At 44.8% G+C, this 70885-nt stretch overlaps 7 protein-coding genes across 12 annotated transcripts in view; 4 read left to right on the forward strand and 3 right to left on the reverse strand.

Annotated features, from left to right (window-relative positions):
* The window catches only part of LOC117833279 (senescence-associated protein OSA15, chloroplastic), a 5296-nt gene extending 5201 nt beyond the window's left edge, over window positions 1-95 (forward strand). The window contains exon 13 of the mRNA XM_034712722.2: window positions 1-95. This exon is cut by the window's left edge and continues 380 nt beyond it. The gene's annotated coding sequence lies outside the window, so the exon portion shown is untranslated.
* Window positions 96-510: 415 nt separating this feature from the next.
* On the reverse strand, window positions 511-4637 carry LOC117833278 (disease resistance protein RGA5). The gene is made up of 2 exons (XM_034712721.2): window positions 3772-4637; window positions 511-2992 (listed from the first exon to the last, which is right to left on the reverse strand). The coding sequence occupies exons 1-2, from the start codon at window positions 4530-4532 to the stop codon at window positions 988-990; spliced, it is 2766 nt and encodes a 921-aa protein (XP_034568612.1). The 5' UTR covers window positions 4533-4637; the 3' UTR covers window positions 511-987.
* A 1832-nt stretch (window positions 4638-6469) lies between these two features.
* Window positions 6470-12839, forward strand: LOC117866332 (disease resistance protein RGA4). Its single transcript, XM_034750521.2, has 2 exons — window positions 6470-7398; window positions 10447-12839. The coding sequence occupies exons 1-2, from the start codon at window positions 6614-6616 to the stop codon at window positions 12524-12526; spliced, it is 2865 nt and encodes a 954-aa protein (XP_034606412.1). The 5' UTR covers window positions 6470-6613; the 3' UTR covers window positions 12527-12839.
* Window positions 12840-20779: 7940 nt separating this feature from the next.
* On the forward strand, window positions 20780-24232 carry LOC117833744 (protein neprosin). The gene is made up of 7 exons (XM_034713343.2): window positions 20780-21053; window positions 21270-21356; window positions 21482-21730; window positions 21825-21992; window positions 22932-22985; window positions 23083-23229; window positions 23540-24232. The coding sequence occupies exons 1-7, from the start codon at window positions 20898-20900 to the stop codon at window positions 23909-23911; spliced, it is 1233 nt and encodes a 410-aa protein (XP_034569234.1). The 5' UTR covers window positions 20780-20897; the 3' UTR covers window positions 23912-24232.
* Window positions 24233-27464: 3232 nt separating this feature from the next.
* Window positions 27465-28869, reverse strand: LOC117834666 (disease resistance protein Pik-1-like). Its single transcript, XM_034714196.1, has 2 exons — window positions 27876-28869; window positions 27465-27796 (listed from the first exon to the last, which is right to left on the reverse strand). The coding sequence occupies exons 1-2, from the start codon at window positions 28867-28869 to the stop codon at window positions 27465-27467; spliced, it is 1326 nt and encodes a 441-aa protein (XP_034570087.1).
* A 3805-nt stretch (window positions 28870-32674) lies between these two features.
* Window positions 32675-50344, reverse strand: LOC117833038 (retrovirus-related Pol polyprotein from transposon RE1). Of its 6 annotated transcripts, none has more exons than XM_072290166.1 (4): window positions 49506-49576; window positions 49154-49222; window positions 36386-41053; window positions 32675-33115 (listed from the first exon to the last, which is right to left on the reverse strand). In XM_072290166.1, the coding sequence occupies exons 3-4, from the start codon at window positions 40303-40305 to the stop codon at window positions 33031-33033; spliced, it is 4005 nt and encodes a 1334-aa protein (XP_072146267.1). In that variant the 5' UTR covers window positions 40306-41053; window positions 49154-49222; window positions 49506-49576; the 3' UTR covers window positions 32675-33030. The 6 variants fall into 6 exon arrangements, with proteins under 6 accessions (XP_072146267.1, XP_072146268.1, XP_072146266.1 ...); XM_072290167.1 differs by lacking the exon at window positions 32675-33115 and having other exon boundaries at window positions 33526-39563; window positions 40799-41053; XM_034712398.2 differs by lacking the exons at window positions 32675-33115; window positions 36386-41053 and adding exons at window positions 41456-42162; window positions 42280-44881 and having other exon boundaries at window positions 49154-49225; window positions 49506-50344.
* Window positions 50345-65268: 14924 nt separating this feature from the next.
* LOC117833406 (disease resistance protein Pik-2) overlaps window positions 65269-70885 on the forward strand; it is a 7353-nt gene continuing 1736 nt past the window's right edge. Inside the window, exons 1-3 of the mRNA XM_034712876.2 lie at window positions 65269-65594; window positions 66003-67126; window positions 70264-70885. The exon at window positions 70264-70885 is cut by the window's right edge and continues 1736 nt beyond it. Coding sequence (XP_034568767.1) covers window positions 66105-67126; window positions 70264-70885 — 1644 coding nt within the window. The 5' untranslated portion in view covers window positions 65269-65594; window positions 66003-66104. The remainder of the gene's footprint in view (window positions 65595-66002; window positions 67127-70263) is intronic.

Below are 70885 nucleotides of genomic sequence, written 5' to 3' on the forward strand. Positions count from 1 at the left end.
ATTTTGGGGAACAGGGTAAATATGACTATAGGAGAAGTCTGTTCCCATTGGAAATTGTTCATATATGAAGGCAAAAGGTTATGTTTGAAGAGCAAGTTACCAAAGCCAGCATTTTCTCCCTTCTTTTCGAAATAGCTAGTCTTTGTGGTGCTATACCTAACAGCTGGGCTGTAGTCTTTTTGAAACAGCTGGGCTGTTTGGGCTTTTTCACAAAAGGCAACAGCTGGGCTGTTTGGGCTGGCATCAATGGGCTCTTCTATCCGAACAAACCCTTAAGGTTCATTTTAGTTCGGCTAGCTTCTGATCAAAAGCTGGTCCCTCGCTTTATAGACGGGCAGTGATGTCTTTTCCCTTCCCCCTTAATTTGTCCTAAGAATCCTAAACATGAGAACAGTCACGTAGTTGTAATTTTGGGGTGCTATGGCAAAATAATTGTAGTTCTATAATTTAGGCCTCAATTATGCTTTCCCATAAAGTTTTCTCATGAGTCCTCTAACTTCATTTTAGATATAAATTGATAATTACGTATTCTTCCCATAGACATACATTTAGTTCCGTTCTCTTGTCAGTTTGTTTTATAATGTAAGTCACTCCAAAAAAAATACTACTATATTCCCTCAAAAGAAAAATACTACTTCACTATAACATCAGGTCCGCCTGCTCCTCAAGCACCTCCTCCAGTTCTTGCTTGTGTGCGCCAAGAACCCTGCCCTTCAAGAAAACAGGTTTTCAACCCTGTCCTTAGCTTTCTCCCCCTTCATGAACAGGAAGGTTGGCACTCCCTTAACAATCGCGTCTTAACCGTGTTCATTTCCTCAACATCGATGTCGACCTTCAAGGAAACGACATTTCGGTACTTCTTGGCTAGACCAGCAAAAACTGGACTCATCTTGCGGGATGGACTGCACCACTTCGCGGAGAAATGAACCACCACCAGCTTTCTGGGGTCGATCTGTTTGCCCCACTCCTGAAGGCTGTTGACAGTGATCACCAACTCCTCCTATTCCTCGATCTTCTGTTCAGTTCTAATACCGGATTGTTGGTGTTCCGAGATACTTGTTCTCTGATCTTGGTCTCCGCAGCATCAACCTCTAAAGATGTTAAAGTACTTTTCCTCCAGTTAATGGTTGCATGGACCTGTACGAGAGAAGGTAGATGCTGGATACCAAAATCGAAATCATCATGCTTGGACCTTGTTACCCAGGCATAGAGTTCTAGCTGAAGCCTTCGGAGCAGTGGCATGGCTCCAGCTTCAAACTGTATGCCCTTCCCACCATTATAATGACTGCTAAAGCATAACACCTTGAGGCACTGAAAGCCATCCTTGCTACTCACGGTCATGCTTGGACTGGTATATAGATCTAGTCTCAGAACGACTAAGTTAGGCAAGCTCCCCAGGGCATGGACAGCTTGTTCTTCTACTTGTTCAACATTGATATGCAGGTGAGTGATGGCTATGAGAGAGGCCATCTCCTGTGGAACTTGCGGGAGACAGCCGCGTATTCTCAGCTCAAATTTTTGCAGGTTTTGGGCCAAGGAATAATGCAGCAGTAAGCCAAGCAGAGGAAGAGGGTAATTATCAAGTAAAAGGGACTGCAGGTTTGATTTTCCCAGCTCCTCGAGGAGACGCTTCACAACCTGTCGTTCGGTTGCCATATGACTGTGAAAATGAATAAATCTTATCCCAAGCATCCTCAGAGGCCCCAACTTATTAGCATGCCCTGCTAGTTCCGAAGCAAGTGTTCCATAACCACCCAAAAGGACTTTTGATAGTTCCTCCAAATTTTGCATTCGCCTCAATTGTGTTGGCAATATTGCCAATTCATCGGCAACCAAAGATACCAGTTTTGTGTCTCTACACAATACTGGTAATCTTCTTACTCTTGTTCGCCTTAAATCTAGGGTAGTCAATTGCTCAAGTGCCATGATTGGTTCGGGCAGCACGGTGACATCAGTCCCGCCAAATCCCAAGTACCTCAGCAGAGACAAATGCCCAATGCTTTCCAATCCTTTGTTCTCCAAACCCTTGGTATCCTCAAGATCCAGCACCCGCAAGTGTTTCAAGGCAGAAAGATTAGGGATCCTTCCAGCATCACCAGAAAATGCAAGGGATCGCACCCTAGATAATTTTAAAAGAATTGCATCGTCTTCTTCATCACAAGGTGTCAAGGTGTTCGAGATCAAGGTGTCACCACAGTCGAGACTGACTCGCCGAACCCTTTCACAAGGAAATAGTCCAGACTTCAACTCTGCACCTGGTGTAATAAAGTTTTCTTCGGATGACATGGATTCCAAGAAATCAAAGACAACACCATGAACAGTGCAACCAATTGGCTGATTGTCATTGCCATCAAAGGCCGGTTGGATCAGCCTCCTACTGATAAGCTCATCAAAGTAGCTCTCCCCTGTTTCCCATGAACTATTTCCATGCCTTTCAGGGATAAGCCCTTCAGCTACCCATCTTCGTACCAGACGATCCTTCTTGATGTCATAATTTCCTGAAAAAGCAGTCAAGTACAAGAAGCAAGACTTCAGAGGTTGAGGTAGATCAGCATAACTAATGTCCAGTATCTTTCTCATTGGTTGTGACTCAGGATAAGATTCATCCAATTCTGAAGGAATAGCCTTTTTAAGCTTTTCTGACTGCAACGACAGTTCGGCAGATGTCCTTCCTAAAAACCCTGCTGTAACAATTATGGCCAATGGCAGGCCACCACACACTTCCAATATTTCCTTCCAAGATTCTTCGAAATGATCTGGCCATTCTTCTTCTTGAACATATAAACAATTACAAAATAAACTTTTGGAATCAGTCTCATTAAGAGCGATCATCTCATAAACAACATCATTGGGACGTCTAGATAATGATATGGCAATATCCTTCATGCGAGTTGTTGTCAATATCCGACTTCCAAGATCATTATCAGGTAAGGCACAAATAATAATCTCCAAATCCTGTGTACTTCGTATGTCATCGATGCAGATGAAATACCTAGCATTTGAAGGTCAAACATAATTAACTAGGTGCCAATATTAAGTAATACTGAAAATGCCCCTACAATACAACACTTTTTTTTGTATAAACTTAAACAATACCAGCTATTAATAATTTTTCTACTAAATAGATCAGGTTTCAGCAAATTGGTTTTGATTTGCTATCCATCTGAAAGAAATTCCCATGCAAGGTTTCCCAACCTATTTTTATCTCATCAAAGGGAAAAGCCAGATTAACAAGAAAAAAACATTTAGTAATATGTTTTGCAAGGAAAGCATTTAGTGACATGATTATTGCTATAAACGGGCTCAAGATCAGGCAGATGGTCCAAGAGAGGTAGGAAGTTTAGTACTGCTTTGTCCATCCAATATAACCGAATTAATGTAAATATTGCATCCAAAAGAGATTTAAGAAGATTGGCTAAACAAGAAAAGTTATACTCCCACAAAAAAAAGAAAGGTTATACAAAAGAGATTTAAGAAGGTTGGCTAAAAAAGAAAAGTAGAAATATGTCAAGGATATGTATGGCAAACATTTTTCAGAATTAGAGAACAAAACCAAACGGAAACCATAACCTACTCATCTGAAAAGAACAAACAGAGACCAAGAGACTCTTTGAAATTTGACAAACAGAGACCAATTAAGAGACCAGACACAAAAACGTTGCAAAAGAATAGATATGCATGTATTGGAATTTAATGATGCTATTGTACGAGCTATATCCAGCATTGCATGCTAGACGAAAATAGAGGTAATAATATTCTAACTCGAATTACCTCTTGGTATGTAGGAATCCCCAAAGTTCAGTGATGATTTCATTGATTTGTTCGTCGTTGCTGCTTGAGGATCGCAAAGCATCCACCTCCAGTGACTTCACTTGGCGGAGTATTTCGATTAGTGTGGTCCTCGTCGATGAGTTCCGGCCGACAGAGACAAAAGCTTTGCACTCGAACTGCCCTTTGACATAGATGTCTCCATATATCTCCTTGGCAAGAACTGTCTTGCAATGGCCTCCCCTTCCGTGTATGGAAACTACCTTCAGCTCCTTCTGCTCATCCTTCAGATGATCTAGAAGCTCTGATTTTGGATGATTCATACCAACGAGGACAGTCTTCTCCTCCAAGAACAACCTACGGCCGGGTACTTCTCTAGGCCCAGTACTATAAACAATTTCTGCATCAGAAGTAGGGGCTCGCTTCAGAAGCTCGTACCTTTGGCAGCGGCTTCGAGCTTCCTGGATCTCGTTCCTGAATTCGTCAATTTCCTCCATGTCCGATTCGCTGAAGTCCTGCTTCAGATCAATCCAGTCTTCTATGTTGTAGACCATCTCCCGGACCTGCTTCATCCACACCTTGACTTGCTCACCCGTCGCCCGTCCTCCGGCAAATCTGTTCATGAGCTCATCTCTAAGACTCTTGAGATCTTGCAGCAAGTTCTTGGTCATCGGATGGTTCTCCATTAGTGGGGTGATCTTCTCGACAAGGGAGTTGATTGACCCCATCGAGTAGCATACCATAGGCGAACGACCATCCATCATCTCTCGACTTAAACAGCAAAGGATCTCTCGACTTAGACTCTGCACAATTGGGAATGATACGGATGACTACATCTGTATGAGTGCGGCACTTCCACGCTATTTATGGGAGACCCAAGAATTAGGCCTTAAGCAACTCTTATATAAGCCAACACTGAGCAATAATCTATCTATATATATTGTATTAAATTTCTCATAAAATTAAATTTCTCTGTATTAACATTTTAGTTAAAATATTCACCATGTTTTACTTTTAAGAGCTATAAAATTTCTCATAAAAATTATATACGCTGCTGATTGTTGAGATGATCTAAGATATTCTTTAAAGGAAAGAGTGCATACCAAATACGTAATTAACAAACAAAGATATAGTAGTTGGATATGGAAATGGATTGTAATGGAAAACATCAAACTAAACGTCCATGTCAAAATAATTAATAGATAGGTAAATTCAGAATAAAAGTAAACAAAAAATTAATATTTGGATTTCCGTTCGGACCATAATACCTAGACAAGAGTCCAAAATTAATGAATAGCTAATTTTAATTTGTAATAAAATGATGCGGAGATAATAAAATGTGAGTACGTTCGAAGGCATTGTTTGACGGGACATGATAATGTTCAAAATCTACAAAATATGGTGCCTCAAAATCTACAAAATATACTTAGTTTTCAGCTTCAACAAATGTTATTAATTTTTTTTGTGTCCATGTCACTTTTATGTCACTTTTAATATAGATTTTGAACATATATATATATATATATATATGTATATGTATATATATATATTAATGGAGAGCCTCAGGGTGCTATTTGCACGATAACCATGCTGCTTTATGCTACTATTATGCATGTGTATGAATTTTCTCTAAATTCATATATTTCGAGCATAAACATAATACATGTTTTAATCCTACGTTACTTTCTTTTCCAATGGCTGCGTAAAAATAAGACTTGACTTTAAATGGCCAGGCATTCCCACCTTGAGGAAGAGGCTAGAGTTCAATCTCGTAGGAGAAGCGAGGAAGTTACGTTTTTGATTCCACAGCTTCCTTCAATATCCAGTTTCTACCGTAAGTCCCTTACTGAAGGAAAAATCAGCCTAATCATGTAACAGATTTATATGTTGAACTAGATATTTCTTTTAGAAAATACACTAACATGTGTACTGGACTGGAACATAGCTAGATTGCTGAATTGACCACATACACTTCCCTACCATAGACATGTCGCATGACACCAAATTATAAAACTTGGAACTTGGAACATAGCTAGATCTTAGTTGCTGTGAGCTTTGATAAACTTGAACTTGACATGAAACCAGCTCATGGTATAACTGACCTGAAATCCACGACATTTTCTACAAAACTTGGAACCGAGATTTCTTAGTCGTTGTTGTAAGCTTTGGTGAGCTGAAATGCAATACTTGGAACGGATCAGAGAAAACGACGCGCGTTTCTGCACCGCACAATACTTGGCCCTCTCTTAGTCACCTAGCCCACCCCGACGTACGACTGACCTGCAATAATGGAGTCAAGTCGTTGGCATTATATTGGTGGAACAGAGCGTGTGTACGCATGCTAACCGTGATATCTAGGCTCTAGTCACTGTCAGGATGCATCTCATCTAATGCAAACAATAAGAACCAGATGACACATGTCAGAAGTAACAAAAATGTGCTCATATTATTAAAAAATAGCTAATATGGCTGATAATTAAACTGTAAAATAGCACTCTAGCTATTAGAGCAATATGGCTGATAATTGTGCTAATAATCAATGCTATAAATGGCTGATTTTAGTCAGATTTTAATCAGGCAATGTAGGACCCATGGGATCACTTAATTACTTATCAGGTTTTGTCATCTTTAACTCCTCAAAATATTTGTATCAAGGGATAACTTTTTCATATATTTCCAGACGTAGGGAGTATCTTTTTTCATTTACATGATTCCTTGGTCCTAGATTTTTATTCATGGGTTTCACACCATGTACATCTGTTGACAGCCTCTCCACCCCACCGGACTATAAGAAAGCACTTGGAGTTACTCATCAGCTAGCGTGACTTCAAACATTTCACTAGCAATGAGTTCAATTGTGCGCCTCGTTTTCTCTATGGTAGCCGAGGTCTGCAGCGTCATGGAGAAAGACAAGGAGCGCCGTTCCAAACTCTGCCGTGGCCTCCGATTCATCAAGGACGAGATGGGGCTCGTGATTGCCCTGATGAAGGACATGGACAAGGAGTGCCGAGGAGCTGTGCAGGAGATCAGGATTCAGCAGCTGCAGGAGTTCGCTTACGATGTTGAAGATTTCGTGGAAACTCTCCGGGATCAAGCAGCTCTTAGCAAACTCCTCGTGGCCATTAACATGGACCCCCGTACTGAACAGCTTGGAATCATCGAGCAGTTCAAGGAGACAATCTCGTCTCTAGCACAAGATTTGAAGCAGAGCACTGAATCGAGCCAGGGCCAAGATACAGATCAGGGTGCTACGTCAGACCCGGATGAAGATGCAGAGGAGCAGCTTCAGAGCATCGGTGGGCCCAAGAGTAAAATTGTTGAGCTGCTCGAGCCCTCGCCAGGCGAGGGGCAGCAGCTGCGAGTGATCTCCATTGTGGGATGCCGAGGCGTGGGGAAGACTGCCCTTGCAAGGGAAGTACATAAGAAGTATTCCTCCTCGGATGAATTCGACTGTGTCGCTTGGGTTGTAGCTTCTGGATGCAACAAGAAGAAGGATCTTCTAGACAAGATTCTCGAGAGTGTTCGGGAGGATCTTGCAAGAAGGGCTCATGATACGGAAAATGCTCCCAAGGAAGCTGAAGGCGCTTCCACCACAAAACCCAATCTTCAGGACATTTTGTCCCGCAAGAGGTCTGTATCCCAATCCATTTTCATGTTATAGCAAGTGTTTCTACCGGTCTACTGTTTAGAATTTCTCATACAACTAGCAAAAGTTATCCGACTTTCTACTTTTCTTTATAGCTAAGCCCTTGATTTCATGTTATCTAAATCCATGTACACAAAACAAATATTTTGTAGCTAGATTACTACATATAGTTTTATTCATGTGTATAGTATGGTCAAAGCATGATTTTGTTTAAAGTATGATAGAGACGTATCAACTATCAAGCCTGTTTTGTTATATAATCATTGGAACCTTCGCGATAAATAATTGGGTCACGCGAGCGATTAATTTCTATATCAATCATGTCTTATCTTAGTCTACAACTAATTAGAAAGGTAAACCAGCCCTAAGTCATTATATTGTTTCAATAAAGATCATTGAGGGATATGGGTACCCCATGGATCCCTACCGACCAGGATACTGGTCGGACCTGACAAGTGAGCCCGCCCAACCAGGACGTGCAAGCCGAGGACATGAAGTTATTTGGAGTACACGTCAAGCCAACAAAACAGTTCAAATCAGCCCGTATATCATGGAATGCGTATTGTAGTTTGACTCACATTACCTTCCATGTAACTACCGAGTATATTAGATTCAAACCGACTTGTAACCTTAGGTCGTCAGCCTATATAAGGCACACAAGGGAGCCTCCCAGGGTATCCAAGCATTGAGCAATATGATCCACCAAAATACATGACGTAGGGTATTACTCTCAGGAGGCCCGAATTTGTCTAAAACCCTCGTGTCCCTTCGTTTTCTCGCGATCACATTCGAGTTCTTGGTTCCCCTGCAAATAAACCACTTGGGTAACCCCCGGTGGACTGTTGGGGTTTTAAAACTGATAGATGGCACGCCAGGTAGGGGCGATTGTGAGATCCTCCTAGTGACCTTGATGGCATCCCGCTCCGACGTTGTGTTTCCCGAGAGCATGAAGGACTTCCTCACCAACCCGATCTAGATTCGTTTCGGGACCATGCCAACGGATTCTGATCCGACCGCTTCTTCCATCTACTCGACATCTTCCGTCGACTCGGCATCCACCACCAGCTTGGCTTCTGTCGGATCTACTCTGGCGGGACAAGTTCTCTACCCATGGATCGTCATACCGCTTGCCGAGCAGGTCGCCGACCTCTCTCTCTCCGAGAGGGTTCCAGATCTACTTGTTGTCGCCCGCCCACCCACGCCCTCCAATTTGATCCTGGGGCTAGATTGCATCAACAACACTATTGCTGAGTGCATAAATCTATTTGAGGCGACACTATGTTCAACAAGGTCAGCGTAGGGTCCGTCCCGCGTCCCCTTTGGTTTGCGGAACTCAGCTGCCGTGTACTCCACCAAACTCGACCAGGCTTTCCAGATTCAATTAGGAGACCCACCCGAACCCACCTAGTTTTTGGACTCTAGTGAATTTCAGGTACCTCACATCGTCCTGACGCCAAATCCCTACAGAAGCCATGATGAGAGCAACTCCTCCACGCTTGATCGTAGAGCTTTCATGATCTCTACTGACGAGCCACCTTGAGATGGCAAAACTTTTTCTCAGGAAGGAGGCCGCAACGCCAGAAACCAAATCCGCATGGCATAACGCCAACAGGAGCAAGCCAACGCCCAGCAGCAACCTGCTATATTGCAGAGGTAGTAGGCGACCAGTGCCAACCGCCGCGTAACGACCACGACAACTGCCACGCAACGACTGTGACAACGCCAACTAGGGCGACGCCCAGGACAGACGCAGGCGCCTTGTACACACCCACAATCTACTAGCCAACCTTGAGGAGGCCAGTCAGAACGTCTTCACTACAGCTCAGGCCAACCTAGGAGCTGTGTTTGCCGACCTAGAAAATCTTCCAGACTCGAACCAAATCCGATGGATCTGGGCACGACTCCAAGTCGCCAACACCCAGATCAAGGAGTAGGCCAACTGTCGGCCCGCACACTCTCGGTCCACAGCTACCTGACACAGTTGGAGCCAATCTAGGCATAGCATATCCGACCACCGCCAAGACGACTGCACAGGATGTTGGATGGAGCCAATCCCCAAAGAAGAGGTGAAGCAGAACACCAACCCACCTGTCATTGACAACGCCAACAACGACCATCAGCGCAGCAACAATGACAACCGCTGTCGCGGCAGTATTGGCGATGAAGTGGACCGCGGCCGACCAAGTCGGTAATGTGATCTCCATGATGAGCCGCGCGACCTCCACAATAGCCATGACCTCTGCCCCAAACTCAACCACCGCCACGAGCGTGATGAGTACGACCGCGACTACGACACTGCTCTGAACGCTAGGACCGTCGTCGCCAGGAAGATGGGATGGGCCACCACGCCGACTAAGACCACATGTACGACGCCCCTGAAGACGCTTATGATGTGCCCAGGCACGACAATGGCAGACGTCCTAGGGCTCCACCCATCGAGAATTACCTCAACGACGATGATGACACGATGATCGATGGCCTCGCCGCCTTCACTCCACGCCTCAGGGCTATCAATTGGCCGGCCACATTCAAGCCGGCCATTAATGAAAAGTATGATGGTCGCTACGACTCCACGATCTGGCTCAAGATGTATAGTATCACGGTGAAAGCTGCCAATGGCACTTACGACCAGATGGCCACCTACTTCTCGATGGTGATGGGTCCCGCTCCGTCCCAAAATATAGGTACTTTTATCTTTGTCATAAGTCAAATCATTTTAATTTTGACCAACAATACCTCTAAAAATAATTTATCTCAAATAGAAAAGGTTACATATTATAATAGTTGGCTTCATGATAAATATATTAACATTATATTTATGTTATTAGTCTCTATAATTATTTCTCTATTTCCAATCAAAGTTGAAAATGTTTGATTTTGAAAAAGTCTAAACGTTGCGATATTCTGGGACGGAGGGAATATTATTTATGTGAGGCCGGGATTCATCAAATTTTGTGACCAAACACCATAAGTTTATTTGCTACATGTATGAATGCTCTATTCAAATCATGTTATTAAACTTGCCTTGTTAGGTGCTTGGTCTTTGTTGACGATGTGCGGAAAGTGGAAGTGTGGAAAGATACAGTAGATGCCTGCCGAAAAAATTGCAGCACAAGCAGAATGGTTGTGACCACGAGTGTTCATTCTGTAGCCACAGCCTGCAGCTCTGGAAGTTATGTGTACAGAATGCAATGTCTTAGTGATGGTGACTCAAAAAGTTTATTCTGGAGAAAGGTTTATGGCTGCCAAAAGGATCCTCCGTATTCACTGGTAACTGATTCAGAAAGCATCTTCAGTAAATGTGATGGTTTACCACGGGCACTGACTAGTGTAGCCAAACATTTAAATATGAAAGGAGATACGCTGAGAGGTGCTCACTGCATAGAGGTGGGACAAAACCTTGGCAAATACTACCTGTCAGGTAACAACAATGCAGCGAGCGTCTTTAAGGAAATGAGAAGATCACTTCTGCATTGCTACCACAGCTTGCCTGACTATGACCACAGGTCCTGCATGCTTTACTTAGGTATATTCCCTAAGGGCCATCAGATTAAGAGCGAGAACCTAATGAGAAGATTAATGGCTGAAGGGTTGATCGTCAATGAAGGCTGTAAATGTGTTGATGTGTTGGTTGACCGGTGTATCGTTGAGCCAGTGCAGATCTGCAACAATTCGGTAGTTGCCAAGAGGTGTCAAGTTCACGGTGTAGTGCTGGAGTACATCGTTCAAAAGTCAGTAGCTAAAAATGTGGTCACTCTGATTCAAGGCCGTGAGCCCGTACTTAAAGGAAGCACTGAGGCACGTGTCCGTCGACTCTCTATTCAGTCCAGCACCAAAGAAAGATTTGATGAACTTGATGAAGACAAGTCTGCTTTAAGGTCGTTAACAATGTTCAAGACTGAGCCTACTGATTTAAAGATGTGCAAGATGCTGCGGATTCTTGATCTTGAAGGTTGCAATGGGCTTGACCAGGGATTTCTTGAAGGCCTAAGTGAATTGCTGCTTCTCAAGTATCTCAACCTCAGGAAAACTCGCATCAACAAGCTTCCCACAAAAATAGAGAAACTGCAACGTTTGGAGACGCTGGACATCCGAGAGACAAATGTGGAAATATTGCCCATGGAGGTCATCATGTTGCCGAAGTTAGCTTATCTGTTTGGCAAGTTTCAGCTACCTGAGGTTCCCAATAAAGAAAAAGAAGCTGACAAGCTTTATGAGTTCCTGAAAAAGAAAAGTGCACTGCACACACTTTCTGGATTTGTCACCAATAAGAGACAAAGTCCGGAACATGTTATACTTCTCGCAAGAAACCTGAAGAAGGTCAAAGTATGGTGCAACTATACTTGTGCTGATGCGCCAACGTGGTTATTTCCTCATCCTGAACTCGCCAAGAGCAGTGCTACTGCTTCTGATCGTTCATCAAAAAGGAAAAGTAACTTGTGCCCTCCGAGGTCTGTCAAAACATGTCTTGTGTCAAAGGATCATGAGTGTCCTTGGAACAAGACTAAAGAACGTCGGAGTAACAACATGGACTTCATCAAGCTTCTTAAGATGCGCGTCACCCCTCTAGAGTCTGTATCCATTACTTCCAGTACAATTTGCACTGAGTTCTTGGGTTCACTAGAGGGTCCCTGCACCATCAGTTCTATCAAACTGCGGGGAATTTTGAACAGTCTGCCTGATTCTAACAAGTTAAGGGAGCTAGGTAGAATTAAGAAGCTGCAGCTCTTCTCAACTGGTCTCAACGTCAAAGATCTATCGGCCTTGCAAAATTTACGTGGCTTGGAATATCTGAAGCTGGTGGAGCATGATGCTAGATTATTTTGCAACGGTGTTTTCATTGTGGAGAAGAATGGATTTGAAAGCCTTAAGAGCCTGTGCATTGACGCCCCAAAGGTTCCAAAAATGCAATTCAAAGAAGGATCCATGAAAAGCCTAACATCCCTTTACCTCCTCTGTCCAAATTCTCAGATGCCATCAGGAATCGTCGAGGGCATCTCACATCTTGCATATCTCAGTGAAGTGATACTCCACAGTTCAATGCAACGAGCTTGGGAAGCAATGGCAAATGGGCACCCTAACCGGCCGTGTGTGAAGAGGCAACATATGTAACTTGTGGAGCAAGTTCGTCGCTTTCTTCTTGCGTGTGTGACGTGGTAATGTAGTTGCATTTCAATAATTGATAAGGTAGTATTATATTATATCAATAATATGCCACAATATTGTCCTCTAACAATTCTCTGTTGGAGCTGTGGCGACGCTAGTGCTGTGGGTGTACCGTACCCATCAGGATTCGAGTCTCAGACTTGGTGATTGCTATCCCTTTTTTCAGCTTGTAATAAGAAATTCACTGTACACTGTATCTATATATATTTGTTTGAAGGCCAACAAAAATTCTACAGTTTTAAGGCCCATCAATCTCTAAGTCCACACTGCCAGACACTCCTAGTATATATTTGTTAGAACCGACTATTCTAGATATTATACCAATCTATTGCATGGGATGTCAGGGACGAACTAATTGTTTCTAGTAAATTATTAAAGGGAATGAGATGAGCATAGACAAGATATCCTAAAACATTTTTGTACATCCTAATAAACTAATTAAGATATCCTAAAAGATTTTTGTACATCCTAATAAACTAATTAAGATATCCTATAAGATTTTTGTACATCCTAATAAACTAATTAAGAATTTTGCCACCAATAAATATTGAAAAGAAGTAGAAATTTTTAAATTTCAACCAGGAAATAATGTCGACTTTAAGTATGCATATGTGAACTGCATAACAATTCTGCATCTTTTCTCTATCTCTACTAAGCTAATACCCAAGAATTTAATTAGTTGGGGCAGAACTTACCTTGGCCTTGGGCCATGCCGGCCGACTTCAGTTGCCGACTCCAATCCCGCTTCATGAACTTGCTCCCTAAGCTGGGTCAAGGCTATCTCAAGCCTCCGGTTAGGCGCGGCTAGGGTTCGTCACGCCGTCGGCATCAGGAGACACAGGCAGGAGACGGAGGGATGAGAAGAAATAGTTTATTGATCGTTTGGGCCTATCGGGCTGCTGGCTACCCACACCTATTGGGAAATAACTGGGCTGCGACGTACGATCTTCGATGGGCTTCGGATTTTCGAATTGGCAGGGAAGGTGTTCAAGTTCTAAATAGTTCTCGTTATAACCGGGATCAAAGGGGTTAGTCCTAGTTGCAAATGCCAACTAGGAGTAAAAGTGTGCCACATTCCAGCCTACCATGGCACACCCCTTTTTCTCGTGAGCTTAGATTAAACCGAGACTAAAGGATCAAAAGTCAATTCTCTACTCGTGGTTCCTCGTAAACTGAGGAAGTATTATTGAAAACAGTATTGTAGATAACATGAACAAACTTTCATATGACACAAATAATAAATACTAATACAATAATTATTCATGAAAGCATTGTCATAACAAAATGAAACGTTCCTTGTAAATGGAGGAAGTATTTTTGAAAATAGTATTGTAGTCCTACGATCGAGACTGCATGCACCCCAAGTTTGGCTAGGCCGTGACAGATTGAGCCCAAAAATGCTTGCACACTACCGCACTGCACCGTACCTGTGCTCCACCACGCTGGATCTCCACTCATAAATAAATTTTACGTCCAGTCGAACTTTTTTGAAGCACCTCGTGCATGCAGTACAGCCGTTCAGAAAAGAAATGTAGCAGATGGACAGTGCATATCTCGTGATGTGCATTGGTGCAGATGGACAGTGCTGGTTGCTCCTTTAAAAACTTCGTGCTACTTGCCTGCTTTTCTCCAAGACCGCCTCGGTGCTTTTCATCGAAGAAACAGAATACTAGCAGCATTTACACCCAGTTGCTCCTTTAATTAAGAAACCTCGTGCTACTTGCCAGCTTTACCCACAGTTTTTTTTTTATCCTAGTTATGCAGAGTCGGGAGTATTTCAAGATCTTTGTATCATCATGATGTAACCAACTTAAAATTAATAAAACTTGCTTTATCGAAAAAAAGAAAAAAAACATAGTTCGACAAAACTTTTGCAGGTTGATTAACCTCTGCAGGAGCCTTTGTCAGTTCGTTCTTGCTGATATGCGCCCACGGCCCACATCAACCAAAATATTCTCACCCGTTGACTGTTGACCACCTGCTGCGGAGCGGGACAGTGGCGGCCTCTGTCCAAAAATGCTTGCTCATCTTTGCGTTGGATAGCATGCAACGAGCGGTGGTTCTGTTCATGCGCTCAGCCACACCATTCTGCTGCGGAGTGTACAGAATGGTGCGATACCTCACAATGCCTTCCTTACTGCAATAATCAGTAAACTCATGCGAGCAAAATTCACCACCATTATCAGTACGAAGCAACTTTACCTTCTTCTCAGTTTGCCTTTCTATCATTACTTTCCACTCTTTAAAAGCAGCAAATGTATCATCTTTACCTTTCAGAAAATAAGGCCATACTTTTCTAGAGTAATCATCAATGATAGTTAGCATATAATTTGCACCACCATACAAGGTCTTACGAGATGGTCCCCACAAATCTGCATGTACATACTCAAGTATACCTTTGGAGCGATGTACCGCGGTATTGAACTTTACCCTCTTGTGCTTATCAAAAATGCAGTGCTCACAGAAGTTCATCTTACTTTGAGTGCAGCCATCCAGCAGGTTTCTCTTCATCAATTCTGCCATACCAAGTTCACTCATGTGCCCAAGACGCTTATGCCAGAGGTTAGTATTATTATCAGAGACAGTAGCAGTCGTAGCGGAACCATGCAAAGTACTTCCTCTAAGCACATATAACTTGGCAGAATTCATATCACCAACCATGGAAACGAGAGAACCTCTTGATACCTTTAAAACTCCACTTGAAGCAGAGTACTTGTACCCATCATCATCGAGTGTGCTGAGGGAGATGAGATTTCTTGCCATCCTTGGTATATATCGCACATCGTCCAGCATGCGAACCATGCCATCATGTGACCTGATTTGAATTGATCCAATGCCCACGATCTCACATGGGTTGTCATCTCCCATGTGTACGACATCTCCACTCTGCATAGGTTTATAAGAACTAAAACATTCTCTGTTAAAGCAGATATGAAACAAACATGGCAAATCGAGTATCCATTCCTCATGACCAGCAACACAACCAGCAAATGTGACAAGGCAATCTCCCGAATCAATACTATCAGCACCGGAGACCACAGAGGTATTACCTTCAGTTTTATTTTTCTGTTGATATGCAGCATTCCTCTTCTCCTTATTCTTTACCTTATAGCAATCCTCGATGAAGTGGTTCGTTTTCTTGCAGTACTTGCAGATCTTCTTATCCCTGGACTTTGAACGTCCTCTACCATGCTGGCTCTTGTCGCGATTGTTGTTGTCGTATGACTTCTTCTCAGATCCGCCCCTGAACTGCAATGCTTCGCCCTTGAAGGATAATGACTCACCCTGCACCGTACCTTTCATCTTCTTCTTACTTTGGAGTGCCTCATAAACCTCCGCTAGGGTTAGTTCATTACGGCTTAACAATATGGTGTCACGGAAATTTCAATATGAACCGGGCAGTGAGCATAGTAACAAAAGACCTAAATCCTCATCATCAAATTTTACCTCCATGGACAATAGATCGGCCACGATCTCCTTAAAGACTGATATGTGGTTCATCACCGATCCTCCTTCCTGCAACTTGTGCGGGAACAAGTTCATCTTCATGTGCATCTTACTGGTGAGATCTTTTGACATGCAGATCGATTCCAGTTTCAACCAAAGTTCTGTAGCAGTTTGCACCTGCAGCACTTCTTGCAAGATATCATTAGAAAGATGAAGTTGAATGAGCGACAGAGCCTTACGATCTTTACGTTTCTCCTCAGGGGTCCATTCTTCCTTCTTCTTCTTCCCGAAGCAAACAAGCGCCTCATCTAGATCCTGTGATTTGGTGAGTATTGCCCTCATCTTCACTTGCCACAGTGAGAATCTCGTCTTGTAGTCGAGTAGCGGTAGATCAAACTTCATCGACGCCATCGCGTTGCCCTGATCTGAAAAACTCAACTCTGATACCACTTGTTATACGCTACGGCGGAGGAACGACGAAATAAACAAGATCAATCGCAGAGAGACACGAGATTTAACGTGGAAAACCCTCCCAATGGGAGAGGGAAAAAACCACGGGCGCCAGCCAGCAACAATCTTCACTATATCTGGGTGAGGTTACAAGAGCTGGAGATTTACAACTTGGGGATACCCTAACTTGGGGCCTTCCCGTATAGAAGTCTATGATGCATCTTTTCCATGAGGAAGGTGGTCCATATATATAGGGAGGAAAAACTCCTACAGTCTCGTCTATTAGTAATATGGTACTAATAGGTGGTGTAGTCCCTCTAAATGCTAATGGGCCGCTTTGCTTCAGCCCGCTTCACTTCAGCCCAAGAATTTGGATCATAACCCAACGATTTGTTGGAACAACTAGTGCCACCAATGAGCCTGAAGAACTTGTGGCTAGAAGATTATGGCAGTCAGAGCTTTCCTGGCTGGCTCATGGCCATTTCTCATCATCTTCGTAATCTTATTTGTATTGAATTGAAGGATCTGTCGACATGTAGCAATCTACCACCATTTGGACAGTTGCGGTCCCTAGAAAGCCTGTATCTTCGGAAGTTACCCAACGTTTCAAAAATTGAAAGGGGTGTCTGCGGTGGGAAAGGAGCGTTCCCTTGATTGGCAAAGTTCACAGTGGCTCATATGGATGGTTTGGAGGAGTGGAATACCACATGCCCTGGCAAAGATGGTGTGGAGGAGTTCATGTTCCCTATTCTAGATGTACTCGATGTATCTCATTGTCCAAAGTTGAGGTTGAAACCATGCCCACCCAAATGTCGTGAGTTCATAATATTTAAAAGCGACCAAGTTATATCTTCACTGGAGGAGGTACAAACCAGCAGCGATCACTGCAACTCTACTCCAACCACCACCAGACTGGCTATCAGCCAGACAAAACAGCACCACAGTTCCAGGCTGTTTCACCACTTCCCAGCCCTCCAGGAGTTGTAAATTTCGAGCTGTTACTACCTGAGGAGCTTGCCGGAGGGCATACAGCAACTCTCCTCCCTTCAGTCACTCTAGTTGAGTGATTGTCGCAACATATCAGCACCGCCAGACTGGCTGAGCGACATCTCCTCTCTCAAAAGGCTCGTCATCAGGAAATGTGTTAGAATCAAATCTTTGCATGCATGTATACAGCAGCTCACCAACCTCCAGCAGCTAGTTATTCATCGGAACCGGGAACTGGAGCAGTGGTGCGAGTCAGAAGAGAACAAGGCCAAGCTCGCACACATAAACATAGTAAGTTCATGACCACCGCATTTATTTTTCTAAATCCGGCATTCAAGTTTTCTAATAAAACTTATGTACTTCCTGTTTGTGATTTCCATGAGAGTATAAGCTAGAGCTAATCGGTCGCACTTTTTTTCAACTTTGCAGATGTATAAGCTTGACCGAGTGCCATAAAAAATGCCACCAGGGTAAAATGCGGGTCATAACCAGCTAGCTGGACTTGAAAAGTGCGATGCCTGTAGAAGTGCACTTCTTATGTCTGTAGAAGTGCAGCTTCAGTTTTAACATACTTGCCTTCACCTATTCTCCTTCTGAAATTGCTTTTGACCCCCAGCCTGTCATGTGGCTCACTGTGAGACATTTCTGGGAAACAAGCTCAAATCATGTTTAATCAAATGATCTTCATTAGCCGCTGCATTATTAGATCTCAGATACCGGGGAGCTTAAAGAAGCTGTAGTGTAGTTCACTACATTTCCTCCAGAGACCCATTAATGCTTTCAGCACAGACGACATTGGAACTCCAACTGCTTCTGTCAGTGACTTGTGACTGTACAAATGAACTCTGTTCGGTTCTTCAAATTCTGCAATAGATTTTGTCTTCTGCTCAACTTTCCTTCTGTCCTCTTCTCAGTAATTTTTTTGTATGTTGGGCAGACAACTCTCCCCCCCTCTCTCTCTCCCTCCTTGAATGCTTAATGCACCAAATAAACCTATATACTGAAGATCACATTTTACATGAAAAACAGGGCAAGCATTCCTGCAAGTAAGAAAAACATTGGAACTCCAAGCTTTTCAGAGCCTTTCTCTCCAGAGCCTGCCATGTGGCTGGGAGAAATTTCTGGGAAACAAGCTCAAATAATATCCTCCAGAGCCTTTCAGCACAGACAACATTGGAACTCCAACTACAAATGAACTCTGTTTGATTCTCCAAATTCAGCAATAGATTTTGTCTTCTGCTGAACATTCCTTCCGTCCTCTTCTCTGTATTTTTTTGTATGTTGAGCAGACAACTCTCTCTCTCTCTCTCTCTGAATGCTTAATGCACCAAATAAACCTAGATACCGAAGATCACATTTTACACGAAAAACAGGGCAAGCATTCCTGCAAGTAAGAAAAACTTTTTTTTTGTCTTATTTTTTTGATACTTGATAGCGAAAGAGGGAAAAAGGATGCAGCACAGCAGCAGCCAAGAACAGGGGATGTAATACTTGCAGGCAAAGCATCGATCAAACCTTTGCCACAATGCAGCCGCGTGCTTGCTTGGCTTCATGCGCAGCCCGGCGCGGTGAAGAACCATGCCTTCTGGTCCGCTCCGTGCACCGTGGCCGACGCGTCTTCGTCTTCTCTTCCGACGACCACACTGCGGCAACCAAGCGGACGAGCGGTGTGGTTGGTGGGAGCTGTGCGGTGCCCTCCACTCTGTAACCGTTCCCAGCGCCGCCTCGCAAAGCCTCGCAAAGCCCACATCGTCACTCAGCGCCGGCGGGAGGAACTATTATGATCTCGCTCAGAAAGTCAGAATATCTAGCTACGTAGCAACGCAAATAGGCAGGATGGCAAGGAATTTCGGGTTTCGGAGCAAGAACGTAACAGAGCGCGGGCATGCAGAATCGGGAAGACGACGAAGCTATCAGGCTCAGAGTTTCAGGTATGAGTTCAACGATGATGATTCCATTCCTTGCAGAGGATGCAAGCGCTCCAATTAAGGGGGCGACCATACACCCATACACACACAGCTTCAGTAGTACGAGAGGCAGCCCCTCCTCACCGTGCGTTCATCCAGATGCTAGCTTGTGCCTCCTGAGCGCCTTCTTGGTCATGACATTGAGTTCTTACTAGCTTCATTTTCGTTGACAAAATATAAATAAGTTCTTACTAGCTCACCACCCTACTTACCTTACCCTGATAGGAGAAGGAAAAAAATAGTGAAGAATAAGTTTGATCATGGGCTCTTGCTTTTCAGCCTTTGACCACGCGTCAAGTGGGCTGGAAGTTTTCGTTCTTTTTGGGCCTTGTATGTTTGTGCCCAACAACAACGGATAGCATCACCATCTCAAGTCAAACTTGCAAATCATTTAGGAGAGTGTCGATTCAAAAATTAACATGTTAAAAAATGTCAGTCGAACATTCAAAAGTTGTGATCATCTTTCACTAAAAAGACTTGGACCAGGTATGTCCTTGGTAATCAGCAACTGACAGATTGGCTTAATTATTTGTTGGCATCATATTGCTTGAAGTCAAGTATACGCTACGATTAATTTAAGTATTTACCCCTCGAAATTGAATAATCGTTAGCAGCTAATAATCACTTAACAAAAGATTTGGAGTAAGTCTACACCCGATAATCACGCAATCAAAGGGAAGGATGTGGTCGATTATCTGTTCGAAAGGAGCAAATTAGAGCTTTAAAATTTCCGCAACAATGATGATAGATCGACCGACGGCCAAGACATTTACTAGTTGGATAATGTCTGCACCCACATTATATATCTACTTGGATATACAATCATCTTTACAAAATTCAACATTGTTACAAATTCTTTACTTGGAGTACATCGATAATGTCTCTGCATTTGCAACTTTACAAATTCAAGGTCAACTATATAGCAACTAACTGATCGGTGGCTAGATAGTTAAGTGACATAATCAACGTCTGTTCATGGAGTTTGTCAACTCTTGGAATCAGTTTGCTGATTTAGTTTTCTGAGCTCACGTATACTTTTAAAATCCATGGAGTATAGAAAGCTTTTTTGAAACAGCACCTCAATACCTTGGCGACAATATACAAAAGCACCTCGACGGCATGAAACCTCGGCATCAGGTGCTACCAAATGGCAATTATTCACTACATCAGAAGGAGAGACATCTTCTTGCAGCTCTGACCAATCCATCCGTGTGGTTCCGCGAACATGCTAGCAACTTTCGAAGCATCTTCTTCTTGTGTCAAAGCGTATGAAAAAACAATACTCTGCCGCCACACATATGATATACATCTTGATTAAGGTAGTAGCTAAGATAACTTTGTTTCATTCCATAACCTAAAAGAAATACTCTGATGGAAGAGGCAGGCCGGCCGAGACGTACATCTCCTGCCTTTTAAAAGCCCATGCATGCTGAAGAGAAACCGAGATAACAACAGGGATCTTACAGATGGCAGTGACGCGAGCGTGCTTGATCGCGCTGGTCGTGGCCCTCGCGGTCGTGGAGGCGGCGGCGGGCGCTGCCGCCGGGACGTCGGAGCAGCAGCGGCGGCAGGTGCGAAGCCTCCTCAAGAGGCTCAACAAGGATCCTCTCGCAAGCATTCAGGTACTCTTCATGCTCTGGTGTTGTCGTTCAGTGGCTTCATGATTTGCGTGCAGCACACTAATTTACCAAAATTATCTGCATATTTTTACTTACTTTTTGCAACTGAAAATTTTCACATGACCTTCGGATTCATTCCAGTCCTAATGCATGTATGCATAATCCTCTCTTCTTTTCTACTTTTATTGCGAGTACTGATTCTATGAAAATTAACAACAGAGTGCAGATGGAGATATCATAGACTGTGTGCCCATCTCCAAACAACCTGCATTGGATCATCCACTCCTCAAGAACCATACTATCCAGGTTCATCTCCGCTGCACAATGCTCCTTTTCATTTCATAGTTGTGTGCACTGTGCAGATCGACTAGCTGCAGTTCCCCCCCCAACACCACATAAACACATTGCGTGCATCATCGTCGACCTTCCAGATGCATCCTTCTTACCACCCAGAAGGCCTGAGCGATGACTCCAACATCGCACCACATCCAATCACCCAAACATGGCATCAGAATGGCTGCAAGTGCCCTCCAAACACAATACCGATCCGAAGGACCAAGGAGGAGGATGTCCTGAGGGCTAGCTCTATCAGGAGGTATGGGAAGAAGAGGCCAAGGAGCATACCGAACTTCTTTTCCGTTGATGATCCTAACAAGCTCAATGTGACGATTGGCCACCAGGTATACAAAACCTATTCAAGAATCACCATGCATTGTACAATTATTATTTAAAATTTAATTATCATTTAACTTCATTTGCTCTCTCATTGAGCAGCACGCCATAGCGTATACACCGAAGGCTAGGTACTATGGAACCAAAACCAGCATCAATCTGTGGCAACCAACTATTGGGAGGGCCAAAGATTTCAGCTTGGCCCAGCTCTGGATCTCTGGGGGTTCCTATAGCGGCAACGACCTCAATACAATTGAAGCAGGATGGCAGGTTAGACCTCCAAGGGAAACATTAACCCACCTTCATAAATGAACGCTGACATTCAGCTTCCATGGTATATGTGATGCTGAACACTCACCCACATATATGCATGCACTACGGGATTCACTCGGCAACCTCTTTATGAAGGCATGCATGCACATCCAACACCTATGAAAGCTTCGAAAGACAAAGGCTCCCACATCTTTAGATTAATAAAGTAACCAAAAGGCGTGTCGTTTTTTATGAGCACATTACCTACCACTAAAGGAATAATTAGCTAAGAAATAAAGTAAGCACCTATGCTAAGTCAGAGACTTGATTACTTGAATTCGGATGGGCAGGTTACATTACAAGGAATCTAACCAACTACTCAAGTTGGACCCTGGATCTTGCAATATTATAGAAGAAAACATCCAAAGTCTGTTGTCTTTACTCTATAGAAGATCTTGTAGCATTTATTTGTTAAAAAACAATTGGAATCCCTAAAAATTTTGGCAATATACGAATGATTTAGGTTGAGGCAAACTCACTTGGCAAAATGGAATGGGAGTTTTCATCCACATCGTGGCCTAAAACAATAGCTCATATGAGGTGAACCTTGACACATCTTAAAATGACGAAACTAGCAATAGCCATAGCACCAAGTTACGATAGAATGCTGCAATAGGAAGTGAAATCGATGAAGCTAAGCTTTTAAGTGAACACATATCCAAGGCGTGACGAAAACGGAGAAACTAAGGGTTGGGATGAAAGAGAATATATAGAGAGCATTTAGTAATTAATGGAAATACTTCATATGAGGACCAAATTAAACTGTATCTTCATAGGTATTTTGACAAACTCTTGGCAATAAATTTTGTGATTCCTATGCATTTTGTAATGCATATTATGAAGTCATGCAATCTCTTTCAGTATGGCTAACGGCCTGTTCTCTCCACAAAATTGCAGGTTTACCCTGAGTTGTATGGAGATAGAAATACAAGACTCTTCATATACTGGACTGTAAGATAAGCATCACATTAATTCCTTTTTATCTTTATCAGTAAGTTAGGAAATGGCATATAAGTTACTAATTCTTTATTGCTACCGAATATTGTAGCGTGATGCATATCGAAGAACAGGTTGTTATAACCTACAGTGCTCAGGGTTCATCCAAATAAACAATCAGATCGCCATTGGTGGTAGCTTCTCCCCTGTATCCAGTTACGGTGGCTCACAATATGAAATAACTATTTTAATCTGGAAGGTAAAATTAAACAAAAATCTTTCACATTCCAAGCATAGCAAATCAAATTCATGGATGGACACCGATCGAAAGTGTGCCAGCTTCTTGTTCTTAATTTCTTGAGACAAAAGTTCAATTGTAAGTTGAGGCTAACCGTGATGACGTTGGCCTGTTTGTGGTCTCACTCACGAGTCGAGTTGTTCCCATGCACGCAACAGATTTTTCCACAAATGCAACTAGATCTCTGATGTTAGCCTTTCGAACAAAGCTTGAGCTATATCCCCTTGCCATAATCCTGTCTGATGATCTCCAGTAATTTTTTTGCCTGCAGGATCCAAAGGGGGGCAACTGGTGGTTGAAAGTAGGAAACCATACTTTGGGCTATTGGCCATCAACCATCTTCTCCTACCTGCAAATTAGTGCATCCTATGTCATGTGGGGAGGAGAGGTGTACTCGCCTTACGCCGACCAAACTTCGACAGACATGGGCAGTGGGCACTTCCCTGGGGAAGGGCTCAGCAAGGCCAGCTACATCAGGAACATACAAGTGGTCGATCCGTTCAACAAACTCAGTTCACCAAATGTTCTGGGACTGGGGAACAAGCAGCCCAACTGCTACAACGTGGAGAGCAGCACCAATAGCGTCAACTGGGGCACTTACATCTTCTATGGAGGACCAGGGAAGAACCCTAGCTGCCCATAGTAGAACCCTAGCGCGCGGCACCATATCGATCTCCTTGTCACATGACGGATAACCCTTTAGCAATGCATTACGTACGCATCACTAGAGGCCCAGTAAGTATTGTTAGTAGTGTCTATACTAGCGCTTGTATATGTGTTGCAACATGTGGCGCTGCAAGCATAAATTGCTTCATATGTAGGTATCTACATATGCATTATATTGGGTAAGATATATCTGAAGTTTGGAAGAAATATGTTAAATTAAAGTTTGTAACAAATTATATTGGAGTTATGTTTGCACGTTTTGAAATGTTAGTGGAACTAAGTATGCACTGCATATAAAGTACAGACAATCTATTTGCTGTCTCTTAAACCTATTGTCAGTGACTCCATACAATTGCTGACCTTTTTGTCATATCCGGACTTTAGTACAATAACCGCAGCGAAAAAAAATTTCTGTCACATTGGAAATGGCTTTTAGTTGGTCCGGCGAGCCTTGTGGATTGTGATGAACTTCGTCGCTCTTGCACGCAGGGCAACCATTCAGACGTACATGTATTATGTATGCACGACATCAGGGGTGGGTGATACAAGATGGCAGGAGTTGTAAAGTAGGGCAATGACATGGCACCCAGTTCCCAATTCATGAGCTCGTCGTCGGGGACTTGCTTCTTGACAAAGGCCAGTTTTGGATCCCAAATCTCGACGAGGTCAAGTCTACCCTATCTTGAACTCGGGCGAGGTTTAGACACAACGAAGATGGAATAATGCTTGAAACGTCTTCTCATTGAATAGTGAACGTAGAAATTTACAACAGGGTAGGACTCCCTTTTTATAGTGCCTCGGAGGACATTTTACATTCTGCAAACGTCCTCAACCCACCACTATATTTTGGGAATATGCTTTACACGAAGGTCATTATTTGGAGGTCACGCTTTTCACGCCACCTGATAGCTCCGCAAATCACGCTCTTACAAGACTCCGTAGATCACGCCTTGACCTCTTCAATGTTGTGACTGCTTCAACGTATTCCCATCGTCTAGCTTCGCTCCCAGAGTTGCATCCTTGCTTCCGAGGTCAGCTTGGCTTCGGGAGTCCTAGTCGCCTTGACACCGCGACCAGGATATGGTTAACTTCGCATTCTGCCTCCTGCTGAAAGGAAATGGCCCTGCATAAAATAGCTAGACAACTAGGCATTTCGAGATTAGTTTCGGGTGCTTGTGGTTAGGATCAGCCAGCTCAAAGAATAGTTAATTCCTCCTACCATCGGGTCGAAGCTGTCTCTCCGTGTTGCATTTTCCGCCCGAGGTTCAAGGGTTTCACCTGAGTCTTGAACAATGTGGTGATGATCAGAACGCGCTCGAGGTTGACCGTCTTTTTTGGCGATCCCAAACAGCTAGAAACTGCTTGTGGCGGGGACGTACTGACACTGAAACGAGATTTTGAATTTAGAAAATTGGATTTGACTTTTAACTCTGAGGGCCTTGGAACACTGGCAATCATTTTTTACATTTAAGAGAATTTTTTTAAAAAATCACATTTTCATATTATATAAAAATTACATTAATAAAAACACATCTTGTTAAAAAAGTTGTACATCGTGATGGAAAGCGTATATTTGAGATGATAAAGGATGTAAGGGTAGTCTTTGGAAAGGGTCTATGTGGCAAACATGTTCCAAACAATAATAACGGACGTGCACCTATGTACAAGAAGTCTATATTTTGGGAGCTACCTTAATGGGAAATTCTAGAAGTCCACGATGCAATTGACGTGATGCACCTCATGAAGAATCTTTGCATCTTTGCATGAATATGCTAGGCTTCCTAGGTTGTTATGGGAACTCAAAAGATATATTGGAAGCACGATAGGACCTGAAACGTATGCAGCAACGAGATGACCTACATCCGGAAAAAAGAGATAAATGACAACACTAGTTACATCCTGCTAGTTACACTCTCAACAAGGAAGAGAAGGATAACATATTTGATTGTATGAATAGTATGAAGGTTCCGTCTAGGTACCCCTTGAATATAAAGGGAATAATTAATCTGAAAGAAAAGAAGTTCACAAATCTAAAGGCTCATGACTGCCACACGTCGATGACCCGGTTGCTTCCGATTGCACTGTAAGGTGTTCTACTTGAGAATATCCGATTGCCACTTGTAAAGTTATGCGCATTTGTCAATGCGATTTCGCATAAGGCAATCGATCCATCGAAGCTAACAAAGCTACAAAATGACGTGGTGCAATATTTTATCAGCTTTGAGTTGATATTTCCACCATCCTTCTTCAATATTATGATGCACCCCATATTATGATGCACCCCTAGTTCACCTAGTAAAAGAGATTAGTATTCTCGGACCAGTACACCTGCACAATATGTGGCCTTTCGAGAGTTTCATGTTCTTAATCGTGTCCGTCCAGAAGGAAGCATCGCCAAGGAATATGGAACAGAGGAGGTGATTGAGTTTTATGTTGATTTTATCGACTCAATTGACTTGATTGGGGTTCCAACTTCACGCCATAAAAAATAAGGTCTGAATTCTAGAGCTTAAAAAATACATAATCTAAGTTCTTAGCACTGAAAACATTTTTCTTGCGCTAATTTATTTCTCCAATTGAGAACTGGTTCCAGCTTGCGCTAGTTTATTTGTCTAAAAGGAAAATATTGTGTTTCAAACTGAATGCATAATGCACTAAAATATTGTACAAAGGCGACTTTACAATTACAAAATCGATGGTTTGTGTGACGTTAGAAATATATTTTACCGGTACAAAATGAATGAAATTGAAAAATGGACAGAGCTCGCCGTGAGTGTGTCGGCCCAATTAATCTTACTCTTTTCTTTCCTTCTCTTTTGTAGTAAAATTATATATTACCACACCCACAGAAGCTTGGTGAGCCCAGAAAGCCCCCCGGCCAGTCATTCAACAATTCTCGAAGCCCTTTTGAATCTGATCCACCATGTTGGAAGCTGCTGTCGTCAAGGCAGAGTATGCTATCATGTGTGGGCAGTTTAGCCGCGGCTCCAACACGGGTTTCGACAATGTTGACCAAGGCTTACATATCCCAAAAGGTATAACAGTAGGGCGAAGTGAAAAAATTGTTGGGAAGAAGATGACATAAAAGTCTGCATACAACCACATTAAGGCACATGGATGAGCCCATTCGCATCATCAAGACAATCTTCTTGCAACTGTTCCAGAATACGTACAGAACTAGATCACTGGCATGAGTCAGGGCTACATTGGCCCAAAGGAAATGTTGGAATGCCTAGCTAAACTGGATCACACGGAATGCTCAGTTTTCAGATGGTGCAAGCTACCGTATGATGGAAAAAAAAATTGAGAATGACGAACAAGCTAAGCGTGCGTACAGATAATGTGCGTTCAAAGAATACTTAACTTTTTGTTTAGGTTCAACAAACCAATCCATACAACATATACTTCAATCCAAAGTTGCAGAAATTATTATTACATAAATTGCGTTCGGCGCATCGATTCACAAACGGCACGAACCCGCAATCAGGATTCCGTGCTGGAGCTGGAGCTTAGCTCGCTTCTCTGCTCGCTTAGCTTGCGTCTTTCCAACGCTGCCCTATGCCGTGCGACCCTTTCCCGTCCTGCCCTTTCCCGTGCTGCCTGAATAGTTTATCTCTTTTTTCGACAATGGCCTTGTCGGCAAGGCTTATCCATGTTGCACCGCTGCCGAAAACCTCAGGATCCATGTCATTGACCCAAAGGGTGATCTCCTTGGGGTGCTCCACGGCTTCTTTTCTCAGTACATCAATTGTCTCACGGATGCCCGGACCGTCACTTGTATAGTACTCGGAGCATCGGAACACGACCTTCTCAAGACTGTCGACATGCTTGATGCCCATGGAGTAGTACGTGTTGCCTTGCTCTGCCGGTGTAGAACTTGAACTCAAGATGTTTCAGCTTCGGCATCGCTCCTTCCCCGAAGGTGATCACCCGTGGCAGACGGCAATCGACGTAGAACGTCTCTAGCTCCGAGAACCCTCCACCAGTGATGTCAAACGGCTCCCGTGGGAGGACCTCGAACCTTAGTTGGAGAGCCTGCAGGTTGGGCATCTGCGTCTTCAGAAACTCGAGGTCTTCGTGCTCAAGTATGCAGAGCCTGATATCTAAGGAGCAGACATTGCACAAGTCTTGCTTGACCCACTGCGGGACTTTCATGTGTCTCCCGACAACTCTAAGCAACCGAACTGGTAGGACTTCACACCTGTCGCCGAAATGGTTAAAGAGGATGAGGATGGATAGGTCATCCCTGCACTTTGCTTCAGAAGAGGAAATAATAACCTCTTCACCACCACTTGAGCTAATGACACCCAGAGGCGACATCAACTTCTCCGACCTATGTTTACGTTCATCAGCAACCACACTTAATAACGGATTCGGGTCTCTACTGCTGGATAGCTCTCGGACCTTAGTACCTCTTATGTCCAGAGTCCTCAGATGCTGCAGTTTCCCGATTTCCTTAGGCAACTCTCTCAGTACCGGTGTCCAGCTTACATCCAGAGTCTCCAAACGCTCAAGGTTCTTGGTTTCCGTTGGTAGTTTACTAATCCGTGTACCTGCCACGTACAGGGACTCCAGATTCTGCAGTCTCCCAATCTCCCGTGGGAGCTCTGTGATTTGATGGCACTCGAAGATACCCAGATGCTTGAGCCAGATCAGCCCACATATATCCACCAGATGATCATTCTCTAGACGACTGCTGTTATGTATTTGTAGCACTCGCAGCTTTTTGAACGCCTTGAAGGGGAGACCATCCAGCTGGGATTGATAAACAGGAACAACAAGGGAGCGAGTATGAGACAGCACATCCTCATCTGGACAGCGATCCTCCGTGCTGAGATAAAGACGACGGATCTGTTTGGCATGCGAGGAGTTGCCGGCCCGATCGTAAGAAATAAAATTATCTTCCTTTGCTTTGCACACGAGGAAGGCTCGCATAATGGGGTGAACTGCGTGCATCTTCCAATCCCGCTGCAACAGATTCCTGTAGACAAGCTTGTCAAAGTAAGCTTCTGCTACTTCAACTTGCGAAACAAATCCTTCAGCAATCCATTTTGTCACCAACCATCCCCTATAAATGCTAAAATACCCCTGAGGATATATGGTACAGTATAGCAAGCAAGTCCTCAGCTGAACGGGAAGATCGTCGAAACCAAGGCATAGACTCTGGACCCATGGTTTCAAGGATGGAGTACTCAGAAACCCATCATCCAGAACGTGACTTGCCCATGTATCCCATTCCTCCTCATCACCTTGCACATGCTGACGACAAACAGATTACTGCTAGCGGACAAAAATAAAATGGTGGCCCGCTGCACATATCCGCAATCTTGGTGGACAGCTCCTTCGCGTTGGTTCCCTCGACAGATTTGCTCATCAGTATCATAGCTGATAGTCTTTCAGCTTCCGCACGACCAAACTCCTGTTCGTACATACACGTGCACCAATTTATTCACATTTCCTAGCTATACTCCTGTCCGGGTCGTCATGATTAATTTACAGCGCAGATTATTCTGGGGAAGAGGCTTACGGATGACTTCCCATTCTTCCCAGTGCCAAATGTCATCAATTATGACCAGGTCCCTACAAAATAAAAACAAGACCAAAGAAACTTTATAACATTTGGGCCATCTTATCCCATGTTACTATTACAAATTGATTGCAATGTTCATACTAACATGACCTACTAAAAAAAGAATCATAGAAATTCCCATAGACGACATGCAGCCATGAATTTGGTAGTTAGCCTGGATAACCATAGGTACTGGGTCTAATTTGTTTCTAAATTATTCAATTCACGTCTGCCATTATATGAAAGAGAATAACAACTTTTCATGCCGTTGCAATATCGAAACATTATAATCTATCTACACATTATAATGGCTAGCTATCAATCACCTGTGACAGTGTCCAAGTCCGTTGAATCTTTTCCTCTTGCTCTAAAGGTGCTCGTACTCTGATTAACGTGCGTGAAAAAAAACCATGAACTCTCTCCTGCCCGCTGCTATTTTCGCATCTCCATCGCAAACCTCTGCGCGCACAGAGCTTGCAAGAGCAGGCCTCCGAAACATCATCTTGCTGCAACACTTTCATGAGTAGGCAGGGGATCAAGTTTTTGGGGAGCGCATCTCTGCGCGACTGCTCGCTATGAACGTCTACATCCTGCTACTTCTCGGAGGACATTCGAGGGACTGCACTGCACCAAATCATCACTGCATCAACTCTGATCGACTACATCGAACAGCCCAAACCGAAGATTTAGGCACAATGTCTGATTCTTACATTCTGAACCTTCTCTGGTTCTTTTATTTCATTTTGTTCATTATTAAATTTGTGTTAACCATGAACACTCGCACATGCAGTGAATCACTCACAATATTCATGATTTACTTAATAATATTCGGAATTAAGATATACGTAAATTGTCTAAATTTCTAACATAAGCCCCCCAATTCAACTAAAACGGGCATATGCCTTTGGTTCTCCCCATAACCCCAACGGCAGGCGCTCTAGTCGCAGCAGCAGCAAATCCCCACCGGCAGCGACCAACCCATAAACCCTAAACCCTCATGGTTGTGGAGCACCAATGGAATTCCATGGAAGCACGACAGCGAAATGGGGATACGAGGAAGGAGGGGAAGTGGTTGCTACCTCGTGCCGTCGCGGCGGCCATGGCATCGCGCTCGGAGCTGAAACCGGGATGGCACGGGTGCCGGTGGTGGGTAGCACGCGGTGGCCGCCAGTGGGTAGGGCAATGGTGGCGGATGGCGACGGCGGAGGCAGAGAGGAGCCGGAGGAGTGGAGTGAAAAAGCAGAGCGGTGAGAGAAAGTGAGACTACGCAGGCCAAGGACCACCTGGTAGTCGCAGCCCAATGAAAACGGAGTTAATTACACGCCAGCCATTATAAATCCATTTATTGCCCTTTGAAAAATTGGTTGCGCACCCAACTTTTTTATTGCCCTTGGTGCCATTTTCGTCACTTCCGTTACTGCAACTTGCCGTTAGAACTCAGATTTTTATGAAAAAAAAATAGCCAAAGTACCCCTCTTACAGGCAGGGCCTACTCGGAAGGCTCAACGAAAACCAATAGGTCTTCCCTTCCCGGCCTCCGTTCCCACCGTCCTTCTCTCCGGCGCCCCTGAACGGGAGCTCGACGAGGGGCAAGTGCAGTTTATTTTATTTTTTTCTTTGAAAGAGAGATCGGATCCGCAGCTTTCCGTGGTGAGCTAGAGAGACGGCGAGCTCATCACGTGGGGTCGTGGCTGCAAGCAGTGGTGAAGCTAGAGCAAATTAGAGGGGGATGCGCTTGCCTTCTCGGTGCATAAAGTTGAAATGTTATAGATGCATATATGGTGAAAAATTCACCTTAATCACTGTTTTGCATTTTTGTTGTGGGTGCATTTGCACCCCCTAATCCTAACGTAGCTTCGCCCCTGGCTGCGAGGCTGGGGAGGTGGCGACGGACCGAGGGAAGCGGCGCTCGGAAGGCTCGAGAAACTTAGATGTTGTGGTTAGCCTGATCAAAATCCAACGGGTTGTAATAAAGGGGAGTATATATCCCAAAGGGTTATAAATAAATGAATGAAGCACTAGCTGTGTGACTGCACAAGAACACTGGATAACAAAAGTGTCAAACTAATGGATGTAGCACATGGGGACCGTCAAGCTGTGCACGAGATACAAATCCGAGAAGAGAACTAATCCGAGACGGGAGCTCAGCTCTGTCCCATTCCATGTCAAGGCAGAGTGCTCTGCATCAGCATCTGCACCACCATTTTCCCTTCCACTCCTGATGAGTGCAGTGCAGGATGCTAGGTATAATCCGGTCATGCTTTCCTCGAGGAGCCATTTTAGTAACATGCACAATGCAAAGTGCCATATATTTTGAAATTTTTAATTTCAAAGTAGGCTTATATCCCGCTTATGGTTCTAGTTAAATATACCTACTTGGGAGCATCTCAATAAAATAGCGTTTGAACTTTGAATGTCAAGCACAGTATATAAGGTATAGTGTAAAGGTCCCATTTTACTAATATTTACAAGATCAAGTGCTACATATTTGGAAATACATAATTTAAATGTAAGTTATTTATTGTCCCTCTATCCCTCTTAGAACAGCTTCCAAGTGTTAAATAAATTCACTTTGGTTTTTTCTTTCCTTAGTTTATTACTTAATGAACTTTAAATATTCTAAAACTCTATTTAATACGGAAGCAAATAATTAACAGAACTGGATTACTAGCGTGAATCATACTCATATGGCAACTTTTATCTGAAAAAATGTTGGAATGATTGGATGGATTAGTTGCTAGGAATGTTCAGTGTGCGCATGCATGGTGCAAGCTTGGACTGCATGTGACGAAGAGAAACTAAACTGGAAAAATAATCATAATCAAGTGTGCGTACAGATAATGTCACATAGAGTCATGGAGAAGGAAGGTCCGATTTTGATAATCATAATCATAGAGTCATGGAGAAACTAAACTGGAAAAATAATGAAGGACCGAAGGGGCGACCAGAGGGGGGGTGAATGGGAGCCTATAAAAATTCTCAACGAAAACAAGACCTATGTCCCAAACGCAACCACAAAGCACACGGTGCGTTCAATCGTCAAGATGGCGCAAGTCAACTCGTGACTAGCTCACCCTAGGAACGATAAGAGACGCACAAATTACAGCGAAAATATAGCATGAATCGATTCTATCAAATTTGCACGGATAAGACAAAACAAGAACACTATTAATCACTTACTTAAGTGGGTATGGAAGGATTAGCAATTGATAAACTAAGAATGATTAACGCAAGAGACAGAATTAATTAATTAACCACTAGACATTGTTAGCAAAAGACAAACGTGATTAAAGTGCTAAACAACTTTACTGGTAGTTGCATGAATTAAATAAGACAAGATAAAATAAAAAGACTCACAATGCTTGGCGCATGTCTGTAGGCCTGGTGCATGCGTTGGCCTGGTTTCCTTCGTGCATGGGCCTGCAGGTCTGCTTTGCTCGAATGCCCAGATCTGCTAGCTGGCCTGCTTCGCGTCCTGGGCTGCTACCTGGCGAAGCTGGGCCTAGTGCACTGCTGCACCTGTCTACCTACTGGGCCGCCTTGCTGGGCCTGCTGTAGCTGGCCCGCGTGCACGTGCTGCTCTGGCTCGCTAGCTGCCTCGCTTCCCTGTTCCTGCGCACGAACAGACAGAGGGAAAACAAGAACACTACTCAATCTTCAAACTAAAAATACTCCCTCAAAATTCAATGAATCGAGACAAAACTTGAGCTATAGATGCGCAACCACAAGTGCGAATAGATCCATGAAAAAGATCTCAAAAAGCTCAAGTATCCATCACGGATTTTAGAGAAAACCGAAACCCTAACTCAAGAACGCGATTTGGGAAAAACTCAAAATCAAGCCGGATTCGTGAGGGATTTGAAAGGGGATCATATCACGAATGCTCTCGAAGGTCCTAGCAACATTTCCCTTCAACCAATCTCACGAGATTCGGGCTCAAACATGATGAACGAAAAATCCCCAAAAATAGTTCCGAAAATAGGGAAAAAGAAAAACGCTCGGGAATTAAAGATCTAGCACGATTTGAGACAACAAATAAAGCTAAATCACGAGAACATCTTCTATACAAGATGAGGACTAGCCTCCTCCCTTCATCCACCCACTAAAGATGAAGAAATCAAGAGAAAAGAGTAATCACTCCCTAATCCCCCTCTCTCCTCTCACTTTAAGCACATGACTAGCCTCTAAGCAAATAGATAATAAGTTGCTAAGCAAAGAGGTACTGAAATAACCAGGCCCCCATCCCTATTTATAGTCCAGGACGAAAGACTATACTACCCCTACAGCTACAACTAAGATAACTACCCACGCAGGGGCATTTTGGTCCAAGTTTTTATCCGTGCATCGGACGGACACGCCGCCTTCACGACTTTGCTTCGCCTCGACGCAAGCTTCGCGATGACGCCACGTGCCCTCCTTCTCGAAGCTCCAGCCGCACCGGGCTCGCCCCCGGTTTTGAGGCCCAAACCGGGAAACCTGCCTGCGCGGTGGTTTTGAGGCCCAAACCACCCAAACCGTCCATTGACGCGTGTCCGGCCTCCGCCAAGCCTCCCGCTTGACTCGACCGACGCCGTCTCCAACTTGTCATGCCCTCTCGCCATTCCGTGCGCCATGTGGATCGCCGTGACATCGCCCAGACTCCTCGGGTCCATCGGTCCAAGCCTACTCGCGTTCATCCTTCACCGCCCTTGGTCCATCGGCATGAACCTTTCACTTGACCTTCACCGCACGCCATCGACCGCCACGTCGCATCCTACACCTGCAAATCAGAAGCCAAGAGCAACATCAAACCAACACAACGTTGTCAATCACTCATCATCCAAGGGTGACCACCATTGGTCCTCAATCTCCCCCTTGATGAGTGCATTGACAACACCCCACAAATTCATAGTATTGAAATAGAAAAATAAGAAACTCAAAATAGAAAAATCTCAGTCCCCTAAGATAAGGGCAACGGCTCTACACAACTGAGACAAAATCATGTGATCCCTCAAGAAGAGGCAGAAAACGGGCTCAACACCAATCACATGAAAATCCAAAACCGGCTCCTCAAGAAGAGGTAAACAGCTCAACGCGACCGGTACAAGGGCATAAGAGCATAACAAGAGTATAACAACTCATAAATACTCCCCCTGAACATACGCACTCCCCCTGAAATCATGCATACATGCAAAGTCTCCCCCTTGATAGATGAAAGAGTTTGTGTAGATTTCTCTCCCCCTTGTTGACAATGCAACCATCAAGAAAAGCATGAAAGCACAAAGTGCATGCCATGAAAATGCAGAACCTAACAAGCTTCTCAAATATATCACAATGCACTCTCAAAGGCTACTAGGGAGATAAAGCTTGATAGATCATAAGAAACAATAGCATCGCCAACAAGATGATATCAAGTTACAACAGTGGAGGTGAAGCAAGTATCAAGTTTTAGCAATGTATAAAAAGATCACCACATGAGCATTCTCCTAGTTAAGAATCACCCAAGCAAGAATAGACTAGTCCATCAAGAGCTCATACTAGGAAAAAAAACCATTCTCAACAAGAGATCATTGCAAACACCCACATATGCATCACAAGTCATGTTTAAAGCTTGTTGAAACCAAGTGTCTACTTCTTTTGGTAGACATCTTGTAACAACTAAGCAAGTAATAATATCACATTAAGCACAAAAACTTGGTGAATTTATGAAGTTTTCAGCATATTTCTTTTCAGTATTCACACAAAGCAAAATACATGAAGTGCCTTTGTGGCACAAAGAAGCCATGCTTCCCCAAGGGGTGCATCATGGGCTAAACATTTGCAATGATACCTAGATCTTTGACCCAATTGAAAAGAACATGAATTCCAAACATAAGCTAGATATGGAACCAGTATTCAACCAAGGGCAAACCATAACCAAGCATCTACTCATGGGTGATAAGCAAGTTAATAGAGTAGAATTTAGCATTGAATTTCAAAAACAGTTATCTCAACAAGTATACAATATCATCAAGAGTATAACTGCACATTGCATCAAAATCACCAACCACAACACTACCTCACAAGTAGCATAAGGGAGTACACAAGATATATAGGAGAAGCTCATCTAGTGCAACATGATACAAAATGCAATATGATACAAAATGTATGGAAACTAAGCTAAAATGATACAGATGAACAACATGCCATACCCAAATGTGAACTAAGGTAAAGCATGACATGATGTTCATATGTATCATCCACCACAATATATCATAAAAATAGCATGATAAGATATACATGAAGAACTCAAAGCTATCATAAAAAAGTGGCTATCCTACCATGTTTTGTACAAAAATGATACAAGTATAATACAAGAGAAGCTCCAAAAACCCAACTCAGAAAGGAAAGCAAACACCCAACTCCCCCCGCAAACAAGCAAAAGTGGCTTGATCCAGGGGTTTGGTGAAAATATCCGCGAGTTGGTTTTGGGTAGCAACATAGCCAAGGTCAATATCCCCTTTCTCAACATGATCTCTCAGAAAATGATATCTCACATCAATGTGTTTAGTTTTTGAGTGGAGAACGGGGTTCTTGGCTACACTAATGGCACTCGTGCTGTCACAAAGAAGAGGTACACGAGTAAAATCCAAACCAAAGTCTCTCAAAGTGGAAATCATCCAAAGCAGCTCAGAACAACAGCTAGCAGCAGCAACATACTCAGCTTCGGTGGTAGACTGAGCAACACTAGATTGTTTGCGAGAAGACCAAGAGACCAAAGACGAACCGAGAAACTGGCAAGTACCCGAGGTAGACTTGCGATCCAAGCGACACCCAGCAAAGTCCGCATCGGAGTATCCCCGGAGCGTGAGTGTCGAGGAGGCAGAATACCACAAACCGAACTCAGGGGTAAAGCGGAGATACCTCATGATCCTCTTCACTGCTTGACGGTGAGATGTCCTCGGTGAAGCCTGAAAACGAGCGCACAGACACACGGCGAAGTGTATGTCCGGCCTCGTCGCCGTCAGGTACAAGAGGGAGCCGATCATGCTTCTGTACTCCTTCTGGTCCACCGGTTCGCCATCTTCATCCGCATCTAGTGCCGTCGTCGTACCCATTGGTGTGGAGAGTGGCTTAGCATCAGCCATGTCAAACTTCCTCAACACGTCCTTCGTGTACTTCCCTTGGTGCACGAAAGTTCCTTCCTTGCTTTGCTTGATCTGTAGCCCGAGGAAGAAGGTCAACTCACCCATCATCGACATCTCGAACTCCCTGCTCATGTCATCTGCAAACTTGGCAACCAAAGCATGAGAAAAACCACCAAAGATAATATCATCCACGTATATCTGAATAATCAATAAGTCATTGCCTTGCCTGAGGAGAAAGAGTGTTTTATCAACTGATCCCATTTCAAACCCATTCCCAAGCAAAAAGGATTTCAATCTAGCATACCACGCTCGGGGTGCTTGTTTTAGGCCATAGAGAGCTTTCTGGAGTTTGAAAACACGATCAGGATATTTAGGACTCTCAAAACCAGGGGGTTGTTTCACATACACTTCCTCCTCTATGAAACCATTTAGGAAGGCACTTTTCACATCCATTTGGAAGAGCTTAAAACCTTTAGCCATAGAGAAGGCTAGAAGGATTCTAATTGCTTCCAAACGGGCAACAGGAGCAAAGGTTTCCTCATAATCTATCCCCTCTTTTTGGCTAAAACCTTGGGCAACCAACCTCGCTTTGTTTCTCACAATCAACCCATCCTCACCTTGTTTGTTTTTGAAAACCCATTTTGTTCCTATAGGATGGCAATTTGGAGGTGGTTCAACTAAAACCCAAACCCTGTTTCGCTCAAAGTTCTCCAACTCCTCATGCATGGCATTAACCCAATTTGAATCAGATAAAGCATGTCCAATATCTCGGGGTTCGAAAGAGGCAACAAATGCAGAATGTGCAAAGTGTGAAATCTGCCTCGAGCTGTGCCTAGTGGTGCATTCATGTAAGTTACCGATCATCTGTTGTGGAGGATGACGACGCTGAATGTGCCGTGGAGCCTCTCGCTCTGAAATCGCCTCCCCCTCAATAGCAGCTGGATCACTCTGATCTTCTTCTTCTTCATCCTGTAGTAGTACTGGCTGATGGCTTGAAGTAGTGGAAGTAGAGGTAGGGCCATCAACTCTTGTAGTTGAAGTAGAAGGTACAGGTGCAACAGCTGGAGCTCGGTCAATCTCATCATCCTCTTCCTCACCACCATCTACACGCTCTTCCTCTTCCTCAAATATGCTTTGCCCCATTTCATGTTCACCTGCAACTTCAAAGACAGGAGTTGTGCAAGGCATAGTTTCATCGAATGTAATCTCACAAGTTTCCACGATCCGGTTAGTTTCAAGGTTAAGCACACGATAAGCACGACTATGAGAAGCATAACCAAGAAAAATCCCATCCGTAGAACGAGACTCAAATTTATCCAAATTTCCTTGCTTGAGAATGAAACACTTGCAGCCAAACACTCTCAGATGACTCACTTTGGGGGAACGTCGATGCATCAGCTCATAAGAAGTTTTCTTCAGGAAAGCTCGCAAAAAGATTCGATTGGACACATAGCAAGCAGTGTTGACGGCTTCGGCCCAATATTTTCTAGGAGTCCTATGCTCATCAAGCATCGTCCTAGCCATTTCACAAAGGGTCCGATTCTTCTGTTCAACAACACCATTCTGAGGAGGGACATAAGGCGATGAAAACTGGTGTTCAAGACCAAGATCATTGCAAAAGGCTTTAAAACAAGCGTTTTTGAATTCTGTGCCATTGTCACTACGGATAGCACTCATGGCATCTTTTGATCGCTCATTTCTCAACCTCAAGATCAAATCTCGAACAAAAGGAAATGCCTCATCCTTAGATTCCATGAAGAAAACCCATGAATACCTCGAAAAATCATCAACGATCACAAGCACATACCACTTCCCACCGACTGAACAAACACGAGCTGGACCAACAGTGTCCATATGCAACAGCTCGCCTGGATGTTCAGTCATCACCTGATTCACAGGTGGATGGGAAGCAGCAACCATCTTTCCATGTCGACAGGGAGCACAAACAAGATCTTTCTCAAACTTTAATTTAGGCAAACCACGAATAAGATCCAAAGTACTCAAGCGGGAAAGCAAATCAAAACTCAAATGACCCAATCTCCTATGCCATTTCCAAAGTTCAGAAGATGAGCCAGCCACTAAACACCGAGAGAGACCAAATGACTTGGAAAAATCAACTCGAAACACTTGACCCTCAGGGACGATCATACACACAAGATCACCTCGAGAGTCTAAAATCCTTGAGGTCCCTTGCTTAAAACGGACCTCAAAACCATCATCAAGCAGTTGCGACACAGAGAGCAAATTGAAACCAAGAGAATCAACTAGAGCAACTCGCTTGAGCATGAAATTCTCACTCACCTTGATAACACCTTCAGACAACACCTTACCTTTGCTATTATCCCCGAAAGTGATGTACTCCTTGGTCATCACCGGGGTGAGGCTGGAGAACCATCTGTGATCACCGGTCATGTGTCGAGAGCAACCGAAATCAATAAGCCACGTGTTCTCCAGGCCTCCGACCTCAGTTTCTATGTCGGAGTCACTTTCCTTGTCATCCTTCTTGGAGTTGAGAGCCATGACACAGTACCCGTCGCGGTTCTTGTCGGAGTAGAAGCAGAGGCCATTGAAATTCTTGCCGTCCTTCTTCTTTGCCTTGCGGTCGTCGTCCTCCTCGCTTGAGCTTGAGTCGGTGTGGTCGTCGGTGTCGGAGTCGACGTCGCTGAGGGAGGCGATGAAGGCACGTGCTTTGGCCTTCTTGCGATACTCCTTCTTCTCGTGGTCGGTGTACTTCTTCTTCTTCTTGGTGCCGTCCTTGTTCTTGTGCTTGTTGTAGTCGTACTTGCTCTTGGTTTTGTTCTTGTCGGGGCAGTCGGCGGCGAAGTGGCCTGGCTTGCCACAATCGAAGCAGTTGTAGTTGTTCCTTCGCCTGTTCTTGCGGTTGTCATTGAAGCGCATGAATCGCCTCGTGATCAAGGCGAGCTCATCATCATCAAGAACCTCCAGCTGCTCCTCTGAAACAGAAACCAAAGAAGACAAGGCAAACGACATAGAAGAAGAGTTACTCAAAGACTTAGGTTGTCCAGAGCCTGACATGAGAGTCATACTATTTGGATCAGTAGGGCCTCCTTGTTTTGCTCGGAGCCTCTTGTCAACCTCCGTGGATTTCAACTTGGCAAAGAGTTCATCAATGGAAAGTGTTTCATAATTCGGTGACTCGATGATAGCATCAACCTTCGTACCCCACACTTCGTGATCTAAGGCATGCAGGAGTTTTAAAGCTCTATCATGATCAGTGTAGGGTAAGACGGTGATATTTGCTTTCATCTTGTTCACAATAGCCAAGAAACGCTGAAACAAAGCATCGGCAGACTCACCAGGCAAATGAACAAAGTTCTCATACTCACGCCTATAAGTCTCAAAGAGTCTAGCCTTCACCTGACTGTTTCCCTCGTGGAAACTCTGAAGTCGAGACCAAATCTCATGAGCAAGAGAGAGATCTTCGACTCGATCGAACTCAGCACGACTCAGACTCGCAAACAGAATATCAACCGCCTTGCTATTGGCGTGATACTTATCCCTTTCATCCAGAGTCACACGAGTAGCAGGAATCACATAAGTCACATCCTGAGTGATTTCCCAAACCCCTGCTCCCCTACTATTTAGATGGGCTCTCATGCGAGTTTTCCAATACCGATAATCAGAGCCATCAAAGTAGGGTGCAGCGGTCGAGGAAGAACGCTCAGAGGTCGCCATAATAGGTTTCGAAACCGATTAGGGTATGGAGAAACCTTAACCAGCTCTGATACCAATTGAAGGACTGAAGGGGCGACCAGAGGGGGGGGGGGTGAATGGGAGCCTATAAAAATTCTCAACGAAAACAAGACCTATGTCCCAAACGCAACCACAAAGCATACGGTGCGTTCAATCGTCAAGATGACGCAAGTCAACTCGTGACTAGCTCACCCTAGGAACGATAAGAGACGCACAAATTACAGCGAAAATATAGCATGAATCGATTCTATCAAATTTGCACGGATGAGACAAAACAAGAACACTATTAATCACTTATTTAAGTGGGCATGGAAGGATTAGCAATTGATAAACTAAGAATGATTAACGCAAGAGACAGAATTAATTAATTAACCACTAGACATTGTTAGCAAAAGACAAACGTGATTAAAGTGCTAAACAACTTTACTGGTAGTTGCATGAATTAAATAAGACAAGATAAAATAAAAAGACTCACAATGCTTGGCGCATGTCTGTAGGCCTGGTGCATGCGTTGGCCTGGTTTCCTTCGTGCATGGGCCTGCAGGTCTGCTTTGCTCGAATGCCCAGATCTGCTAGCTGGCCTGCTTCGCGTCCTGGGCTGCTACCTGGCGAAGCTGGGCCTAGTGCACTGCTGCACCTGTCTACCTACTGGGCCGCCTTGCTGGGCCTGCTGTAGCTGGCCCGCGTGCACGTGCTGCTCTGGCTCGCTAGCTGCCTCGCTTCCCTGTTCCTGCGCACGAACAGACAGAGGGAAAACAAGAACACCACTCAATCTTCAAACTAAAAATACTCCCTCAAAATTCCATGAATCGAGACAAAACTTGAGCTATAGATGTGCAACCACAAGTGCGAATAGATCCATGAAAAAGATCTCAAAAAGCTCAAGTATCCATCACGGATTTTAGAGAAAACTGAAACCCTAACTCAAGAACGCGATTTGGGAAAAACTCAAAATCAAGCCGGATTCGTGAGGGATTTGAAAGGGGATCATATCACGAATGCTCTCCAAGGTCCTAGCAACATTTCCCTTCAACCAATCTCATGAGATTCGGGCTCAAACATGATGAACGAAAAATCCCCAAAAATAGTTCCGAAAATAGGGAAAAAGAAAAACGCTCGGGAATCAAAGATCTAGCACGATTTGAGACAACAAATAAAGCTAAATCACGAGAACATCTTCTATACAAGATGAGGACTAGCCTCCTCCCTTCATCCACCCACTAAAGATGAAGAAATCAGGAGAAAAGAGTAATCACTCCCTAATCCCCCTCTCTCCTCTCACTTTAAGCACATGACTAGCCTCTAAGCAAATAGATAATAAGTTGCTAAGCAAAGAGGTACTGAAATAACCAGCCCCCCATCCCTATTTATAGTCCAGGACGAAAGACTATACTACCCCTACAGCTACAACTAAGATAACTACCCACGCAGGGGCATTTTGGTCCAAGTTTTTATCCGTGCATCGGACGGACACGCCGCCTTCACGACTTTGCTTCGCCTCGACGCAAGCTTCGCGATGACGCCATGTGCCCTCCTTCTCGAAGCTCCGACCGCACCGAGCTCGCCCCCGGTTTTGAGGCCCAAACCACCCAAACCGTCCATTGACGCGTGTCCGGCCTCCGCCAAGCCTCCCGCTTGACTCGACCGACGCCGTCTCCAACTTGTCATGCCCTCTCGCCATTCCGTGCGCCATGTGGATCACCGTGACTTCGCCCAGACTCCTCGGGTCCATCGGTCCAAGCCTACTCGCGTTCATCCTTCACCGCCCTTGGTCCATCGGCATGAACCTTTCGCTTGACCTTCACCGCACGCCGTCGACCGCCACGTCGCATCCTACACCTACAAATCACAAGCCAAGAGCAACATCAAACCAACACAACGTTGTCAATCACTCATCATCCAAGGGTGACCACCATTGGTCCTCAAATAATCATAATCATAATCAAGTGTGCGTACAGATTGTATGTTATAGTAGCGCTCTTCTTCCCTCAATCGTCGTTCCCTGATTTCAAGATTGCATATCCTTTCTTGAATTTCCTTTTCAATTCCAGCCCTTGCGTTGTTTCTGTCCCGCTGAGCTCGCCCCTCTGCTGCCGTCGATAGTCGAAGACGTTGTTCCTCAATGCGTTTTTGTTTCCGCTTTGCCTCGATTACCTTTTCCCTTTTCTCAATTATTTTTTCCTTTTTCTCAAATTCTTTTTCCCATTCTTCAAATTCACCGCTGCGGAAAACCTTACGTTCCATTTTATTGACCCAAAGGGTGATCTTGTTGGGGTGCTCCGCGGCTTCATTTATCAGTACATCAATTGTCTCGCGGATGCCCGGACTGTCACTTCTATTGTACTCGGAGCATCGGAACACGACCTTCTCAAGACTGTCGAGATGCTTGATGCCCATGTAGTAGTCTTGACTTGCTGTGCCGGTGTAGAACTTGAACTCAAGATGTTTCAGCTTCGGCATCGCTCCTTCCCCGAAGGTGATCACCCGTGGCAGACGGCAATCAACGTAGAACGTCTCCAGCTTTGAGAACCCTCCATCAGTGATGGCAACCGGCTCCCGTGGGAGGACCTCGAACCTGAGTTGGAGAGCCTGCAGGTTGGGCATCTGCATCTTCAGAAACTCGAGGTCTTCGTGCACAAGTTTGTAGATCCTGATATCTAAGGAGCAGACATTGCACAAGTCTTGCTTGACCCACTGCGGGACTTTCATGTGTCTCCCGGCAACTCTAAGCATCCTAACTGGTAGGACTTCACACCTCAAGCCGAAATGGTTAAAGAGGATGAGGATGGATAGGTCATCCCTGCAGTTTGCTTCAGAAGAGGAACTAATAACCTCTTCAGCACCACTTGAGCTAATAACACCCAGAGGCGACATCAACTTGTCCATATTAACAACCACACGTAATAACGGATTCGTGTCTTTACTGCAGGATAGCTCTCGGACATTAGTACCTCTTATGTCCAGAGTCCTCAGATGCTGCAGTTGCCCGATTTCCTTAGGCAACTCTCTCACCAGTGTCTCACTTATATCCAGAGTCTCCAAACGCTCAAGGTTCTTGATTTCCCGTGGTAGCTCCGTGACCTTTGTGCTACTTACATCCAGAGTCTTCAAAGATTGCAATTTCTCGATCCACCTAGGCAGCTCGGTGACCTTTGTGTGACTTACATCCAGAGTCTCCAAACGCTCAAGGTTCTTGATTTCCCTTGGTAGCTCCGCGACCTCTGTGCAATGTACATCCAGAGTCTCCAAACGCTCAAGGTTCTTGATTTCCCTTGGTAGCTCCGCGACCTCTGTGCAACTTACATCCAGAGTCTCCAAACGCTCAAGGTTCTTGATTTCCCTTGGTAGCTCCGTGACCTGTGTGCCACTTACATCCAGAGTCTTCAAATATTGCAATTTCTCGATCCACGTCAGCTCCGTGACCTCTGTGTCACTTACATCCAGAGTCTCTAAGTGCTGCAGTTTCCCAATTTCCGTTGGTAGTTTACTAATCCCTGTACCTGCCACGTACAGGGTCTCCAGATTCTGCAGTCTCCCAATCTCCCGTGGGAGCTCTGTGATTTGATAGCAGCTATTAATAACCAGATACTTGAGCCAGATCAGCCCACATATATCCACCATATCACCATTCTGTGCACAATCGCTGCGATATATTTCTAGCACTCGCAGCTTTTTGATCGCCTTGAAGGGGACATCCAGCTCATCCTCATCTTGACCACAAACAACAAGGGAGCGAGTATGAGACAGCACATCCTCATCCAGCACATCCTCATCATCCGTGCTGAGAGAAAGACGACGGATCACCCCCTTCCGCTGATTCCCGTCGTAAGCAATAAAATTATCTTCCTTTGCTTTCCACACGAGGAAGGCTCTCATAATGGGGTGAACTGCGTACTCCCCCTCGTGCCGCTGCAACAGATTCCTGGAGAAAAGCTTGTCAAAGTAAGCTTCTGCTACTTCAACTTGCGAAACAAATCCTTCAGCAATCCATTTTCTCACCATGCATCCCTTATCAAACCTGTACCGCCGAGGATATATGGTACAGTATAGCAAGCAAGTCCTCAGCTGAACGGGAAGATCGTCGAAACCAAGGCATAGACTCTGGACCAGTGGTTTCAAGGATGGAGTACTCAGAAACCCATCATCCAGAATGTGCCTCGCCCATGTATTAAATTCCCGATGATGTTGTCTCTCTGCTGCCCATGCTGACGACAAACAGATTACTGCTAGCGGACAATAATCAAATGGTGCCCCGCCGCACATACCCGGAATCTCATAATTGATGTTGTCTCTCATAATGGACAGCGCCTTCGCACGACCAAACTTCCGCCTCCGCACGACATATTTCCTCAGTCTCATAGCTGATAGTCTTCCAGCTTCCGCAATACCAAACTCCTGTTCGTACACACGTGCACCTTGTTCAGTTTCACATTTCTCAGCTATACTCCTGACCCGGGTCGTCATTATTAATTTACAGCCCAGATTATTCTTGGGAAGAGCCTTACGGATGACTTTCCATTCTTCCCAGTCCCAAATGTCATCTAATATGACCAGGTATCTACAAAAAAAACAAGACCAAAGAAACTTTAACATTTGGGCGATCTTATCCCATGTAACTATTACTAATTGATTGGAATGTTCATACTCACATGACCTACTAGAAAAACATCATCCTAGAAATTCCCAAAGACACGCAGCCATCAATTTGGTAGTTAGCCTGGATAACCATGGGCACTGGGTCTAATTTGTTTCTAAATTATTCAATTCACGTCTTCCAGTATATGAAAGAGAATAACAACTTTTCATGCCATTGCAATAACGAAAAAGTTCAAATACTCCCTTCAAGTATGGCCGAAGTCTAGATAACCCCAATAAACTTTTTGTTGGTTTATTTTACACCTAGAACTATGCCAATTGGTTCAATTTATCCTTATAAGATTTGTCTTGCTAAGGGATAAATTGGACCAATTAACATAGTTGTAGGTGTAAAATGAACAAACATAGTTTAGGGGTTATCAGGACTGTGGGCATACTTGAGGGAAGTAATTTGGAAATTTTCCTTACATTAACAAAAAATGAAATGTATCGTCTTGAATCCAGATTTTAGTAACAGACAAAGAGATGGGTTGGAATTAGATTACACCAAAAGCTAGGTTTTCAAACTAACATGTACCGCCTATGGTTTTTCTTGCAATATTATTGGTAGGCAAGAATGAATTGGGAGGTCAAAATCTAGATTTGTCAAGTCACGACAGATAGTGTGGGGGCTGCCCCTAAAAGAGATCCCGAATGTCATTCATATTATTCCCTAGATTAGTAGATGATACGGGCATTTATCACAAGAAGTATCATAGCCATACTTCGTACAGCTTTTATTGACATTTTACGTAAGGTTACAAAAGAGAAACAAAGTGCATACCACTAAGGGTAGCCTCATAGTAGCTATACAACAGAGTTCTACGTAGTATACTAGTACTGCCAAGTCCACATGCAACTTGGCTCCTAAGGTTGATCCCAAGATCCTCATCGTCTTCAACAACTATTTCTTCCTCTATAGAAAGAAAGCAGTAAAGCAAGTAGAGTACTCAGCAAATCCCACTGTTGTAGAGTTATTTCATGTTGTTTTTTCATGAAGGGCTCTGGTTTGATATTTGCCGCAAAGCCTTTTTTATGCGGGGTGAAAGGTTTTAGCTTTCAAAAGGAATATAGGACATTTAGCAATAGTTTGTTGATCTTGGAAGGGGGAAACTACATCCCTTCCGGTCCCGTATTTTATTTAGCACCAGGATCCGTCAGGGACTTCCTGAGCTAGCTTTGCCTTATTTAGAAACAACTCCTCAGGCCAAGGCCGGCGACTCAAGATTTTTCATAAAAACAATGTTATGACTAATCAATGGGCTCTTTGACCAAGTGGGGTCATATCTATGAGCCTCGGCTATCCAGATACATCCCGAGAAAACAGATGCATCATAAATGTGGTATACAATACCACCAGGCCACTCTGGACCTCAACCTATGACACGTGTCAACCAGACCTAGGACAAAGTGAAGGTCATGTTCCAGTCTACCCATTGCCCACCATGATCCCTTGGGGTGGTTCACTAAGTTCAGTTGGTGGGGTGCAAATCAAGGCCTCACATTGATAGCTACTCCCAAGGGTTGTACCTTTTCGACGCGTGTGGCTGTACGATTCACCAGATAGACTTGCCCATGAACCGGTCCTTATATGACTAGAGTAAGCTTTTTGGATAGGATCCTCCATCGAGGCTACCCTCTTACTCTCGTGTCTAGACTTATCTAGTTGCTAGACTTGTTAGTTATTTTTATCTAATTTTCAAAGCACTCACGCCTTTTCGTATTTTGTAAACCCTTGAATGACTCCATTAGTAGTTCCTAGGCGTGGAGAGAGTATGAGAATCGCCTCCCGGACACCTGGGTAAATTGGCCGGTTGCCGAACGCAGCTTTCGACACCTTCCCATCTTCACCGCCATTGCGGCCGTGCACAAGGCAGACCAAGATGATGGTTTCTGGTGGTTGGCGATCTAGGGTACGAGCGCGGCTTGGAGGACAACGAAGCCACGCCTTCCTTTCCCCCCGAGGCGGTGCTTCCGCCTTCTCACCACGCCTTCTGTGGCACGACAGGCCCACATTACGAGGGCTCTTCTTGCAGTTTAGCCTCCGAACGTGACGTGAGGGACTGTGGTCGGAAGGTGGAATGCCTGTTACGAGAGTTCTTCTGGCAGTCATGCGGAGCGGCCAAAGCCACCAAGGGCAAAGAGCAGGAGTCTCAAACCTACCGGATCTACAACTTGAGCCATGGGATCTACATCCCAAGCCATGGGACTCCAGATGCGAAAGCCCCCCTATTTATAGCCCGGCGAATGGCCACGATACGAGAGCGATTTACATCTGTGCCCATGGACGTGCGGTAAAGGCACCTGACATCGAGGAGACCTTTTAGCTACCCTTCGTTAAAGGCGTCGTGCCTTGAAACGATAGTTCGGCTACCGTATGTTGAAAATCGAGGGGAAAGTACTGGGCCACTAGGCGTCGGTACCCTTTCACGCGGGCTTCATCATTATCATCTCGGGTACGAGGCCAACCCCCTCAATGTGGTTTGACCGCTTCTCACATGAGACAAAAACACCTCACACCCTTGGGTGTCTCCCCGCAATGGAACATTCCAATCGACAGCCCCTTCGCGGCTTCAACAAAGCCCCAAATGGACTCGGGGGCTCCTGATGGGTCCATAGGCCCAGTGTCCCCAATAGGACTGTTTCCTGCTAGACTTAGCCCAACAGAGGGCACATCGACACCGAGTATTTGGGCCAGCCCGGCTGCGCACAACCAGGGCAAGATCACGGCCTAGTCACCAACCTCCTCCGACCAGGAGGTATGGCCGGCGCTCCGATCGTAAGAGGCTTGCCAGAGGTGGGGCCATAGTCCGACCCCGACTAGGTACTCCCGACCAGGTACTCCCGACCAGGTTCTCCTGACTGGGGGCTCTCGACTTGGTTCCCCGACCAAGTCTCCACCGTACCACATGCGCTGACCTCCCGACCAGGGACAGCCACTTGGAGTGGGCTCGGGGATCAGGTGGGACGGATAACGAGACAAGCCCCGAGTCAGCTGGCTGTGCACAAGACCGTACCGCACCACGCCCTACGCACGTCCGCACAGTGATGCTATAAACCTACTTGTAGCGTGATGATCAAACGAGGAGAACAGAGACCGAGGACGGAGACCATACCATATCCACCGACAAGGGATTCAACGAGACTAGACAGCGCCCGTACATCCTTTTTTTTATCTTCTCCCATCCTGTAAGGCCATCCCCCTTGAAGTATAAAAGGGGGCGGACCCTCTCTCTATAGGACACACAATTCTGAACTCTCACACGCCCCAGCTTAGGTTACGCACTCCCTAGCTCACACATTGCTCTTCACGCTCCACACTTGTAATGCACTCCACTCCCAACACTTAGCGCACGTCTGGGTTCCGGCCAGGCTAGGGCTCAGGCACCCCTCTTCTTCCTCCTCTCATTTGTACCCCCACTGCAAACTTTGAGCACTTGGGCTCAAAAATAAAGTCGAAAACCGACCCCCTAACTAGACATAGGGCACATTGTCCGAACCAGTATAGATCCTATGTCATTGGGTGCTAGGCCATATCCGATTAACACACGGCAAAACTACATATACATATAATTATTCATCGGTTAGATTTCGCACCGACAAGTACTCCATAAAACCTTCACATAATCATATAGGAGGAAATAAAAATAACATGGTGCAACTGATAAAAACAAAGAAGTTTGATCGGATACTTGGTCAATAATGCAACATTGGTCACCTCTGAATTATTGTTAAATTATATGCATTTCACAAAGTTCAATTGTCTTTGGATTTTCCAAAATAATGCAAATAAGAGCGGACGCACTGGTTGTGGAACTAGCGTTGCCAACATAATATGATTTTGTTCAGAATAGTACACTAACAAATACATATGTGGGCCATGTTTAGTTACCTCCCAACTTTGATACTATGCAAAAAGAAGATTCTCCATCACATCAAACTTGCGGTACATGCATGGAGTACTAAATGTAGACGAAATTAAAAACTAATTGCACAGTTTTGTTGTACTTTGCGAGACGAATCTTTTGAGCCTAATTAGTTAATATTTGGACAATAATTTACAAATACAAACGAAATGCTACAGTGTGCTACAGTGCTGGTACAGTAATTTTGCATCTCCCAATTTGGCCAACTAAACAAGGCCGTGGTATTTAGGAACGGATCAGGAAGTAGAGTGGGAATGGAGACGACGTACCTCTTGTCAGAGAGGAAATTTGATATGCCTTTGATGAAATCATTTTGCTCGGCTGCAGGTTCAGTGCCACTGCTAGCAGAAAGAAAATTAGGAAATTTGAATTGAATTGGTCAATAATGCCACATCGGTCAGTTACAAATGCTAAATTATAGGCATTTTACGAAGTTCAATTATTATCTATATGGATTCTCAAAAAATAATGCAAATATGTGCGGACGCATGCACGGGTTTTGGAACTAGCGTTCCAATTTCCTAACATAGTATGATTTGTTCAAAATAGTAGAATAACACACACGGAGTACTTAGGAACACAATCAGGGAATGAAGTAGAGTGAGAATGGAGAGGTCGTACCTCTTCTCAGAGAGGGAAATTGATATGTCGGTGACCATATTTTGTTCGGCTGCAGGTTCGGTGCCACTGCCAGCAAACATTGCACAATCTGTTACTTGGCTGAGGATGATACCCAGAATCTCCGTCATGTTAGGACTTGGGTGCACGGACACGAAAGCCCGGCATTGGAATTCATCTCCTACTGCGTGATACACCAGGTCCGCAAGAGTTGTTTTCCCCATCCCTCCAGCTCCAAGAATGCATACCATTTCGTTCTTCTGAAGCAATTGGATGATCTCCTTCTTTTTTGGTTCCATGCCCACGAGCTCCGATGCATCCTTGTGGAGGAAGAGAGCTCGAGGGTCGGTGGTCAGCTTGCTACGGTTGCAGATGATGCCGTCGCCAATCTTCTGCATCTCGCCGCACCGCTTCGATACATCTTTGACCCTTTCCATGAATTCCTTGAAAGGGCTGTCCGTGGCTTCCCGCTGGATGAAGCTGCAGTCACCACGCTCCAATCCGAGAGTGAAGCCGTCGATGTCGTCCTCCATGTCGTAGGACAGCTCTCGGGCCTCTGTCATCCAGTTCTTGCATGCCACATCAAGATCCAAGCTCCCCCATAACTTCCACAGGAGATGGTGAACTGGCTCGAGCTCGGATTTGATGGACTCGATGCCTCGCCGGGTTCCCTCCTGAAGCTTGTACTCATCACCCAGCAAAGCAGCGAGCTTCACCAGGACCGGCCCCAACGCCCCGGTTGCTGCGGTCACGGCAAACCGCTTCTCCATCTCTCTCGCACTCTCTATGCACAAGCGAATGGCAGGAGCAGGCTTTCTGTGTAGTGGAGCACTCTCTTTACCTGTGAAAAGTTAAGGGTATGTTCGGCTTCAGATCTAAACTTTAGCCCCTGTCACATTAGATGTTTGGATACTAATTAGGAGTATTAGGCTAATTACAAAACTACTTGCACAGATGGAGACTAATTCACGATACGAATCTATTAAGCCTAATTAGTCCATGATTTGACAATGTGGTACTATAGTAACCATTTGATAATGATGGATTAATTATGCTTAATAGATTCGTCTCGCGAATTAGCATCCATCTGTGTAATTAGTTTTATAATTATCTCATGTTTAATCCTCCTAATTAGCCTCCGAATATTCGATGTGATAGGAATTTTAGGGCCTCGTTTGGTTCAAATGGAATAAAGTTTAGTCATATCACATCGAATGCTTAGATACTAATTAGGAGTATTAAACATAGACTATTTACAAAACCTATTGCACAGATGGAGGCTAAATGGCGAGACAAATCTATTAAACCTAATTAGTCCATGATTTGAGAATGTGCTGCTATGAAAATGTGCTGCTATAGTAACCATTTGCTAATGATGGATTAATTATGCTTAATAGATTTGTCTCGCCGTTCAACCTCCATCTGTGTAATTAGTTTTATAATTAACTTATATTTAATCTTTCTAATTAGCTTCCAAACATTCGATATGACACGGACTAAATTTTAGCTCAAGAAATCAATCACCCGCGTGCAAACATCCTAATCATGGAGTAATGGTATTACTTTCAGCACGCTACTTGCACTGCAGAAGGCAATAATGGCAGACGCAATAATGGAGGGACAAGGGTGCCGGTGGTCGATTGTGACCACGCAGCCACCGAGTCAAGTCGTCGGCCCCCACCAAAGCATGTCAGCTGTAGACAGTACAGTAGACCACTCGTCCAATAATGTATCTTTTGGCATGATTCACCAAGTTCGTAGGATCCACCTAGGAAAAGCTATTATATTCAACAATTTGAATAAATCGAATAAATCATTTCATCTCTCAATTTGTTGTGTTGCCAACGGCTTTTTTACCGTACAGGAAGGATGGGGGTGACGTGATGGCAGCAGCCGGCGCAGCGCGAGCAGGCCAGGGGGAAACGGAACGGAACGGAAACCTAGGGCGCGCTGCTTGCTCTGCAGCAGCATTTGGCTTGCAGATGGCTATGGCTCACTGGTAGAAAACTGAGCATTAGTCCCGGTTGGTAAGGGTCATATCTCTCGGATATCCATCCGGGATAAACCAACTGGGACAAAAGGGGGGGGTCTTTAGTCCCGGGTATTTTAACCGGGAGTAAAGGACCCCCTTTAGTCCCGGTTGGTGTCACCAACCGGGACTAAAGGGCCTGCCACGCCAGGCGCGGGACAGGCCCTTTAGTCCCGGTTGGTGACACCAACCGGGACTAAAGGGGGTCCCTTTAGTCCCGGTTGGATTTCCCAACCGGGACTAAAGGGGTCCCCTTTAGTCCCGGCTCAATTCCAACCGGGACTAAATTGCGCTTGCATGGCACTGGTGACGCCTGAATTTTTCATGCATGCATCACGTATACGTATAGTAGTACCGCGGCCCTTTTAATTTGTTAACCTTGTAGTTGAGATTTTTTTAGAATGAATTAAATCAACTAGTATTTAAACGAATGGGATTTGTAATTATACAACTACTATATATATACACAATCCTTATACACAATTCATATACACAATTCAACTAGCTTAATTAGTACAAATCGATCATATATACAAATAAATCAAAGTATCTTCCTACGATCTTCCCGTCGTGGTGTTGCTGAGAGGAGTGTCTAATTGTCGTCCATCGTAATAAAATTCTCCTCTTGGATTTACCACCTCGTCCATTATGAATCCAATGAGACCTTCACATATTGCCGCTACTCTTTCTTCCTTCAAGAGTCCTTGTTGAATATTTAACATCTATAATTTGGAAATTTGTGAATGTTACATGAACAAATACATATAAGGAGCTAGAAAATAATTAACTAGTAATATATTTATTTTACGTACTTTAAAGTTGTGCGGCGTCATCTTCGGTCCCTTGGGTCCCAAAAAACTGTGCATGTGCTCACAGATGTAGTAGCCACATAGGTTATTCCCGGGTTCCTGTCTTAAGCACTACAGTGCGGAAAAAAAATAAGTTATGAAATATTCGTGTTATACAATGTAATAAATGTGCAGACTTCATACGTACCGGGAAGTCTGTGTTCCATGTAAGATCTTCTTTGAATGGACCTTTGTGTGTCCTTATGAATTGTTTCCATACGCTGCGGATTAGAATAATGAATGACATAGTGTAACAGGGATAAAATTTAGGAAATAAATTTTTGCATAGAGATAAAGGTCCAGAATTATTACAAGCCTAGCATGTCTTGCAATTCTTGGTAGTCCACCGGATCTTTCCGTAACGAATCAAAGACAGTGACGTGGCTTCTTTCAGGCTCAATTATAATAAGGATCCAGTGGAAGCTGCGTGCGTAAAATGTTCATGCATATTAGAGCTAACTAACATGTAGAGATAAGGAAAAAGACATCGAAAGTAGACGGTATACACACACTTACTTGAAGTTGTATGGAAGTAGTATGAAATCCTTGAATGTTTGTTTGTGTAGGAAATTGTATATTTCGGCAAAGGTTTTTTCCGGCGCTAATTGTATCTGTTGTTGGTTAACTACAGATGGATCCATGAAGCCTACATGTAGGTACGCCTCTCGGCGGCATGTCTGAATTAGCATCCTACATGAAATGGAAGATGAAGTTAGTACGGTGACGCACGCCAAAATTTACATGTAGAGATAATAAACGGACACTTACAGAATCCAAGCGCTGATCAGAGAGACGTCCAGGGCATCATGATGGTACACTTCGTATATATCCTTGAAGTCTAGCCACAGCACTTTCTCCCCTTCACCGTGAAAATCTATCGGTTTTACCTTCATGCCGATCATCTCCCTAGATTTGGCGGATGCCGTCATGTACCATTGATGGAATTCGTACATCTTTGTTGACAGCTTCCGTACCATTGCCGGCTTCACTAGAGGCTTGCCTAGCTCATAAGGCCATCTCGGCTCAGGGGGCGGTGCAGTTGGCGTCTCGACTTGCCCTATGCATTCATCAAGTCCCAGACCTGTTTCTTCCATGAACTTCAATATATTTTCTTGTTGATCCAAGGGCATTGCTTTTACCCGTTCAGCATCTTTCTTTGATAAATGGCTGAGGTCGGGGACTGAACCGCTGGAGGATGATTTTTTTCCTTTTCTTTTATCCTTTTCATCAGCCTTTACTAGAGCCCGTTCATAGTTTGACAAGAGTGGTATCCTTTTCTTGGCTCCTTCCTCCATCCTGATAAAAAAGTTTAAATCCCGCCGACTTACTGGCGGTGGCTCCATCTCCCTTGCCTTTTTTAATTCGGCTTGTTTCTTGAACCACTCACTGGCCTCTCGTTGGATTTCTGCCCACTGTTCCGCATGAGACATTGCCTCAAAGCGTTCCTTGCGAGCCACTTCAGGGTCGACCTTTGTTTTCTTCTTTCGAGGCTGTCTTTGCTTGGGAGGCGGTCCTCGTGACTTCTTGAGTGGTGCTGCAGGTTCCTTCGAGGGGGCCGCTCTTGGTGCCGGCGACGGTGATCGGGGAGGGGTGTTGTTATTGTCGTCGTCGCTCCCAGCACCAGGATGTGGTGGAGATGGAGACCTTGATATAGATGGAAGCGACGGTCCTGGAGCAGGAGATGCCGGTCTCGAGGTATGAGGAGAAGGTCGCTGCTCGGGATCTACGGGGAGCGGTCTTGAGGTCTGAGGAGATGGCTCCGTGCGGGAAATAATGATGTAGCGTTTCTTCCATAGAATGATCCCATGAAGCGCATCTGCCAATGTCTTTTCCCCGTCGCCTCCCGGGAAGTCGAGCTCTAGACCTTCATACTGGGCATCTACTATTTGCTCGACACAGACGCTGGCGTAGCCTGTTGGAATGTCCATGCCATGACTGCTCTGCCCTGCCAGCGTTGGTAACGCACTCCCGTACGCTACCTGTACATATAGCAGAAGTAAACAAGTTGAACTCCGATCTCGAGGCCTGGATCAATTGACAAGATTGCATAAATATTATGTATAAGTATACCTTAATAGTGAGGTTGCCGACCGGTGCATGCAGCTCACATGAGGTCCGTTGCGTGATGGCATCCACGGGGAACCGTTGCTCCTCCACGGGTAACCTGGGCGTCTGCGCATCGAGGACCCCTGTAGAAGCACAACTGCTCCCGAGGCGTTGAGAAGGGCTGGCGGTGTGAGGATTCGGCAGTGCTCCAGATTGCGCCAACTCCGCAACTGCGTCGGCCACCCGCCGATTGATTTCATCCATCATTCGTTGTTCTAGCATCTGCCGCCAGTTCTCCTCCATCTGTTCCTTTCTTCGCTTCCGGCTTCTGTAAGAGGCGCTGTCGCCTCGGAAAGCGAACTTCCACGGAACCACCCCGAACCCCCGGCAACGTCCTGGGTGCTCTTGATTACCGAGGGCCAATGTGAGCTCATCATTTTCTCGGTCCACCCTCAACCTCCCAGCCTTGGAATCTTCAATGTTCTTCATGAGATGTTCGGCCTTCTCACGTATTCTGTCATTGAAAATCAGCGTCCCATCCTCTTGGCTTAGGGAGCCTCCATGAGCGTAGTACCAGTTCTTTGATCGTTCGGGCCATTCAATAGTTGCAGGTATGATTCCCCGTTCGATCAGATCTTGTTCCATCTTTCTCCACTTGGGAATTGCTGAGCCATACCCACCTCGCCCCAAATGATGGTGGTAGCCCTTCTGACTAGCATTTGCAACGTTGGTCGTGATCTTTTTCACACCTTCTTCACTCCTCTTGTATTCAACAAATGCATCCCAGTGGTCCCTCAACTTGGGCCACGCGTTGAAGTCTGGAGTTTTGCCCTTCTTGATGTAGTGGGTGTCCAGCATCTTCTTGAATGTCTGGAATTGAGTAGCCATCTTCTTAAGTGTCCACGCTTTGACATCCTTCTCGCTATAATCTTCGGGGAATGTGAAATGCCTCTTCACGTCTTCCCACAGCATATTCTTTTCTGTCTCTGGAAGGGCGTACGGATTATCACTTCTGCCCTTCCATTCTCTGATGCTGATAGGCACGTTGTCCCGGACGATTGCCCCGATTTGACTAACATACTTCTTTGCGACTTTCTCGGGAGCAACCGGCCTGCCCTCATCTGTAACTTCGGTGATGACAAGCCTCCCTTCCATCACCTTTGTACGACCTCGGGTCTTCTGCCCTTGTGTCGATCCGGAGGGCTAACAGTTTAAGATTCGTTAATTAGTACGTACTAGTAGCGGTGGCGTGAAACAATACAAGAATGGTTGTATATACCTCGCCGGAACCTTCCGCCACGGCAAGTTGTTGCTGCGGCTGTTGCTCTTCATTCACATCGGCAGACATGTTGAGGAACATGTCCGCCTGGGTGCCCTCTTCATCCGTGTATGATAGTGGAACGTTGTCGCCACTACCATCACCAGCGATTATCTGCTCCATGATATACCTTGCGGTCTCATCGTCTGCCATTTCAACTATTGCTGCAAACATACATGGAATCATACATGACAGTCATACAAATCGTCTTAATACAAATTTGTATATAATCACAATTCGGAATCATACATGTATATAATGAAATCATAAAATAACATGAATCGTACAAAGTCCGGAATCTTTATACAAATTTCTATGAATTTATACAAATTTCTATGAATTTCTATGAATTTCTATGAATTTCTATGAATTTATACGAATTTCTACGAATTTCTACGAATTTCTACGAATTTTGACGAATTCCTACGAATTTCTACGACGGCGATAAGGGCGGCGAAGGCGGGACGGCGGCGGTCAGGGCGGCGGAGGCGGGACGGCGGCGGTCAGGGCGGCGGAGGCGGTTCACCGGAACCACGGGCGGTGCCTAAGCTACTACGTTGTGATGGGCGGCAGGACGGCGGCGATCACGTCGGCTACTCGGCGGGAGGGCGGCGATCACGACGGCGGGACGGTAGTTAACAACCTAACTACAAATCTAACTTAACAAACTAACTAGAAATCTAAAAATCTAACTTAACAAAATTAGAAATCTAAAAATCTAACTTAACAAAATTACAATTCCATCTAAAAAAAACAAAATTAAAAATTAAAAGAAAACGGCCAGCTCTCCCGGCGCACCGGCCGGCGCGGCAGACCTCTCGCGCGCGGGGCGGCGGCCGGGGCGGCCTGACGGCGGCGGCCGGGGCGGCGTGACGGCAGCGGCCGGGCGGCGTGCGGGACAGCGGCGGCCGGGGCGGCGACGAGGACGAAGACGACGACGGCGGGACGACGGCGGCCGAGGCGAAGACGACGACGGCGGCCGGCGAGGGGCGACGAGGGGCGACGAGGATGGAGCCGGCGACGAGGGGCGATGCAGCCGGCGAGGGAGGCGGATGGGCGGCGACGGGCGGAGAGGGAGGCGGACGGGCGGTGACGGGCGAGGGAGGCGGACGGGCGACGACGACGGCGCAATGCCGGACTTCGACGGCGCAATGTGGGACGACGACGGCGGCGGCCGACGAGGGAGGCGGACGGGCGGCGACGGGCGGAGAGCGCGGGACTTGCGAAAATTTCGCTAAGTGTGGAACTGGCGGGGGGTAGAAGGGAGTACAGTCCTTTTAACCCCCCCCTTTTATCCCGGTTCGTAATGGCACCCGGGACAAAAGGGCCTTTTGTCCCGGGTCCCGTCACCAACCGGGATAAAAGGCCCCCCCTTTTATCCCGGTTGGTGACGGGACCCGGGACAAAAGGGTGCCCCCGCCAGGTGGGGCTGGGACCCGGGACAAAAGGGTACGTTTCGTCTCCCGCCCGAACGTACCCTTTTATCCCGGTTGCCATTTGCAACCGGGATAAAAGGGGGGCCTTTTGTCCCGGTTGCTGTTAGCACCCGGGACAAAAGGTCCTTTTTCCTATTTTTCTTCTCCCGCCTGTTTTTTGGAAATGGATTTTATTTAACCTTTTCACTGCAATACAGGATGAAAAACAAAACCTTCTCAGATTTTGTACATGCAAAAATATATTTAATTAACGAGTAAATTGACAATAAGTATGAAGTAATCATTATTTCTATACCAACTCATGTAGCCTGTAAAATATTTATTTTACTGCATTGCTGTGATCAATAAATTATTCAATTAAATTATTTGAATGCGCAGAAAAATCCATGTTAGTATGTGGTTAACAATGTTCATGTATATCTAAAAAATCTTCACCTAACAAATTTAATAACACATGAAATCATACATAGGGTAAATTACAAATTGTATCAATTAATACACAAAGGTCATGCACATTTAACGCATTACAATACAACGTTGTAAAATTTCTTCTTCATGAAAGTTCCTTGATCATGATCGCGGCGTAAGTACGGAGCCTCTTCTTTGGACAGCAGGATGCTTGGATCAACTTCAACGTCGAATGGAGGCATGCCATCAAACTGATCATAATCATCTGATTGGTCTGTTTTATCCTCGACTCCCACGATTTTTCTTTTACCTGGAAGAACTATGTGGCACTTTGGCTCCCATGTCTCTTCTGGATTCCTCTTGGGTTTGCTGCACATGTCCTTCACATAGAACACCTGATGCACATCATTGGCAAGTACGAATGGGTCATCACTGTATCCAGTCTTGCTCAAATCTACTATTGTCATTCCGTACTGATCTTTGGTGACGGCAGTTAGCTTCACCCAATTGCAAAGAAATAGAGGGATGTACAGCGGTCCGTATTCGAGTTCCCATATCTCCTGTATGAAACCATAATACGACTCCTTGCTATTATTTCTGTCCATGGCATCTATGCGGACACCACTATTCTGGTTCGTGCTTTTCTGGTCCTGGGCTCTCGTGTAAAATGTGTAACCATTTATCTCATAGCCTTGGAATTTGACGATTGTGGTAGCAGGTCCCCTGGCTAACCAGGCAAGCTGTGGGTGAATCTCAGAGTTACCCATAAGTTGTTGGCGCAACCAGGAGGGAAAAGTTTCCATGTGATGACGGGTAAGCCAAGCATCGGATTTGGTCGGGTTTTTGGAAGCTACCATCTGCCTGTGCTGCTCGATATACGGAGACACAAAGGATGACTGTTGTAGAACAGTGTAGTGTGCCTTGTCGAACAAATTAGTATCATTGCTCAAACTTGATTTCCTTCCAAGGGTGCCCATTCCTCGGAGCCTCCCCTCGTGGCGTGAAGTTGGAACCCCAATCGAGTCAATTGAATCAATAAAATCAACACAAAACTCGATCACCTCCTCTGTTCCATATCCCCTGGCGATGCTTCCTTCTGGACGAGCACGATTACGAACATAGTTTTTTAGGACTGCCATGAACCTCTCGAAAGGCCACATATTGTGCAGGTATACAGGTCCGAGAATACCAATCTCTTTTACTAGGTGAACCAGTAAGTGCGTCATAATATTGAAGAAGGATGGTGGAAATAACAACTCAAAACTGACAAGACATTGCACCACATCGTTCTGTAGCTTTGATAGCTTGGATGGATCGATTGCCTTCTGCGAAATCGCATTGAGAAACGCGCATAGCTTTACGAGTGGCAACCGGACATTTTCGGGTAGAACACCCCTCAGTGCAACCGGAAGCAACTGGGTCATCAACATGTGGCAGTCATGAGCCTTGAGATTTGTAAACTTCTTTTGTTTCATATTTATTATTCCCTTTATATTCGAGGAGTACCCAGACGGGACCTTCATACTATTCAAGCATTCAAACATGCTATCCTTCTCCTCCTTGCTGAGAGTGTAACTGGCAGGACGTAAGTAGTGCTGTCCATTATCTCTCTTTTCCGGATGTAGGTCATCTCGTTGCCCCATGGCTTTCAGGTCCTGTCTTGCTTCCAATGTATCTTTTGAGGTTCCATAAACACCCATGAAGCCTAGCACATTCACGCAAAGATTCTTCGTCAGGTGCATCACGTCTATTGCGTTGCGAACCTCTAGGATTTCCCAATAAGGTAGCTCCCAAAATATTGACTTTTTCTTCCACATGGGTGCATGTCCGTTATCATCGTTCGGAACAGGTTGGCTACCAAGTCCCTTTCCAAAGACTACATGTACATCCTTCAACATCTCGAACACACGCTTTCCATTACGGTGTGCAGGTTTTTTACGATGGTCTGGCATCCCTTTGAAATGCATCCCGCTCTTTCTCAGCTGGTGGTGAGCAGGGAGAAATCGACGATGACCCATATAGACGACCTTCTTACAGTGCTTCAAGTACATGCTATCTGTGTCATCTAAACAGTGGGTGCATGCCCGATATCCCTTATTTGTCTGTTCTGAAAGGTTACTCAATGCAGGCCAATCGTTGATGGTTACGAACAACAGTGCTCGTAGATTAAAGATCTCTTGTCTATCCTCATCCCACACACGTACACCTTCTTCCTTCCAGAGCTGTAAAAGGTCATCAACCAACGGCCTTAGGTACACGTCAATGTCGTTGCCGGGTTGTTTTGGGCCTTGGATAAGCGCCGGCATCATAATGAACTTCCGCTTCATGCACAGCCAAGGAGGAAGGTTGAACATACAAAGGGTCACAGGCCAAGTACTATGACCACTACTCAACTCACCGAATGGATTGAATCCATCAGTGCTTAAACCAAACCTTATGTTCCTTGCTTCACTTTCAAAGTCTGGGAATGTTCTATCAATTGATCTCCACTGTGCCCCATCTGCGGGGTGTCTCAGCATCTCATCTTCCTTACGGTCTTCTTTGTGCCATCGCATCAACTTAGCATTCGCCTTGTTCCTGAACAAGCGCTTCAAGCGTGGTATTATAGGGAAATACCACATCACCTTCGCGGGAACTCTCTTTTTGGGAGACTGCCCCTCGACATCACCAGGATCATCTCACCTGATCTTATACCGCAGGGCTTCGCAGACGGGACAAGCATCCAATTCCTCGTATTCATCACCACGATAGAGGATACAGTCATTAGGGCATGCGTGTATCTTCTGAACATCCAATCCGAGAGGGCAAATAATCTGTTTAGCTTCATATGTTGTGGACGGTAATTCATTATTCTCGGGGAGAATCTTCTTGACAATTCTCAACATCCCCTGAAATGCCTTATCGGACACACCATTTTTTGCCTTCCATTGCACAAATTCTAGTGTCGTACCTAGTTTTTTATGGCCCTGCTGGCAACCTGGGTACAACAATTTTTGGTGATCATCTATCATGCGCTGCAACTTTGCTGCTTCCTTCTCAGTTTCGCAATCTCTGTATGCATCTCGTATCACCTGACCAAGGTCATCAGTAGGGTCATTTTCTGCAAACTCATCTTCATCAGCCTCGCCCATTGTAGTACCTGCAAAAGCTTGGCCTGCAACCCAGTCCGGAATGGTGTCATCTTCCTCCTCCTCCTCGCCATCTTCCATTACAACCCCTAGTTCACCGTGCTTGGTCCAAACCAAATAGTTAGGCATGAAACCGTATTTAAACAAGTGGCTGTGAATAGTCCCCCAGGAATCCTTTGAATACTCCTTCCTGTTATTGCATTGGAAGCATGGACAACATACGAACCCATTCTCTGGCTTGTTCGCTTTTGCCACTTCGAGAAAATAATGCAAGCCATCAATAAACACCTTGCTCCGCCTGTCTGCGTTATACATCCAATGCCGGTCCATCTGCATCGTATTACGCACGAAAATGGATTACACTTGACAATGGATTACGCGTGAAAATCGATTAAAGATCCAAACAACATGGTACAACTTGAAGACTGTGATCATCTCGCGAGGATGTCCTCAACTGGGTGGCACCGCACTTCGTCATTAAAGAGGTTAGATGCTACGGAAAAGGGGACACGGTCACGATGTCCGTATCCACTCTTTCTCATAGAATCGAACCTCCTTCTTGACATACGTTGCTGCTCGGCGGAGAACATCCTCGGCGAGATGAACACGGTATGCAAGTTCAACAAGTAGCAGAAGTCATCTATGTACAAAAATTCTTTCCTTACCACTACAGAAGTTGTTGAACTTAAAGACCGTGTTCATCTCGCGAGGATGTCCTCAGCTGGGCGGCACCGCACTTCGTCATGAAAAAGGTTAGATGCTACGGAAAAGGGGACACGGTCACGATGTCCGTATCCACTCTTTCTCGTAGAATCGAACCTCCTTCTTGACATACGTTGCTGCTCGGCGGAGAACATCCTCGCCGAGGCGAACACGGTATGCAAGTTCAACAAGTATGGATTTAAAAAACCATATTGAATTTGATAAGATAAACCGTCTAGACAAGGTAGCATCATTTTTAAACCACTGAAATAATGCATACTATATATGACACATCAATCTCCCTCACATTCTAGCTCAAAATACCTCTCCATTTTTCTACTTCATCATCACATTGTAGCAAATAATCTTTCCATCTCCAAAGCATAAATCAAAACATAACACGAGGATGAAGTAGCAAACCTTCGCAGCACTTGTTGGCTGAGTCAAATTCCCACGAAAATGAGGGAAAAAACTTCGGGCAGCACCTCCCTTGCTTGGGCACCACCGGAGAGTAGGTGAAGCTCAGCTCTCTATCAATGTGCTGGACTGCTCGGGCTGGAGGAAGAAGAAAGTCTCTGTCTCGGGGTATAGTGGAGGATGAGTTTTAATCCCGGTTAAAAACTCCAACCGAGACAAAAGGAAACACCTTTTGTCCCGGTTGGAAAGTTAGTCCCGGTTGGAGGATCCAACCGGGATAAAAGGGACACCCTTTTATCCCGGTTGGAAGCACCAACCGGGACTAACCATTTTATCCCGGTTGGTTCCTCCAACCGGGATAAAAGGGTCCCGCCAACGACGCCCCTCCCCCTAGCCGTTGCAACCGGGACTAAAGGGGGGCCTTTAGTCCCGGTTGCAATTACCAACCGGGACTAATGCTCCCCTCCAAATTCCCGCCCCCCGGCGCACCCCCTTTTGTCCCGGGCCACTTTTAAACCGGGATAAAAGGGGGTGGATCGAAAGTCACTTCTCTACCAGTGGCTTGTGAGCGGCCGTAGCTAGCTTCACTGTGCGCCGTGTCACCCCGTACGGATCGCCGGGGCAGCTGCCTACCGTCCATCTCCGAGCCCGGCCCGGGCGGCGATGCTGGACCCACGCGCAGCGACGCGGCCTCTCTCCTCGCTAGCTAGCTCACTGTGGCACTGTGCAGTCACGGAAGGAGCCGCCGCCCGCTCCTCAATAATGGCAGACGGCAATAACGAAGGGACAGGGTGCCGGTGGTCGATAGTGACCGCGCTGCCACCGAGTCAAGTCGCCGGCACTGTGCTGCGAGCTGCACTCGCATCAATAATGGCATAGCATGTGCTCCAATAATTAGGGGCATGTTTGGTTGACTGGAGGAGTCTAGCCTGACTCGCGCACCAGCCAGCTGGCTCCCCAGAGCTAGACCCATTGCATGCAAGAGCATGGTGTTTGTTTGTCTGCTCGTACCGGCTAGGCTCTTCCGAGAAGTTATTTGGTTACTTGGATAAGGAAAAGTTGCATGAGATGAAAATATATAAATAATCATCGTAATGACATGTATTACGGGGAAACTATTATCTTATAGCTCTTAGTTTATCTTATTACTCCTTAATATTAATCGAAATATGTTAATATCATTTAATATGCGCTAACAATGTATTAATAATGTCATTAGATGGCTAATTAACTGCACCACGCGAGCCTGGCCCGGTAGAAACGGCCAATTTCCTCGCACCGGCGAAGCCTGGCTGCAGAGGGAATCTTGCACGCGCGGAGCCTGGCTGGGCAGATACGCAAACCAAATAAACAGGGAATCTTGCACCGACAGAGCCTGGCTGAGGGATGATACAGGCAACCAAACACCCCCTAGATAGATTGGTAATCAAGAAAACACAATAGATCCAAGATGATTATTATCAGTATGATTAGAGTGCACTAGAGTGATGATTAGAGAGCCATGCACAAGGCAATAATTAGATTATTATCAGCATGATTAGAGTGCACTACAGCAATAATGGCTAACGATTATGGGGCTTTGGATCTTTAGTTCAAACTAAAATTCATGTCACATTGAATATTCGGAGGTTAATAAGAACTAAACATGAACTAATTATAAAAGAGCAACGGGCCAAAGATTCAGGACGACAGCCTGCAAGTGCCACTATTGAAGGATAAAAAACGCGCAGGCAGCAAGGCACCAGCAGTTGTTCTAGGTGAGCAACCCTCTCCACGTTCAATTCTACCCTTTTTACAAATAAAATTCTAGTTTTACTGCGATAATTTACGATAACAAAATCTAAGAAACAATAATATTATTATATTCTGACATGTACTAATTACCGGATGCTTGCCTTTGCTGCGTGCAGGGTTCGAGTGCCTGGAGAGCACAGGGTTCTTTGGCATCTCCACGAACCTGGTCGTGTACCTGGAGAAAGTCCTCCACGGCAGCAACCTGGCCAGCGCCTCCAAAGTCACTACGTGGACCGGCACCAGCTACCTGACCCCGATCTTCGGCGCCATCATCGCCGACACCTTCTTGGGCAACTACAACACCGTCCTCATCCACCTTCTTGTAAGTCGTAGATCGTTCATGTTGATCCATGGCCCATGGCACGCTATTACACATATGGAGGTTAATTCGTGAGACGAATCTATTAAGCCTAATTAATCCATCATGGAGGCTAATTCGTGAGACGAATCTATTAAGCCTAATTAATTCATCATTAGCACATATTTACTGTAGCATCATATTGTCAAATCATAGAGTAATTAGGCTTAATAGATTCATCTCGCAAATTAACCTCCATACGTGCAATTGGTTTTGTAATTAGGCGCCGTTTGGATACATAGTGCTAAACTTTAGCACAACAGTTTTAGCACACTTTTAGCACTTGTGCATCCAAACATGTGTGCTAAAAGTGGTGTGCTAAAATTTAGCACACCCTTTTCATTAGCACACCCAAGAGGTGCTAAAATCTGCTGATAGTGCTAAAAGTGGTCCCTAAGTCCACTTTTTCCATGGTTATCCCCTCTCTCTCCTCTCCACTTTCCCCCAAGTCAGCCATAAATAAGGGTAATGTAGTCATTTCTCACCTAAGGTGCTAAACTTTAGCACTGTATCCAAACAGCTCCAAGTGCTAAACTTTAGCACTTCATTTGAGGGTACTAAAGTTTAGAACTGTGTTAAAGTTTAGCACTGTGTATCTAAACGGGACCTTAATCTATATTTAATACTCCGAATTAGTATCTAAACATTCGATGTGATAGGAATTTTAAGAGGTTCTAAAGAGTGTTATCAGTACGATTAGAGTGCACTGCACAAGGTAATAATGGCAGACGATTATAATAACTAGATTATTATCAGTACGATTAGAGTGCACTGCACAAGGCAATAATAGCAGACGATTATAATAACTAGAAGTTTTTAGCGTGTCACACCTGCAAAGAAAGGCTCCGTAGTGGAAGCGAACCGGCCGTTTAACCACACCCGTCCTGCGCCGCGAACCGTTCCCCCCTAGACGCTTTGCAGCAGGTCCGCCCTCCGCCGCCGAATTCGATTTCCAGCTATGGGGCTCGCTCCTTCACTTGTTTGCCCTTCACCTCTAACTTCCAACTTTGGTACTATGTAAAAAAAAGATTCTCCATCACATTAAACTTGCGGTATATACATAGAGTACTAAATATAGATGAAATTAAAAACTAATTGCACAGTTTGTTGTACTTTGCGAGACGAATCTTTTGAGCCTAATTAGTCAATGTTTGGACAATAATTCACAAATACAAACGAAACGCTACAGTGTACTACAGTACTGTAACAGTAATTTGGCACCTCCAAACTTTGGCAACTAAACAAGGCCTTTATTCTTTTCCCCGATAGGTTCTTGTTTCCTTGACATGGTAGTCGATGACCCGTATGGTTTTCTTTCCCGCACAGATCGATTTACCCCTGCTGGGTAGCAGTGGCAATTTTTCTTTTTGATAACATGCCTTGAAGGATAAATATTGAGTCTTGTAGGAGCCTGCCATAAGTGATGGCATGATAGGATGTTGATCTAAACCTTTTTATATACGGAGGAAAACATCCTAAGTCGAAGGAACCATTTAACCACACCTTCGTCCTGCGCGGCTGCATGCGCCGCAAGCTGTTCCCGCTTGGACCTCGACGCTTGCCGTCCGCCCCCCTCGGTTTCCAGCTACGGGGGCTTTCGTCAAGCAGGTGACTCTTTAGCTCCATCTCTGGTTCCTCCACTTCTTTGATTCTTTGGGGCGATAGCTTCTTGTTTCTTTTTTTTTTATGAAAAGCTTCTTGTTTCCTTGCCATGGTAGTATAGTATACGCTGATGCCTGGTGAACAAGAACAACCTTTTTCCCTGATGAACTCGGTTTTATTGAACTAATATGTGCTGAAAAGACAGCATCCAGCTAGATTGATTTCAGTTTTGATAAGCCATCTTGTTTTTCGAGAAAAATTTTTGGATGCCATCTAATTCGAATCAGCTAGTAGTTTTATCCCCAGTAGCAAGGGAGGTGGCCAGGGTCTGGGGTTACCATATTTTGGTTTACTTTGCGTTCAGTTAACAGGAGAATTTGATGACCCCTATGGTTTTCTTTTTCACATATATAGAATTTGAAGTTGTCAACCGATCCACATATTCTCCAAGATCTTCAAACGAGGGAAGTCTTTGCTTCAGAACCTGCTGTGAACACCGTATATAGAACAAACAAGATGGAGTTGGTTGTGGGTGCTTCAGAAGCCAGCATGAAGTCTCTGCTTGGCAAGCTGGGTGGCCTTCTCGCCCAGGAGTATGCTCTGGTCAGGGGCGTCCGTGGTGACGTCCAGTACATTTACAACGAGCTGGCCACCATGCAGGCCTTCCTCCGCGACCTCAGCTCTGCCCCGGAGGAGCAGGGCCATCGGATGAAGGACTGGATGAAGCAGATCCGTGACATGGCCTACGACTGCGAGGACTGCATAGATGACTATGCCCACCGCCTCCCCAATGACTCCATCACTGATGTCAAATGTGCCTTCATGGTCAGAACCATATATCAAGTCTGGACATGGTGGCCTCGCCGTGAAATTGCTTCCAACATTGCTGACCTCAAGATCCGGGCACAACAGATTGCCGAACGACGCAGCAGATATGGAGTTGACAACCCAAGCAACTGCAATGGCAACAGTTCCGGAGCCCGTGCCGCTACGTATGACATTGCGGAGCATCAGGTCGCCAGCCGTCAGCTCATCGGTATGAAGGAGCCTGTGGGTGTGACGGCTGACATGAAGGAGCTTGAGGAGTGGGTAGACAGACCTGATAAGGAGCATGGTGTTCTGTCCATAATCGGATTCGGCGGTGTGGGGAAGACCACCATTGCCACAGCATTGTACCGGAAAGTCAGTAATAAATTTGACTGCCGTGCTTGGGTTAATGTGTCCCAAAACTACGACCAAGAGGCAGTCCTAAGGAGCATTCTGAAACAAGTCATGCCACAAGACAAAGATCAGATTTCTCGGAAAAAAAATTTCCAAGACGGAGATCAGGAGGCAGTGCAAAGCACAGGGGAGGGAAGCTTGGAGAAGAAGCACCTAGCAGCACACGTTATGAACACATTAAAGCGAGCTGTGCCATTCGTCGGAGGGCACAAACAGCAAGGCAACGATGGGAGCTCTGATGAAAAGCAGATGAAGATTGAAACAATGTACGGTGATGAACTCGTCAACGAAGTGAAAGGGCATCTCAAGGAAAAGAGGTATTTGAAAGATTATTTCTTGTTTCTTGTTTATTGATTACTAGATCTGTTCACCGGTTTAGTCAATCATCAGCAAGAGGGAATTAATACATAATTTATGAAATCATTGAAAGATCAACACTAAACATTGATCAGTTAACTAATGGCCAGACGTGTTGCTATCTTGTTAGGATTTATAGTATTACATGGCTAATCTCAATGGAAGTGTCATGGAAGTTTCATGGGCATTAAATCCCATGCCACATCAACAAAACTGCTAACTTTGGTAGGTTAATTATAAGGAAAGACGAGAGGGGAGTTTCATCCTATGAAACCCATCTGGCATAGTTTCAACTCCCATGAAACCCAATAAAACTTGCACTGAGCATGTTAATCTATGAAACTGTATAGTGAGAATGACAATTTCTTTTTGTTGGAAACTGACATGGCACTCTTGGTAATAGTGTGATAAAACCATGCATTGTGGCTGGCCTAACAGGAACAGCAGCCTTAAGGGAAATTATCATCCAATGGTAATAACTTGGCAGGGCCCTTTTTTTTTGCTATCTTGTTAGAACTTATAGTATTTCTCTCCTTTCCTACTGCATCTCGCCGAGGATTAATGTGGACAAAAATATCTAAGAGCCTCCAATGGATAATACCCAAATAACCTGGTATGCCATGCAAGCTTGAAACAGCTGTGGGAAGACTGGCCCATGGTGGTGGCACTAAGGTGGTGGCAGCTTGGCATAGGAGCTAGTGACAAGGAGTGGTGGACTATAGAGGTAGGGCAAGAGACAAAGAGACAACTATAAACCTCTTCTTAGTGATTTCTGTACAATCTATGAAATAAGCAATAAAACTAAGCTGCTACATAGACAGTCGCGAACAAGATAAATGAAATGTTCTTCCCAAGGATCAAGGTTCACTTACATACATTCTCACTACACAAATGGATATGCTCTAAGTGCTGTGCAGTAGCTACGTGCTAGCTCTGCCTTTTCCCACTCTTCTACTATCAGTGGCAAGGATAATCAACTCTCTTCCTCATGCAAACTATGATGGTCTGATGACGGCAATGATTAAGCTTTTCACCGTGGCTACCATTAAGACCACTTAAGTTCATATGACAATGCAAACATGTGAAATAAGAACACACTGATATAGAACTTAATAGAATTAATGATCATAATCATAAGTGTATGTAGCAGTAAAATATAGAGACCCCCCTTTCATCCCAGGGTAGTTTTGCAAAATTGTAAACCCTCTTTCCATAGACAACCAAGATATGTGCTATGTGAATCTATGTCGATCAGGACTTCATGTGGACGAATTGTTTCGGGAACACAAGATATATGACAAGGGCTGCGAATGGGCTTGTAGCCTAGTGGTTGCAGAGACCTTAGTAGCACCCCAGGTCCTGGGTTCGAATCCCCATTCCTTGGTCGACATGGGTGAACTGACATGTGGTGGGCGGGTCCTCGTGTAAGGGGTTGGTCGTGTGAGTTGGGCCTCAAAGCACAGGTCAAGGCTCGAACCACAGGGGGCGGCATCTCATGTATGAGGAGGCTAGCTTTCGTGACTTTTCTCGGTCGGGCTCCGATTGAGCTCTTCTTAATGTAATACCGTGGGGCGGTCTTTCTCCCAACAGCCGAGTTTATATATATATATATATATATATATATATATATATATATATATATATATGTCAAGGGCTTTCATCTTTGGGTTTGGGTAATTGAATCGGGCTTTGGGTTTGCCAACCAACAGGGACTTGGGACAATTGGCCTGACCCCTGTATGGGTCTTCTTGTGCTCATCTTCCTCATGCAGGCTCCTAGAAATGTTCCAAGTGCAGGCCCAAATCAAGATTTGTACAAAAACTGCCAATATATGTTGTATTTTAGGCGCCAAGTGGCCTGATAATATATGGATTAGTCCAAAAATACCGCTAAATGAGTACTAAAAGTTTCCATTATCAAAAGTTCCCCTTATTAATGAGGGGCAACAACACTTCCCCCATCAGTTTTCTAATTTTTGTTCTCCCTTTTTTCTTTCAAAGGCAAACTCTATTGCGGCCAATGTGCATGATCTCTTCAGGACCAATATAGTTCACATTGCTCCTCAAGCTTCTCCATCTTATATTTCAGTATCTCTGCATGACCTTTGTTATTATGTGCATTCAACTTCCATTTTCCACATTCCTATAGGGGTTGCTTTGTGCATTTTATTCTCTTCATGAGGTCTCCCAAAAAAAAATCTACTGCAGTTTCAAATGTCAGTTGCCACCTCTTGTATGGCATCACTCATGTTCCCTAACCTAGCCTCCATCATCAACTTCCATGCATTATCCACAATTTTTTCACAGTTCCGTGTACCCAGCCAACCTCAAAGCAGAAGGACAGCCTCCCTTGAAATTATCTCGATCATCTCTTCTTCCACATCTATAAAATGGATAATTGATTAACTTGTCTATGATCTGAGTGCCTCGAGACACCATTGACCACTCGGAAATCGGGACCTCCATGTAGAATGAACAATGCAGCTCGATATCGAGCTGCTCGCATGCGTAGTGATCACTCAAGTGGCTATTAGGATTCGTGAAACATATGAGAGACAAAGGATATGATTGGATAACTGGAGTTAAAATATATCCAGTTAGAACTGAAAGATGAACTGAGCTAGATATTGAAGATTAGCTCAAAGAGGAACATCTCGATCTCAGACTGAGATTAAACCCAACCTGAGAGAGGAATAAAGTTAGAGAATAGAGATAGCATTGGAAAATGTATGAGGACTTGTCGTTTAACTCTGAACGGAGTTTAAGTTGAGCAAATAGATTTAAGAATAATGGTTTAAATTATGAAGTGAGTTCAAACTTAAACTGGCACAAATCAAGGAAGCTGAAACAAGAACACGAGTGTTGAAAACATTTTAAAACACAAAATAGTTTGCCCATTTTGAAGTTAGTATAAGAAAGAAAAAGTTGACAAAGTTTTAAAATGGTTACAAGCAATTTAATAAAAAAATCTCAAAATTTTGAGATTTTTAAATTCTGAAAATACGATGTTTTATGAAAAACATCCTCGCAGAAAAGATAAAAGTGATTTCTTTTACTGTCTCATCTCTAACATATATGTTCTCCTCTTTTCTTGACAGCTACCTGCTCTTAATTGATGACATATGGTCTGCAAAAACATGGGGGGACATCAGAAATTGTTTGCCTGTAGAGAACAAAAAATGCAGTAGAATAATAGTGACTTCAAGATTTCAAGCTGTTGGTGCAGCGTGCTCACCAGTTGGCACAACTAATCTTCTGCATACAGTTGATTTTCTCAATGCTGTTGAGTCCAAGAATTTGTTCAAGCAAAGTGTCTATGAATCAAAAAGCAGCAAAGAAAGCGAAAAGGTACAGGACAAAGTCCCAGAGGAGATATTGAAAATATGTGGAGGGCTGCCATTGGCCATAGTCAGCATGGCTGGTCTTGTAGCCTGCAACCCAAGCAAGGCCAGTAATCACTGGGATAAGGTTTGCAAATCATTGTTTCCGGAGAGTGTGACTGCTCTCTCCTTGGATGGGGTTACAAGGATACTCGATTTCTGTTACAATGATTTGCCAGGAGATCTCAAGACCTGTGCACTGTACTTGAGCATGTTTCCAAAAGGTTCCAAAATTAGTATGAAGCGTTTGACTCGGCGATTGACAGCTGAAGGTTTTGTTAGTGAGAAGCAAGGGCTCACGGAGGAGGAAGTTGCAGAGACATACTTTAATCAGCTCATG

This window comes from Setaria viridis, chromosome 8, assembly GCF_005286985.2.
Source record: "Setaria viridis chromosome 8, Setaria_viridis_v4.0, whole genome shotgun sequence".
NCBI classification, from domain to species: domain Eukaryota; kingdom Viridiplantae; phylum Streptophyta; class Magnoliopsida; order Poales; family Poaceae; genus Setaria; species Setaria viridis.

What these genes read in the sequence shown, in the direction of transcription:
- LOC117833278 (XM_034712721.2), bottom strand. Translation starts at nt 4,532, where the DNA reads ATGATGGATGGTCGTTCGCCTATGGTATGCTACTCGATGGGGTCAATC. An exon ending in GGATTCCTACATACCAAGAG is followed by an intron (nt 2,993 to 3,771) that starts GTAATTCGAGTT and finishes TTCAAATGCTAG; the next exon opens with GTATTTCATCTGCATCGATG.
- LOC117866332 (XM_034750521.2), top strand. Translation starts at nt 6,614, where the DNA reads ATGAGTTCAATTGTGCGCCTCGTTTTCTCTATGGTAGCCGAGGTCTGC. An exon ending in GACATTTTGTCCCGCAAGAG is followed by an intron (nt 7,399 to 10,446) that starts GTCTGTATCCCA and finishes TTGCCTTGTTAG; the next exon opens with GTGCTTGGTCTTTGTTGACG.
- LOC117833744 (XM_034713343.2), top strand. Translation starts at nt 20,898, where the DNA reads ATGGCAGTGACGCGAGCGTGCTTGATCGCGCTGGTCGTGGCCCTCGCG. An exon ending in ATCCTCTCGCAAGCATTCAG is followed by an intron (nt 21,054 to 21,269) that starts GTACTCTTCATG and finishes AATTAACAACAG; the next exon opens with AGTGCAGATGGAGATATCAT. An exon ending in CAATTGAAGCAGGATGGCAG is followed by an intron (nt 21,993 to 22,931) that starts GTTAGACCTCCA and finishes ACAAAATTGCAG; the next exon opens with GTTTACCCTGAGTTGTATGG.
- LOC117834666 (XM_034714196.1), bottom strand. Translation starts at nt 28,869, where the DNA reads ATGCGAGCCTTCCTCGTGTGCAAAGCAAAGGAAGATAATTTTATTTCT. An exon ending in GACGTTCTACGTCGATTGCC is followed by an intron (nt 27,797 to 27,875) that starts GTCTGCCACGGG and finishes CTACACCGGCAG; the next exon opens with AGCAAGGCAACACGTACTAC.
- LOC117833038 (XM_072290165.1), bottom strand. Translation starts at nt 40,305, where the DNA reads ATGGCGACCTCTGAGCGTTCTTCCTCGACCGCTGCACCCTACTTTGAT.